The sequence below is a fragment of the Calidris pugnax genome, unplaced genomic scaffold (genome assembly GCF_001431845.1).
Source record: "Calidris pugnax isolate Ruff unplaced genomic scaffold, ASM143184v1 scaffold17, whole genome shotgun sequence".
Taxonomy (NCBI): domain Eukaryota; kingdom Metazoa; phylum Chordata; class Aves; order Charadriiformes; family Scolopacidae; genus Calidris; species Calidris pugnax.
Window position 1 is genome coordinate 2,115,852 of NW_015090794.1, and position 72,089 is coordinate 2,187,940.

Consider the following 72,089-nt stretch of genomic DNA (forward strand, 5'->3'; position numbering starts at 1 on the left):
AAGGAAAATGAAACACATCGTGTGTTCCTCCAGCTCCAGCCACTGCAGCTGTCATAATAAAATATTTTTTTAAAGGGATAGAGGCTTCAGACCCAAAACCGAGACAGCCACTGTGTGATACCAAACCAGGCAGGCAAAACTTTCCATCCTAAATAAATTGGAGATGATATGGACAATCTCAGTTGCTCTGAGGGGAACTGATTTGTCAGAAAACACGGGCAGAGCCCCGAGCAGTTTTACCCTGCAGGAGATCTCCACGCCTGAATGTTTCTCTGCTCCCCCTGCCAACCACGTCAGTTGGTCTGAGCAAAGATGTCCCTTCTCCCCGCGTGCTTTGCCTACTTTTGGCTGAATGAAAGGCGATATAAAAAGAAGGACATTCTCCAAGTGACTAAAGGTTGCACCTGTCATTGTCAGCGCTGGTTTGGGAGGCAATTTAGACATGTCAGGAACTAGACAGAGCAGCTCCAAATAGGAAAAGGAACAAAATGAGGACGAACAACACCCTGTGGACCAGACCTTTGATGGTGGCCAACAGCACAACTCCCATTCTGGGACTGCTACACTGCCAGCCAGTTTTGTCTTCCATAAATTATAAAGGTTGAAAAAATAAGCTCCAAACCTAAAATATCCTAATCTTTTCTGCTGGTGTGCAACAACCTCTGCTACCCTCTCTATCAACCCTCAGGAGTATAATAGGTATTACACAGCAACAGAAGACCTTCTGCTAGGGGAAAAGGGAGTGGTGATCCTCCCAGGAGAAGCTGGACTTGCTCTTGTGTTCTCTGCTGTAATGCTGCTGTTAATTGTTCAGGCAGGAGACAGCCCTGGTGAAGCCCTACTTGGAGGGCTGTAGGAGTTTGATGTCCATCATTCTGAACATCGATCCTGTTCTAATATGAGTGAGTGATTCTGGACAGATGAACTGATCCATGGCAAATGCTAATTGTATTCATGTAGAAGCTTCCTTGTCTCGAGGTCATCACAAAACCTGGGGAAAGAGGAAGATATTAATAATGGCAATGGAATCTATGAGCTTGTCAGGAAGCCTCTGCCTGAAAATATCTCTGTGGTGGGGTTTGTCAGTGTCTGATTTGGAAAATGACAGGATGTCCATTCCCAGCAAAAAGCCTCTCTGACTCTGTCATGCACTTGACCTTCTGTAGTCAGCCCCTGCAGTAAATGTCCACAGTGTAGTATTGCATATTTGATAATCATGCACAATTCAGAATGGATAAGAAATAGAAAGAAAAAATCAATAGATTTTACTTTTGAGTTCAGTAAGACTTTGGGAAAGTTCAGATCCTGTTCCTCAGCTGCATCTCTTTGCTCTGAAGCAAAACTTTCAATATCCACTTCAGTTATTTTCAGAAAAGGCTTTCTTAGGCTCTAACCTTAAATCAAAGAGGCATAAATCAGATTGTTGCACATCAGCTGAGATATTTGTGTGCACTTTCTTCAATTTGAAATCAGCTTACTTCAGTCCTCATTGGCGAAGGGACAAACTGAGTTATGTTATCCCACAAAATACTACAACTTTGAAAGTGTTTAACTGAGGAGATTTTCCACTGAAAAAAAAGCGCGCAGCATACAAGTCAGCAGTGCTAAGTTGTTATGAAAAAAGCAAACTCAATTTCAACACATGAGTATTATATAATGTCTACATATGAAACTATAAGAAGAAAATACAGCCTGTTAAACATAGGAAGGAAAGCCTTATCTGGAATAGTGGGTATGATTTGAGCATTTTGTTTCAAGCAAGATGTGAACTGATTGGTGAGAATCCAAGGGAGAGACAGATGGGAGGCCCACAAACAAGGCCAGCAAAGAGTGTCTAGAATTAGTATAAAAATAGATGACTGAGAGAAGGCATCAGAGGAGTCTCCTAATTATATACGAAGTGGCTGGTCAAAAGTGGTCTTTCAGAAGAGAGAGAAGAAAGAAAACAATCCCATTTGCAAAACCTCACAACATCTCCTAAATCCCCCTGGGCTCTCTTCTACATCAGGAGACACTGGGGAGCTCTCTCAGCAGAAACTGCTCATGTCCCTGTGCCCCCTAACAGCTCCCCAGCTGTCCATGCTTTCACTGCTCTCCACCCTCACTTCTCCAGATTTTCCCACTGCAGTTGTAGGACTGAACTTCACGCTCTCAAGGATGACAACAAGGATGATAAAGTCCTCCCTTGTCCCCTCAGCATGCACTTTTCCCAACCTCATTAAGGCATGGACTGATTTTAACAATATGGTCAAATGCAGATCTGGAAAATGTCTTAAAGAAATGTTATCCTACAATTCCACCCATAACACAAATTGAGTTACATTAGATAATGCATAGACCTCTGTCAGAAATTCATTCCTCTTTTTTCAGAACATTTCTCGGAATAAGTGCAAGATGGCCAACTAAGTACAGAAAGTCCTTCAGCAGTGCCATATAAACCAACTTGTTTTTCATTTTATTTTCTCCGTTCTACATGTTTTCAGACCGTCTGAGCTGTTTGTATAAAGACAATATTTTGTCCAGTGAGTCATATGAGAGTTACCAAAATTTTTATTTAAAAAACAACAACAACAACAACAAAAAAACTAGTGAAAGGACTGTACCTATCCCATCTGTTTCTTCTAATACACTTGCATCAGACTGTTCAGGATGTTTCTTGGGAAGAGCTAGTGATATCAAGAAATGTTGTGATTGAGTGATGTTGCTTGAGTGCATGGCAGCTGACTTAAGAACCATATGTCTCATTCTGCTGCCACAACTGAAGTAAGGATGAGACGTACTCCATCAAATCAGACATGACCACAGGTTTTTTTTTTTTTCCTCAGCTATGCAAAAAGTCCTTACAACTCAGCCAAAACTCATTCACACAAGGGGAAATTCTTGGATCTACCAGATGAGCATAGCAAACTCAGCAAGATTCCACAGGCTGAAATGTGCTTTTGCACTTGGTTAGGAAAAATGCTGCAATGCTTGTTCTATTTTTATATTTTTATGTTTTGATCTCACCAATAGTCAAAAAATGTAGGTCAAAGAACTCTTTCTGGGGTAAAAAAAGCATCAAAGAGGTATTTTTAGTATGTAGTTGTAGATTTGGTTAAAGAATTCCATCCTTACTTATTTTCCTCTTTCTCCTCTGAAAAAGACTTCAGTAATAGCTCAATGAATGCCTCCCAGAAATTCACTACTTACAAGAATGGGAGAAGTGGTCACAGTCTTATCAGTGTTTTCAAAATATTAACAGTATTATTCATTGTGCTCTTGGGACTCAGTCTCCCTAAAAAAGCAGATGACCTTTTTGCTTCTGTTTTTATTTCTTCCAGTAGATCTCTCTTTCCCAAGTACATTTGAGATGCAATCTTATTGTTCTGAGAAAAGTCACACAGGAGCTCACAGGGGGTAGTTAGAAAAAAGCCAGTGTATTCTGATAGTCCTATAATTCAAAATTCAAGTGCTTTGGGTTCTTATGCCCTTGGATATATACATACATCTTTTCCTGCTTGCATAAATGAGTGCCTGAGAGATATTGATAAGAGCCAGGGTATTGTTTTCCTTGCAAGACAGAAACATTTAACAGATACATTGCAAGTAGCTCTGCAAATTTAAGATATCCCCAACAAGCAGCATTTTCTACTGCTGAAGATAAAAGCCAGAGTACAGAAGTCATTTGCAGCCATGGTCTGCGGAAGGGAAATCATTCTGCAAGACCATTTCACTTGCAAAAGTTGATAGCCTTTCTTTAGTATTATACAAAGAGGAATTTCTCCCTGAATATGGCATGGGAATCGACAACCTGGTGTTACCAAGCAATCCTTTCCCCTGCAGCAGCTGCTGAAAGGTGAAGACATTCTTGACACTGACAGCCATGGGAATTAGGGGCAGCAGGTCACTGTGTGGTGACTGAAGACACCCAGTTTAAACCAGTTTGAAGGATTTTGCCATTGAAGGACCACAAGACTATTAAGAAGGGGTCATGGTTTGGTTTAGATGGTGGCCCTCTGATCTGGGCTGACCTTGCCTCCAGCCAGTCTTCAGTCTGTGACAGCCACCCCTTCTCTAGCAGGGTTGCACCTTGTATCCCAACTTGTTCTGACATTCCAGATCACTTGTGGAAATAGAACCAGTCTGTTCACTCATCCCCAGTGATGCGCAAATGTCAGAAAACCTCACTGCAAATCAGTTTTGATGTGAAGGCACACAGGGAGCTGTCATCTAAATGTGTCAGTAGGGAATCATGTCTCAAGTCTCTCTCCTGAGGCATCAAGAATAGTCAGTCTGACCTATTCCACTTCCTTTTGACCTTTTGGCCAAGGAGTTGAAACTATGGTCTGTCTATTGTCCATCACACATCTCATCTACACTCTCTTAAGTACCTGAATCAGGACCTGCCTTTCTTCCTTATGTTCTCACCTAGTTACAGCAAGGCGAATGATTGAGTTGTCAGAACTGGCTTCAAGATTGCTTTTGTTGCATTTCTTTTCACATCAGTTTCTAACGAGCAGGATTTGTTTGGTGTGTTTATGCTTTGAGCTAAAAATATTATTACATTGTTGAATATGAAAGCAAATGTTCATGGAAGGTCTGAGCTTTACCATCTTGTTCAACACCATAATTAAATGTCACTACCTTTATCTATGTAAGTGTTGTAGTTTGAAGGAGAAAATTAATAACATTTTGGGTCTTCTAACGGTATTATTTCAGATTTTAGAAACATGGTGGCCTAAGTATTTTATAGATATATGCTTAAGGGTCAAATAAACTTCAAAAGAAAAATGATTTTCGACTGAAAAGAAGCTAAGCTAAAGCCAAAATTTGAATAATAAAATAACAAGCTGTTCTTTGCCAAAGGCAAGCAAAAAAATCCCTACTGCTATACCTATTGAAGATCCAGTCCTTCATAGGCCTTGGTTTTTATCATTTATTGACACTTCCATTTCCAGTGTAATTTAGTAATACTTCATCCTGTCTGTTGGATAATAAACATTAAAAATTATGGTATTAACTTAATTTAGATATTAGAGACTGTAACTGACCCTATGAAGAAATCTAGCATAAAGCATATGAGTCATTTAAAACTCTAATACTGTCATTGTGAGCATTTGAATTTATTCCCTTCCCTGCGAGCTAGGACAGAATGAAACCCCGCGGGGTTGTTTCCCAGCACAGGCACGGTGAGACAGCTTTCGTAACGAGCACTCGTTGATCTTGCCAAACTCCAGGCTGTCCTAATAATCGGATTTTTAAAGCGATAATCTTATCTATTTCTTTGCCACTTGACGGATTAAATATTCATAATTTAATTCCTGGATTTTCCTCGACTGCCTCTAGAGGTGATTGAAGACCCAAGCAATTTACTGGGTGGCTGGAGAGGGTGGGGTTTGTGGTTTAGGTTGGAAATAGAAGCTCCTCCGCTCTCCAGGGTGCTGCAGCAGCGCTGCCTTTTGCCCAAAGATGCCTCTTTTGGCCTCATTTGTACATCAGCTCCGCCAACCAGCAGCGGTTTGTCTCCAGTCTCAAATCCATGTTTTCCCATCACCAGCCCTTTGCAGGACAAGATGGGCTTAAAGCACAGCAGTATCTCCTTCCTGCTCTCTTCGTGTGCCGTGACAGCTTTAAACCTCACCAAACTGCATATTAGCTTTAAATTTAAAATATGCCTCCAGTAAAAGTGAATTCCTAGATGGAGTTGTTCTTTAAAAAATGTGTATTGTGGTTGAGCTACCTAGCACTGCCATTGAACATTTTTTCACCCAAAATTTGAATATGGCTGTTTGTACCCAAAAATAGCTGATATTCAATGTCTCATGGATTGTACTTTCCAAAACAGCAAAACTGAGACTCATTTTAAAAAACATCCTTTTCAGAGGAACTTCTCTTCAGATCATCAGGAACATGGTGACACTTTTGGAAGTATATCTGTTACTGTGCCAGAGACTTAAAAAAAATCAATTGCAGTTGTACCCTTAAGATACAATGTGCAACTTCTTTCCTTCTGCATCAACCAGTGTGTTTTAGATCATGGCTATTTGCATTCAAACCCAAACATTTAATATCTGCGATGCCATACCCTCATGAGACTATCTACTATTGAACAGCTTCAAGTCTGGAATGAAGCTTTAATTAGATGATTAGTACTTTCCAATGAAATTCAAGATAATTCAATTGGGTTTTCCCAGCTAAAATATCTAAAAAGATTGCAGTGAATTTTCACAAGGACTTCTTTTCTGCTATACAGTAACAATTTTAAATGAGCAAATTTACTACTTCTGACTCATTTGGTGATGGATAAAACTTCTCCTTTAAAAGAAATAGATTAATTCCTTTCTGTGTGAAAGCTGGGATCTGGGCACTTCTTTCTGCATATGATCTTGTGGATAGACCCTGTTTTCACCCACTATTTCTACCACTTGAGCTGTAGAACAGGGCAATGCCTTTTTCTTCACCTTAATCTGTAGTTCTGCTTTAAACCTTTCTTACTAAAGACCTTAAATCAATATGTGAAGCTTTGAAATAAAGCTATAATTCAATTACATACTCAGTCATACAAATAACTATACTATGACTTCGGTGGGGTTGTGCACATGTACATGGTGACCATTTGCTCATCTGGACCTATTTATTGTATATTGTGGTAGGGTGTAATTGTGGCCGGATTATAAAAAACAATAAATAATTTCAGTGGATTTTCCTGAGTGAAAGTTGATAGACTTGATGCCCTGAGGGTTTCTTTAGGAACACTCTTATGGATTCAATCATCAGCTTCTTAAAATCACAAGAGTGGGAATGTTCTACTTTCTAAAACATGTTTAAGAGGTTCTGGGAAATCCTTGTGCTTCAGATTTCAAACATCACTCACCTCAGCATACTTGAATATGCCTACAAGCTGTACTAATATGGCATCTGTACCTGCTTAAAATCCAGGTGCGTGTCACACTGAGGTTTCCACAGGCTCTCAGAGCACTTGAACACCCAGGTCTGTGTCTCTGCCTCACTAAGGAAGAAATAAGCCCAGGCATTGGTAATTACTTTAAGCTCTCACTTGAGAAGTGTCCTAAATTCAAATCCCAGCTTCAAATGGAAAACCTAGTGCTATTTTGAGCTAGCATAGTCACTCAGATTATTGAAAACAAGTGTGTGGGCATCTTTGAGAGAGAATAACAGGAGTCTATGAAAACATTCTGTGATAAATGTTTTTCCTCACTGGAATTTTCAATTAATTTGCTGGCCTGAGGCAGTTTAGATTTTCTGGCTTGTGATAAGAACAGCAAATGATGGAGTAGTTTTTGTCTCAAGTTTGTTACCATTTGGTGCAGCGCCCAAGGGCCAGTTGTAAATTGACTACTCTGAGGAGCGACAAGATTGTAGTCACTTAGCAGATGTATTATTGTAGGACTTTCATCTGATTCTTATTTTCTTTTAGTCTCTGATGATGCCAGAGATGAATACAGGCAGTGCTGAGGCACTGATATTAACTTACAATCATAAAAATGTACATAAAATTAAGAACGATCCAAAATGAGCAATTGACTGACATAGGGGAAATGAACCTGTTCTGAAGCAAGATCATCTTTTTACCCGGGGAGCCACTTAGTGTCTTCCATCAAGCTGACTGTAATCAGGATGCCCCATCCACTCACATTTTGCAGTATGAAAGTCACACCCTGAACACAAGTTCCTGAGAGTATCTGTGCTTGTCTGGGGAGTTGACACAAAGCCACAGTCACACGTATCAGCCCGTGCACAGAGGGCATGAGCCATGCAAATCTGTGGAAATGCTTATTTTTGGTGGCATAGCCTCTCATTTAGAGGCTTCAATGTATACAAAACTCCCATTCTTTCTCCTGAGACTTTGTATCCTGGGAAACCTTGTCAAAAAGTGATATTCCTGGTATTCACTGGTGTATGCTCAGGTGGTAAAAGTAAAAATACTTTTGGTGCAAAACTTCTGAAAAAAAGAAAAGGCACAAAGGGACTAGATCCAGATATGCTTATAGTCAGACATATGATTCTATGTTAAAGTTACCAACACCTTGGGAGCCAGGATGGACCTCAGCCTCGGCTGTAAGGGAAGAGGTTATGCCACTCTATAGCTGAAAAATCAGATAGATAGTTATGTGCATGTTCCCTTTTCATGACAGCATAACACAGAGGCTTCTCTGAATATAAGCTGGTCTAAAATTTGCTGCTATTACTTATCATTATTTTCAAAGTAAAAAATTACTTTGAGAATTCATTCTCATCCATTTGTCTCCAAAAGACAAAATGCATCTCATCACTTGTATGCTAAACATGAAGACCGACTTAGCAACATCTTTACCATAATCAAGAAGAGTTTGACCTGAATAATAGGGTGAAAATTAGTTTCACGCAGAAGGACTATTCTACCAATATAGTCATTCAAGGCCATTATGCTGTCAAAATGGGACTGAGGGATTTAAATGGTCTGTAGATTGTCCTGTAGACCTTTGCACAAGAATAACTTTGATCCATAGAGATTTACTGTGTTTTACATCTTACCAATTGTCTACACAAGGTGAATTTCAAACAGAACAAAAGTGACTTGTGTGTACGTGCACAGACTTTGAGGAAATATGGTCCTGGTGTTTGTACTGAGCCTCTTGTTGGTTCATAACATTATTCAATTCTTTATTCCTCAGAATAGTGCTTCAGTGTAAGGTTTTGACTGAATTTTCTTCAACATTTATATGAAGGAAATAACATAACCAATACATTGAACTTTCTCCATCATTGTTGTTTTTAGGTAGTCTACAATTAAAATAGCAAAGCCGACAACATCTCAAATTTTAGTGAAATCTCTTTTAGGATCAAGTTAGTCCCTATGTTCTCTTGTTGTACACAGATAATCTGAAAGAGATCTTCACAAAATTGTTAATTTAATCCTCTTCTCCTGTTGTCATCCCTGATTCATTCTGGGCTGGTCTGATGCCCTCAGCTTCATGAAGTCATACCCCCATGTTTTTCTCATTTTATTAAAATTGGTGCAGGTAGATGTGAAGGGTTTGTAGTTAATACGAATATGAAAGTCAAAATAGAAGATGTGATGATGCAATTTTATTCAAAAAAATTTTAAAGATGTGTTTGGAAAAGTAAAAATGAGCAATAAGTAAATCTATTTTACATCTCTTTTCTTGACACCAGTCTTCGAAAATGTCATCTTCCCTTCTGGAATAAAATTCAGGCTAGTCTTACTGGAATAGCTCATTATCTAGTCTCACGTTTGATAGGAAAATTAGTGGCTGATTCAGAACATTCTTTTAAACTTGCAACAGGTTAAAAACTGAGAATCACTGCCAAAATTCATGAAGACTCATTAATTAAGGACCTAAAAAGAGCTTTAAAATTCACCCTGCCCTCCTTGGAGGGGATTCCAGCCTTGCAAAGTAAATGTCATTGAAAGAGTTTGAGCTCATGGAAAAATAAATTCTCTCTGACAGAAGAGAAAATTTGAGGGTCCCAAGAGTGCAAGAACATAAAGTCTAGCCAGAGCGAACCAGATCTGCAATATATTAAGCCTGAATCATAGTACTGAGTCATTCTTCACTCTGAAGGAAACCAGCTATTTAAAGTTAGATCATGAGGTCCCCATGCTCAGATTTTACTCGAGTAATACTCTCATTGAGGATTACATGTAATAGGTTTACACATTTGTTTAAACTTACCCACTTGCCGGCCATAACCCCCAGTCTGAGTAAGCAAGAGTAGGGATTAATACTATTAGATATCAAAGGCCTCTCAGACAGCATAAAGCCGAGGTGAATGGAGAGATCCACATCTTACCCCAGCCTGGGGTGTGTAAGTGTCTCAGACCCTCAATCAGAGCAGAGGGAAATAGGAAGATAAGTGAATCCAGGAGAACTCTGTATTTCTGTGCTTTATCTGCCCACAGAGATTGTGCTATTATGTCTTTATTTTCTAGATTTTTTTTTTCCCCCTCCTCCCTACTCTTAAGCTATGAATTGTGTTTTTACAAAAGAATCTTGGCAGGCTGAAATTCAGCTTGCCAGCATGGTTTCCTTTGACAGCAGCACAATGCTTGAATTAAATACCAGATGTAGTCTCAGTTCAGTCATTCTCCTAAGCAGATTGGAGACCCAAATTTGAAAGTGCTCGTGTTTTCGGAATTGGATTGTTATATGCTGCTTTCCCATATCTACTGTTTTTATAGCTATCTCTATTTATTGCGCTGAGTGGTTTTAACCTTACAGAACTCATATACATAAAAAGTATAGGGATATATGTTTACGTGTATATATGCATATCATTATATATGATTGTGTATGCATACATGTAAATGTATTTAGACAAGTTGGCCTGTGAGGAGCAGCAAAACTTACACTCATTTTCCAATGTCTTTCCACCTTTTTTTTTCCCTGATATTTAACAAAACTCAAACCTCCTAACCCTTCTTCTATTTTTGATTGCATCTGTTTTCACAAGTTTCTTGAAAATGATGTCTTTCCACCTTTTTTTCCCCTGATATTTAACAAAACTTAAACCTCCTAACCCTTCTTCTATTTTTTATTGCATCTGTTTTCACAAGTTTCTTGAAAATAAGGGACTGAATTGATGTGGGTCCTCTCTCTTTCTGCTAGGTGTGATGCAGATTAAACAATGGATCCAAAGGTTATTGGAATTAGAGCCAATTTTTATTCATAAGCTGAGCAGACACTGTCCCACCCCCATGCAGGACAGCACTGATATGTGCCACTCTGTACACCTATAGAGTTATTGCACAATTTTTTGGTCACCTTATTGCTAAAGAGACACTTCAGCAAGGGAAATGGTGGCTTAGGAAGCATTTTTCTAACATCCTTAAAAAATATCCTGGTTTGTTTCAATCGTCCAAGGAGCTGCTTTGTACATTGCTAATGCAGCATACGTTGCAATCATCTAATCACCATCATTAAAAGTTTGATCTCCACTTACGCTGGATTTGATTCACTCCTAGGCAGTAGAACCATGAAGGAGGCATGAGGCTACCTTAGAGCTCTGGCTCCAACTCTGATTTCAAGCAGGTTAAAGAGTTCTCAGCTGTCTCAGTGTGTCAGAATTTACCTCCTTTCTTGGTCAAGAAATAGAATTTTAAATTCTTTGTGGCTTTCCCCTTTGCTAATGTTGCAACATTCATAGCAGGCTAATTACTCTGCTCTTTAAAGCAGAGTAATTAAACTGCAATTAAACTGACACCCAGAATATGGTCCTGGTCAAATGCAAACAGCATTTCATTCAGGTCACCTTGTCTAAATCAGAATCTCAGCACACATCAGCCTTAGCAAAAAGGGATAAAAGCAGTCATGATGGCTGATTGGCACGAGGAAGCAGAGGAAACTCGCCAACATCCAGCGTGTAAATCCGAGCTCTGCGATATTGGCCACCTCACAGCAATGTGTGAATCCTTGGATTAACATTCTCTGCTTCAGCTGTCAAGCAACATTCAAGGAAGCACCACGCAGGTTTATTAAAAATCGTTTCCTGGAGTATAACAGGCATCACTGTCAGTGCCGCCGAGCACGGAGAGCCGCAGCGATTTGCAGTGTGTTGTAGGGATGCACTGAGCTGTCTCCTTCCCGGAGCTTCAGAGGTTCCCAATCCCATCCCTCGGGGAAGAGAGCCGGGACCTGCTTGTCACCTAATGGGTTGTTCTGGTGTTTGAGTCAAGTGCTGTAACGAGAAGTGTAATTGGACTGTTCCATGGCAGCCCCACTGCCTGGCAAACGACGATGCCATTATAATAATATTCATGGAGGGGAGGCATGAATAAAAAGCCATTAGTTCATTAAGGGGACAGGAAGGGGCAGTAAAATCTGCAATTCTTTCTCTTGTTAATGGAGATTAACTCACAAAACTAATATCTGATGTTACCTAGAGAGTTAAACAAGAAGTGGACCTGTCCACTCTCCAGCCTGCTGGAATGACTCCCTCATGTGCTGGGAATCAGGATTAAAGTCTTCTGGACAAATTAATTTGATTAAGTAGACAGAAACTCTGTTTGTACAAGACTTCTCATCGTACCTGCTTAAAATCCAGGTGCGTGTCACACTGAGGTTTCCACAGGCTCTCAGAGCACTTGAACACCCAGGTCTGTGTCTCTGCCTCACTAAGGAAGAAATAAGCCCAGGCATTGGTAATTACTTTAAGCTCTCACTTGAGAAGTGTCCTAAATTCAAATCCCAGCTTCAAATGGAAAACCTAGTGCTATTTTGAGCTAGCATAGTCACTCAGATTATTGAAAACAAGTGTGTGGGCATCTTTGAGAGAGAATAACAGGAGTCTATGAAAACATTCTGTGATAAATGTTTTTCCTCACTGGAATTTTCAATTAATTTGCTGGCCTGAGGCAGTTTAGATTTTCTGGCTTGTGATAAGAACAGCAAATGATGGAGTAGTTTTTGTCTCAAGTTTGTTACCATTTGGTGCAGCGCCCAAGGGCCAGTTGTAAATTGACTACTCTGAGGAGCGACAAGATTGTAGTCACTTAGCAGATGTATTATTGTAGGACTTTCATCTGATTCTTATTTTCTTTTAGTCTCTGATGATGCCAGAGATGAATACAGGCAGTGCTGAGGCACTGATATTAACTTACAATCATAAAAATGTACATAAAATTAAGAACGATCCAAAATGAGCAATTGACTGACATAGGGGAAATGAACCTGTTCTGAAGCAAGATCATCTTTTTACCCGGGGAGCCACTTAGTGTCTTCCATCAAGCTGACTGTAATCAGGATGCCCCATCCACTCACATTTTGCAGTATGAAAGTCACACCCTGAACACAAGTTCCTGAGAGTATCTGTGCTTGTCTGGGGAGTTGACACAAAGCCACAGTCACACGTATCAGCCCGTGCACAGAGGGCATGAGCCATGCAAATCTGTGGAAATGCTTATTTTTGGTGGCATAGCCTCTCATTTAGAGGCTTCAATGTATACAAAACTCCCATTCTTTCTCCTGAGACTTTGTATCCTGGGAAACCTTGTCAAAAAGTGATATTCCTGGTATTCACTGGTGTATGCTCAGGTGGTAAAAGTAAAAATACTTTTGGTGCAAAACTTCTGAAAAAAAGAAAAGGCACAAAGGGACTAGATCCAGATATGCTTATAGTCAGACATATGATTCTATGTTAAAGTTACCAACACCTTGGGAGCCAGGATGGACCTCAGCCTCGGCTGTAAGGGAAGAGGTTATGCCACTCTATAGCTGAAAAATCAGATAGATAGTTATGTGCATGTTCCCTTTTCATGACAGCATAACACAGAGGCTTCTCTGAATATAAGCTGGTCTAAAATTTGCTGCTATTACTTATCATTATTTTCAAAGTAAAAAATTACTTTGAGAATTCATTCTCATCCATTTGTCTCCAAAAGACAAAATGCATCTCATCACTTGTATGCTAAACATGAAGACCTACTTAGCAACATCTTTACCATAATCAAGAAGAGTTTGACCTGAATAATAGGGTGAAAATTAGTTTCATGCAGAAGGACTATTCTACCAATATAGTCATTCAAGGCCATTATGCTGTCAAAATGGGACTGAGGGATTTAAATGGTCTGTAGATTGTCCTGTAGACCTTTGCACAAGAATAACTTTGATCCATAGAGATTTACTGTGTTTTACATCTTACCAATTGTCTACACAAGGTGAATTTCAAACAGAACAAAAGTGACTTGTGTGTACGTGCACAGACTTTGAGGAAATATGGTCCTGGTGTTTGTACTGAGCCTCTTGTTGGTTCATAACATTATTCAATTCTTTATTCCTCAGAATAGTGCTTCAGTGTAAGGTTTTGACTGAATTTTCTTCAACATTTATATGAAGGAAATAACATAACCAATACATTGAACTTTCTCCATCATTGTTGTTTTTAGGTAGTCTACAATTAAAATAGCAAAGCCGACAACATCTCAAATTTTAGTGAAATCTCTTTTAGGATCAAGTTAGTCCCTATGTTCTCTTGTTGTACACAGATAATCTGAAAGAGATCTTCACAAAATTGTTAATTTAATCCTCTTCTCCTGTTGTCATCCCTGATTCATTCTGGGCTGGTCTGATGCCCTCAGCTTCATGAAGTCATACCCCCATGTTTTTCTCATTTTATTAAAATTGGTGCAGGTAGATGTGAAGGGTTTGTAGTTAATACGAATATGAAAGTCAAAATAGAAGATGTGATGATGCAATTTTATTCAAAAAAATTTTAAAGATGTGTTTGGAAAAGTAAAAATGAGCAATAAGTAAATCTATTTTACATCTCTTTTCTTGACACCAGTCTTCGAAAATGTCATCTTCCCTTCTGGAATAAAATTCAGGCTAGTCTTACTGGAATAGCTCATTATCTAGTCTCACGTTTGATAGGAAAATTAGTGGCTGATTCAGAACATTCTTTTAAACTTGCAACAGGTTAAAAACTGAGAATCACTGCCAAAATTCATGAAGACTCATTAATTAAGGACCTAAAAAGAGCTTTAAAATTCACCCTGCCCTCCTTGGAGGGGATTCCAGCCTTGCAAAGTAAATGTCATTGAAAGAGTTTGAGCTCATGGAAAAATAAATTCTCTCTGACAGAAGAGAAAATTTGAGGGTCCCAAGAGTGCAAGAACATAAAGTCTAGCCAGAGCGAACCAGATCTGCAATATATTAAGCCTGAATCATAGTACTGAGTCATTCTTCACTCTGAAGGAAACCAGCTATTTAAAGTTAGATCATGAGGTCCCCATGCTCAGATTTTACTCGAGTAATACTCTCATTGAGGATTACATGTAATAGGTTTACACATTTGTTTAAACTTACCCACTTGCCGGCCATAACCCCCAGTCTGAGTAAGCAAGAGTAGGGATTAATACTATTAGATATCAAAGGCCTCTCAGACAGCATAAAGCCGAGGTGAATGGAGAGATCCACATCTTACCCCAGCCTGGGGTGTGTAAGTGTCTCAGACCCTCAATCAGAGCAGAGGGAAATAGGAAGATAAGTGAATCCAGGAGAACTCTGTATTTCTGTGCTTTATCTGCCCACAGAGATTGTGCTATTATGTCTTTATTTTCTAGATTTTTTTTCCCCCCTCCTCCCTACTCTTAAGCTATGAATTGTGTTTTTACAAAAGAATCTTGGCAGGCTGAAATTCAGCTTGCCAGCATGGTTTCCTTTGACAGCAGCACAATGCTTGAATTAAATACCAGATGTAGTCTCAGTTCAGTCATTCTCCTAAGCAGATTGGAGACCCAAATTTGAAAGTGCTCGTGTTTTCGGAATTGGATTGTTATATGCTGCTTTCCCATATCTACTGTTTTTATAGCTATCTCTATTTATTGCGCTGAGTGGTTTTAACCTTGCAGAACTCATATACATAAAAAGTATAGGGATATATGTTTACGTGTATATATGCATATCATTATATATGATTGTGTATGCATACATGTAAATGTATTTAGACAAGTTGGCCTGTGAGGAGCAGCAAAACTTACACTCATTTTCTGATGTCTTTCCACCTTTTTTTCCCCTGATATTTAACAAAACTTAAACCTCCTAACCCTTCTTCTATTTTTTATTGCATCTGTTTTCACAAGTTTCTTGAAAATAAGGGACTGAATTGATGTGGGTCCTCTCTCTTTCTGCTAGGTGTGATGCAGATTAAGCAATGGGTCCAAGGGTTATTGGAATTAGAACCAATTTTTATTCATAAATTCAGCAGACACTGTCCCACCCCCATGTAGGACAGCACTGATATGTGCCGCTCTGTACACCTATAGAGCTATTGCACAATTTTTTGGTCACCTTATTGCTAAAGAGACACTTCAGCAAGGGAAATGGTGGCTTAGGAAGCATTTTTCTAACATCCTTTAAAAGTATCCTGGTTTGTTTCAATCGTCCAAGGAGCTGCTTTGTACATTGCTAATGCAGCATACGTTGCAATCATCTAATCACCATCATTAAAAGTTTGATCTCCACTTACGCTGGATTTGATTCACTCCTAGGCAGTAGAACCATGAAGGAGGCATGAGGCTACCTTAGAGCTCTGGCTCCAACTCTGATTTCAAGCAGGTGGCTCTGGCTCTGGCTCCAACTCTGATTTCAAGCAGGTTAAAGAGCTCTCAGTTGTCTCAGTGTGTCAGAATTTACCTCCTTTCTTGGTCAAGAAATAGAATTTTAAATTCTTTGTGGCTTTCCCCTTTGCTAATGTTGCAACATTCATAGCAGGCTAATTATTCTGCTCTTTAAAGCAGAGTAATTAAACTGCAATTAAACTGACACCCAGAATATGGTCCTGGTCAAATGCAAACAGCATTTCATTCAGGTCACCTTGTCTAAATCAGAATCTCAGCACACATCAGCCTTAGCAAAAAGGGATAAAAGCAGTCATGATGGCTGATTGGCACGAGGAAGCAGAGGAAACTCGCCAACATCCAGCGTGTAAATCCGAGCTCTGCGATATTGGCCACCTCACAGCAATGTGTGAATCCTTGGATTAACATTCTCTGCTTCAGCTGTCAAGCAACATTCAAGGAAGCACCACGCAGGTTTATTAAAAATCGTTTCCTGGAGTATAACAGGCATCACTGTCAGTGCCGCCGAGCATGGAGAGCCGCAGCGATTTGCAGTGTGTTGTAGGGATGCACTGAGCTGTCTCCTTCCCGGAGCTTCAGAGGTTCCCAATCCCATCCCTCGGGGAAGAGAGCCGGGACCTGCTTGTCACCTAATGGGTTGTTCTGGTGTTTGAGTCAAGTGCTGTAACGAGAAGTGTAATTGGACTGTTCCATGGCAGCCCCACTGCCTGGCAAACGACGATGCCATTATAATAATATTCATGGAGGGGAGGCATGAATAAAAAGCCATTAGTTCATTAAGGGGACAGGAAGGGGCAGTAAAATCTGCAATTCTTTCTCTTGTTAATGGAGATTAACTCACAAAACTAATATCTGATGTTACCTAGAGAGTTAAACAAGAAGTGGACCTGTCCACTCTCCAGCCTGCTGGAATGACTCCCTCATGTGCTGGGAATCAGGATTAAAGTCTTCTGGACAAATTAATTTGATTAAGTAGACAGAAACTCTGTTTGTACAAGACTTCTCATCGCTATTTAAGGGCCTGATTGAGTTGGCATTGGGATTGAATCAGTGAGAGATTTAAATGAATCAGTGATTAGGCAAATGTGGATAAGAGAGAGCCATGAGGAAGCCGTCCAGAGCTGAGCCATGGGAATAGTTTCAATAGGAAATTGGTTCAAAGGAAAGAAATGACCCAGGAAAAATCACTGTGATTTATGAACGAATCTCAAATCTATGAAGGAGAGCTATGCCAGTGAAGTCCAAGAAACAATTCCGTAAACAGTGTGTCAGTTCTAAGGACTAAGCAATAAAAAACAAAATAATTAGCCTCTGTGTCTCTGCAAAACTCGGTGTGTGCCAAAGAGAAAGCAATAAACATTTTCTGTCATTGGACTGCAAGAAATCTGCATAGCAGGGCTAAATTATCAAAAAGCAAAGGAACATGCCCAGAAGAGAGGTCACATACAGCTAACCACAGGTTGGGCTGAAAACAGCATGGAAACAAAAATAAATTTGGATGAGAGTTAGACTATGTTTCCTGAGTTTCAGCATGAATATAAGATCTGTTGACTTCAGGGCTTGATTACATCCAGAGACATTTTAAAATAATTTGTTGAGTCTCAGTCCTAGCACATATATCTTTAATAACACTGCTTCTTTGGAAATCCATCTATAGACATACAGTTAGTCTGGCAGCAAAACACAATCAAGATTCCCTTGTTAAGATGAGTGTATATTCCAGAGGAAGAGAGGACGAGAAAACATTCCCTGACTGACTGGTTAGGAAATCCTTTGCTCTGCCAGGTTTTGCTGTTTGTTTCCTTCTGTCTCAAGGCACCTGCATTTATTTTGTGCTTTAAATTCATCATTCCCTTCTGGGGAAAGTTGCGTCTTCAGCCTTTTATGCTCTGTGACCTTCCCAAAGGCAGGACCTGGAGCCAAGCTTGGCCGCAGGAAGCCCAGGTGGAGATGCTGAGGAGGCAGAGTGAGTGTGCAGAGCACATGGAGCACCCAGAAAGAGTGTGTAGAGCACATGGATCACACAGAAGGAGCACACAGGGCAGGCAGAGCACACAGACCATGCCTTCTGCTGAGCCAACAGCACCTGGGGTGCTCTCACCCAACAGAGGAGCCAGAGGCACTTCCAAAGCCAAGGGAAGCTCCATCACAACTCCATCAGTGGGTTTGGGAACCATCCTTCACTGCAGTCACTGGGCTCCTCCACCAGAGCCCGCTTGCTTCAGAAAATGTTTCAGATGTTTCAGAAAATCCATCTCCCAGATAAGAAAGCATGGTAAGCTGGCTACATTAGCTGGGATTTCCACAGGAATTAAGGGATCAAGCGATCAGAATCCCTTAGGCTCCAGTGCAAACAACAGTCCTTGTACCTTGCATTTAACAGCATTACGACTTTTTTTTTTCCCAGCAGCAAAATAAAACAGGTCTTATAAAAAAACAGATATAACAGGGAACAATGTGTTTACCACCTTTGCAGATTTTTGCCATTAAATTTTTATTCATACTGTGTTAGATAAATGTAGCCCACATCGTCCTAGGTTAGGTTTCATTTATTCGCAAAAACTGTGTTTATTTAATTCTCTCCTTTTTTCCACATGTGGAAGATCTCCTTCCCGCTACCTCTCAGCAGCAGATGTTCACTGAAACCTGATAATATGGTCGCAGCAAGGAGAGCTGCTACCTCACATGTCGCCATTCAAAGGAAAGGCTTGGGCTTCATTTGCTCAGGTTTCACCTTATTTAACGTTCCATTTTTGTATTAGACACGTAGCAAGAGCAATCCTGAAAGAAGCTGGGCTTTTTTTTTGTTCCGGTAAGAAGGAGGTAGAGGAAAGGCAACAACACTGTGTGTGGCTGAGTCTTGATACAGGAACCGACTTGGAAGAGATGAAACACTCTCACAGCCCAGCTCTACCACGGGTGTTTATACTTCTACCTGCTCCCGAGGAAGCCAGGCATCCTGAATGAATGACTTGGTATGACAGCTGTGCCCCCAGCATGGCTATTGCAGGACCCATAAGGATCACAGCTGCATCCTCTGGCCCATCTCCCTCCCCTTGGGAAGGTGCCCTTTGCTGCAGCAGGGAGCTGAGTGAAACCTGCACCACCTTCCCCAGGGATTTCACAGCCCTCCTTGAGCTCTGTGTGTGCCTGCGAGTCCAGAGCAAACCAGAGATCCAGCAAGAAGCTTTGTAGAGCCATGACCCGCATCTCCCTCCTCCCCTCCTCCTCTGCCTCACCTTCCCTCCCTCGCAGACCTCCCCATCCCACCGCTCCTGCTATTTAACTGTCCGTTACAGAACACAAGCCGCTGCTTTCCTTTATTGCTTTGATAAAATCAGTTAATTTCTGATTTTGGCTGCTGATTTTGCTTTGCTCCAAGATGCCACTTTGGATTAGGAGAGGGGAGACAGCTTGCTAGCAAGGAAGAACATGAAGCCAGGTTTGTCACGCTTGTACTGTTCCTGAGCACCACACGAGCTTCAGCTCTAGGGACAATTTTACCATGTTGTTCAAGCTCCATTCTTGCTTAGAAGAAAATTGATTCAAAAAGACACATTAAACCCAGCCTTTTTAATCATTAATGCCCACATTTGGACACTCTTCCTTATGGTTAAAGTAGCCAAACAGCCTCTTTGGTTTCCCACACCAGCTAAAGCAGGCAGGTTTTGCAGCAGCTGGCCCAAATTGTCACCCCCCTGGAGAACCCCCACATGTGGGGGTCATTTCAGCTGTGGCTCTGTGGTCACCCCTTGGCTTCAGAGCTGCATTTGAACCCCACCTTGAAGGTGCCACTTCTCGGCTGGAGGACAAGGTTTATTCAGCCAGGATTTCTGAGCATTCTTCAATTCATGTTGTTGTCACCAGGAAACCTGGTAGATCACAACCAGGAGTAGCAGGGTAGGAGTTTACTGGTCCATTTGGTAAAATCCTGAGATCTCTGATATCTCAGGGCGAGGAAGGTGCAATTTATGGTCCCTGCAGCCCATAAAACTATAGCGTTCTGCATGCACGGGAAAGGGCAACATGTTTCTCTGACGCCTGGTCCTGTAGCAGCTGATCCTTGCTCTGTGGAGGATGCTCGCCCCAGGACTGACAAGCTTCACGCGAGGCCTGACATTTAAACTTGTCTTGACATTTTACTCCTCTAAGCAAGAACAAGGCAGACGTACAGTAACACGGAGTCAACAGGAATCTGCCTGAACCTCCAGCTCTCTCAGGGAGGTGTTTGCCCTCAGTGCTTAAGGCTGAATTGTTTGCGATGCAGAGAGCATAGCATGTTCTCCCAGTACAACAGCCAGTAAAAAAAGGGAGAGACATGGATCCAGCTCCTGCTCTGAGATAGAGACATGGAAATGACACCCAGTTTGCTGGACCTGAGCACTGACTTTCCTGTTAGGCAGGGCTGTAGGTGACAGTAAGATATCTGTGTCAAGAAATGCTGAGAGGTTGCAATGAGCATCAGCTGAGGCAGCTGTGTGTAGAAAATGCAGGCTTTTTAGCAAGCTGGCACATGCCAGGGATTCGATCCTTTATACCCACGTGTGACTGGGATGCTGTGACTCCCGTGGAGCGATGCGCTGTGCCAGGTTGCCCTCTCCTTTGCCTCTGTTGAATAAACTCATTGCACCCACCTCTGGTTTAGTCCTACATGGAAGGATTCGGCGGGCAGACAGAAGAGGAAAACCACCTCCCTGGTGGCCTGTTAAAGTTTGGAAGATCCCTCAAATGAATGAATAAATGGCTTTTGTAGAGGTCAGCTCTCCAGTCAGCTAGGCACTAATACAGCTGCACAGGGGTTTGTGTCCAGGTGGGAGTCCCCTTGTCACACACTTGTCTTCTGGGTTATAAAAGAGGACGATGGTGGCTGTACACGGGTGTGCAGCCCTGTGTGACACACAACCTGTGGGTAAACTCTTATGCACTCCGGGAGAACTCCTCCTTCCCCCCATGCCTCATTTCATCTCTACACGGCAGCATTGCCTGACCTCACAGGGGCAACGTGGAGATAAACAAGATTAAAAAAATAATAAATATTATGTTATACTCATTCATCATAGAAATAGGAGATGACAAAAGAATTCATATTAATTTTTTTTTTTTTTATATGCATACAAAGTGTGGATGTGATGGACCTGTTAGGACTTTCTCATGGGAGCAAGGCTTCATCCAGCTATTTGCTGGTGCCTGCCAACCTGATTTTAGAGTGGTCCAAATGGCAACATTCCCGGGCTGCTCAATGCAATCAGTGTAATGGGACGGAGCTCTTCAAAAGCACACAGAGACTGGCAAACCTGGGCCATTAGTCTTTCCCCAAGAGATGGAAATGGGTGGGCTACACAGGTGTTTGCACCGCAGCTGTATTGTGCCTGTTACTGATGGTCCATCTGCAAATGCGTGTGTGCATCACAAGATTGATATTCTCTCTTTGGTGACGTTGGCTGTAGCCAGTTTTTGTAGTCTTTCCGTGGCTTCTTTTCCCCTTTGAGTATCAGTGAGAATCATTTTCTTCTATCCTGCCAAAAGGGGTCTTTACTGATGATGTGAAGTGTTTATAGCAAAAAGAATCATTTAAGTACCTAAGACAGACAACATATCGCATCAGAAAAATCATTTTGACACATACATTTTGTAGCCAGGTGTCCTACGTGCAAGTCTAGCCTGTGATATGCACTGTGAGTGCTATTAAAATGCTATCATTTACCTTTCCCCAGCTGTTCTTTTGCTTTAGAAGGAATTCCCTAGGCTCCACACTGAATAAAGAGGATTTCTGCAGCGCCACAGTAACACTCTCATCCCCAAGTGGTGAGCCTAAACATTTGGTTTGTGGCTAAAACCCCATTTTAAACACAGTGTTTGATTTCAGTGGAGTGGTGCTAAAATGCCACGCACTATAATTTATGTCTCATTTTCCCCAATTACTTATTACAACTAACTCAGCTTCAAAGATGAGCACCTGCTCCATCCATCTCTGTTACTCATGCTTAGTGTTTATGGCTGTGTCTTTAGCCCAAGATTCTTAAAATGCAGGTCCTCATTGTTAGTTTTCCCATTTTTATGTGTCAGGATAGCATAAGGTGAGGCTTACCCTCTTATTAGCACCCACTTGGCCTGAGCTACCAGAGCCCTGATACCTGCACTGACTGGCATTAGGATCACTCACAGCTTGCCCATACTAATCACTTTGGAGACTGGCTACAGGGAGGGCAGCAAAGTCCTGCCCAGAATAGATGGGCTCAACCTACAGCATAGGATTAGAGGGAAGAGAAGGGTCAGCTACAGTAAGAAGGAGGTTTGATAATCCTCAACATGATTTTTGTTATGTGCAGTGGCCAACAGTGCAGGAGGTTGTGATCTTTCTCTTCCTAACTCACAGGAGTACGTGGCTTCATTTTATTCATCTGAAAGCCCTCTTGGCTCCTCTGCTCTGATGCTAAAAGTTCAGCTGTGCATTTAAACATTGGGCTGCACCTGAGATGGAATAGGCTCTGCGGCCACCAGCTCTGGGTTTCCATCAATTCAATCAATGTAGTTGTTATTAACTTTTGTCGGTCCTTTGCTTCACCATCCGGGTTTGCCTGTATTTTTGCTCCCAGCATGAAATTAAAAAGCAATTAGGAATAAATTTACAAGAAAGCAACAGTTTCTTGTAAAGCCCGGGCATGGAGATCCTGGAATTCACTTTTCTGACTTTCTTGCCAGGTTGAGTTTTAAAAGCTGAATTTCCTGGAATTTTTCCTTTCCCACACTTCCTGCACCTAAAAGGTGGTGCAGCAGACAAGGCCTGTAAAGGGAGTGAGGATAAGTCTAAAGGACAGTATTGATGCTGCAGTGTATCACACACAGGCATAAGGGGTTGGACTGGAAAAAATGGCAAGAAGTTGCTTTACTCTTGCAGCTCTTAACCAAGGGAGAGTCCCATGTGCCTCTGTAGAGATGCTTTGACTTCCCTAAAGCCATCCTGCCATGGGTGACCTGCACTCTAATGAGCTTGGCAGGAGGGACTCTGTGGGTGCAGATCAGGTGGAGGAGACCTTGCTCAGCTTCTCTGATGTTTTCATCCTTATTTTCCAAGTGTCTGCATTATCTCTGGCATGTATCATGTATATTAATGAATTTATCCTTTATCCTGTGAGTTACAGGAAAAGAATTATCATTATTTTAGAGAGAGATGATATTATTTGCTTGACATCCAACAGGGAACTGATCTTTGATCTTCTGCCTTCCAGCTCCGTGCCCAAGCTGTAAAACCTGCCCGTGTCCTTTCTCATTATTTTCTGTGCTTTGTCGCAAGCAGAGTCCAAGCTGGTAAACACAAAGTCTAGGTATAACGAAGACGGGGTCTTCTCCCAAAGAGGTTATGGTCTGAGTTTGCAACAACAGCAAGCAGATGGCTACAGCAGACAGATGGGTAGCACAGGGTTTGCTGTTGTTGCTTGCAATGTTTTATTCAGCCCATGTCAGTTATCATCTGATCTGAGCCTTATCCTGAATCTTAGACATGGTCAATTGTGCTTCTGATTGATTTACACCAAACAGGAAAGCTTCTACTTTACACAAATCTGACTAAAAGGGCAAGGATGTGATGGGAAACTGGGTAAAGCCAAGGACAGAGAGAAAAAAAGTGATGTCCTTGGCTACTCCTGCCTTTCAGGGAAAGCACAGGCCTGGGTTTGGAAGAGTCTGAAGTGCCTCCAGTGAGCTCAGGGTTCTGTGCCTCTCTGGTGCTTGGAGTCAAACCACATCCCTGAACGTGAAAGGCAAAGTGCACTCACAGCCTCCCCATGCCCCACGTAGCACCCCACGGCAGCAGTGACACACAGCACGGTGGCTTTGTGCTCTCACTCTCCCTGGGTGGTACTTCCCATGTTCTTACCACCTCCATACAGGTATTAGAAAACACAAGATGCTTAAAATACGTAAAGCCCAGCTCTTCCTCTCTCCCCCACCCCAGCAAAATACCATGTAATGATGAAGGCTGCCTCTTTGGAAGAGCCTCGGATCAGAATTAATTCAGAAAACACAAGATGCTTAAAATATGTAAAGCCCAGCTCTTCTTCTCTCCCCCACCCCAGCAAAATACCATGCAATGATGAAGGCTGCCTCTATATTTATCTTTGGAAGAGCCTCGGATCAGAATTAATTCCTGCGAGCTGCATTTATTAAGAGAACACTATTTCAGATGGGGAAACAACGCTTGCAATTATTTAATTAGAAAGCCGGTGCCAGACAGCAGAACAGGATGTGCCCTGGGCTAATAACTGCAGGTTTCACAGCTCCCCGTTCGCGTCGTGTCCCCCCCTTTAATGTGCCTCCAGACAGACACACTGGAGGGCAGGACCAAATGACACACAGCTACAAACGCATCACGGTGTGTTTCATTCCCCAGTGAGCTACATTCACTTCCAGCCTCCTGTATCTTCAGTCATACCTTGTGATTGAATTCTGCATGACCTCACCATCTCGGAGGGAGAAATGAGGGTGTGAAATGGGATGGGCTATTGCTGCACAAACCTTGTTCACTTTAGATGACACACCAAAAGATGCTCGGGTCCTATATTTTATTTTTTTGATATTTTTAAATCCCTGAGAGGACTGGGGAAGACCCTGCAGACTCAGTCTGAGTTACTCCAGAGCTCATGAAGAAGCTTCTTCTGGGCAGGTTTCCCAGACCAACTGCAATGCTTCGGCCAAAAGTGACTTTGTGGAATAGCCAGAGCTCCTCTTTTGCGGGAACAGCTTGTGCGCTGGAAGGTCAGGGGAAGATCATTGTGCACCTGAGGAAAATGGAGGTGGGTCACGCATGGTGAAGCGCAGTCTGGGAACAGCTTTCCCCGCTACGAGTGAGTGGTGGAGAGTGGGCAGAGCTTCCATGCTTTCCTCCCTCGCTTCTGCTTGTCAGCCTCTGCGGTGAGCGAAGATGACCTTGCTCCTGCAGCCATCAGCTCTTCTTCCCCAAGCCCCAGACCTCCAAAAATGGGTCTGTTGTGCTTTCTTAGGGGAAATTCCTCCTCTAGCCTGGTCTGGAGCACAGCTTGGGGACAAAAGCCTGCTGTTCCTCCCACAGACCCACCAGTTAAGGTAGGGTCATCACCATTGTTCACAGGATGCTCCTGCAGAAGTTTGGTCTGGTTTTGCGACACGACATAGGCACTGGGTCACACATCATGGGGATTCATTGTCAGGGCAAAAAGTTCCAATTTTCAGCCAACAAAGCCAGATCTAAACATTTCTATAAATTGAGGAGCCTGAGGAAAGATTGCTATACAACTTCTCCTTCCACTTCTTTTTCCCCTTTGATTGAATGACTCTCACTAGAAAGAAGTGATGCTTTTTGTGAGATGCCTGTTCCTGATAAGGTCTTGCCAGTCTGTCAGGAAGCACCCAGCCTCACACAGCCCTTCTCTTCCATTTTTGAAAGGGAATATCTGTCATTTGCTGCTTTGCCCAAATCTCCAGAGCAGCTCTTGTCATTGTCTTCCTTGGCATCATTATTTATCATCATTTCAATTCTTACTGAACCTGAGAAAGAGAGCACTGTAGTGAATTGCTAGGCAATTTCACAAAGCAGAAGGGTGAAATTGGCAGAAAAAAAAAAAAGGGGAAATAAAGCAGGAATAATCAAAATAATCACCTGGAGTGATTAGCACAGCTTTTGAGAGAGTGGGCACCGATCGCCATCCCCAAAAAGCTTGTTTCTCAATGCTTTAAGACAATTTAATCGGGGATAGTTTGTCTTATCAGATGGAAATCAAAGCCTGAGGCTCCAGCTCAGACTTTTTAGAGTGTTTCTCCTGCTACCGAGGTTAAGGTGACAGAGGCAGAGGGACGGTGTGAAGATTTATTCTGGAATACACTGACTTTACAGTGTCCTCTGTAAAGTGCTGAGATGACAACTCTTCAGCTGGCCCCTGGAAACGGGAGCAAACCAGGCACATGACATTTGCTTCACTGCTTAGATATTAAAAATGGATGCTCACAGCTGGGAAAAGGGGTTACTTATAAAGTGCAGGAGTGCACAGCTTTCCTGGGCTGCTCTATCCAATCCATGGCAGATTAATCTGTTCCCTTTCCCAACTAGGCTCCTGGAAATAAAGTGCAATAAACTCTCTTTCAAAACAGGATGATAATTGCTAGCTAGGGCTTGAGTAGTGTTTTTCCCAAATGCTCTGATCTACTCTTATCCATATCAGGGCTTATTTCCCCTCTGCCACATGAATGTAGTTTTTATTGCACATTAATAGCAGAGAAGGGTCTCCAGTGAGACCAGGAAAAAAATGGGAATGACTATCTGTTTGCCTGGTGGAGGTGGGGAAGGGGAATAGGAGAAATGATGGATTGATAGGAGAAGACATAACTAGATTTTTTTTTTAAATAAAACTTTCATCCAAGGCTTAATTTTTTTTTTAAAATATATTCAGAATTAACTTTATCACCTGTTGTAATAGTAGCTGGCAAGCCTCTTTACAGCACCAAATAAATATCCCAAAAGATACCAACTTACAATTTCCCTAATTTTTAGTGTAAAGTTAGTTTAGCGGAAAGCTCAGGACTGGTAAGGAGCAGAAAAGCTGTTGGGCAAAGAGGTACGAGAGGGCTGTATTCCCAGAAGAGTTCTTCAAGTTCTTAAATTGTCTTCTAATTGTGTTTTGTTACTCACTAGTCAGGCTGGGCACCTGCATAACGTATCGTTCCCATTTCCCTGCAGCAGACGACACCACTAGAGGACACTGTTGTAATTTAGAAAAGCATTTCGGGGTGAAATAATGTTAATTCCATCAGTTATTAATTTTTTAGTGAAGTGTTCAGTAGATGCAGACCATGGAGCCAAGAAAAGGGATTTTATTTGTTTGTGTTTCTTCCCTTCAGCTCTCAAGACAGAGTTTGCATAATCAGTTGGAGGATTTGCAGGGAGGGTTAAACAAATGCTGTTGGTTTGGGTGTTCAGTAAAAATACGCATCTTGAAGAGCCAGCGTTGAGTTGCTCCTGGTTGTCACTGAGGATCAAGGGCTGAATGGTAGTGGCAAAAGGCACATCCCCAGCTGCACACGTGCCAGCGTTCACACTTTCCCAAGAAAAAGCCAGGCTGGTGACACCAGCACACGGTAACACTGGTACGTGGCAATAATGGCACACGCTGCAGCACAGACAAGGGCAAAGGCTGCCTGCAAGGGGAAGAGGTGCCATGGGATTTTCTCTGGTTCACTTTTGCTGCTGGAGTCAAAGCCAATGCTGGGATTTGGGGAGTTCTGGAGGCAGCTTAACCAGAATTGCCACAAAAGTTTTTAAAAAAAGATAAATATTCACATTTTATGCATCAGGATTTTCCCCCCAGTGTTATTCCCTCTCTCCCATCCTTTCTGGATTTCAACACCTCACTTTTCTTCTGGGGTTGCTTTAGAGGCCAAACCCAGCAGAATTGGCCCAGTCAGATGGTGCAGGAGGGTTCCCAGTCCTGGAGCCCCAAAGCAGAGAGAGGGGCTGCTGCATCGCCCGGGGTGGTTCTCTCTCCCTGGGCATGTGGAGGGGGCACTAAGGGATTATGTTGGCTCAGCTCCTTTCTCTTACAGGATAAAAAGTCACTTCAATCTCAGAATAGTTTCACTCCAGCAAATTTCTCCCCAGGATCCCCTCAAGGCCATTTTCTCATGCAGAGAAGGGGGGGGTGTCTCACCATTTTGTACCCAGTTACTCTCTCAGCGCTGCTTCAAGACAGGAGATGCTGATTCTGGTAAGCTGCCCCTGTTCCCCATTAATAACTTTTCTTTGCTGACTCAAAATGACTTCTGATTTCATGCTACAGTGAGTGACAGGCAAATCTTGTCCAAGACAGTGTGCAGTGATGCCTATGCTCATCCTGGATGAACTGGTGGCTGGAAATGCCACGGTGGTGCACAGGTATTTGACCTCAATATTTGAACTCAGAGCCTGCAGAAGCAAAGCAGAGCCCTGCCCACGCAGAAAAAAAAGTCTGACCCCCGAGGAAGAGATGTCTTTTGTAGATATGCCACTAGAGGGGAACAAAGATCTATAATATTTCCCTAGATTTGCAAGGAACGCTGAAAAGCCTCCTGCAATCTGAGGGCAACAGCGCCTGCCTGGAGATAGTTCTGTATGCCAGCACCATGCGACTGTTTTTCCCTCTCTTTGACAAGAAAAAACTCAATCAATGTTATTAATTGCATTTATCGCAAGTGAAGAAGAGCAAAAGCAATTTTTCCTCAGGATCTGTGAATTTTACTAAGCACTGACTCTTACTCCAGGTGAAAAATGAAGCAAATAATATTGCCTTTTGGCAATACTTTTTCTGATAACGCTATCTCTAAATTGAGTGTTTGTGATATACACGGGAGGTACATGTGTAAAAACTAAAGAAATCAGCTCCAAACCATTCATACTTTATGTTGAGAGCTTCATAAATGAAGTGCACGATCATTTCTTTGCAGTTTGTCTAGAAATAATAAAGGTTGATAATGTGATTATTAGGTTATTCATTATGGATGCATCATTCATTTGCAGTAATCTGGAGGCGTTAAAGCTGAAGATCTCTAATTATGATGCTTTTAGAGGAAACATACATAAAAGAAAAGTAGGGGGTAGCTTGTAATTCTCTCCATAAAATTAGTTCCTAGATGAAAAGGAAAGGTCAGAACATTAGTTAGTGACTTAATTAGTTTAGAGAAAAACTGTAAATTATCTGAAAAAATAATGTTGGAAAGCTCTAGTGCACTGAACGGGCTTGCAATATGCAGAATCACAGCAGAAATTTGAATTTAGCAGTGATTAGATTAGTGTGATGGAAACACTTTAGGCATGAAGAGGGGACCACTGTCATTGATTTCTCTCAGGGTCCATTGGAAGTTGAGAGGATGGCAAAGGAGTACGTTGCATCATCAGACAGAACAGACTCAGTCCTCAAAGGTCAGGAGACCTCTTCTGCCCCAGATGCATGTGGAGGAGAGCCCAGCAGAAGTATTCTCCCCAAATCCTGCAGCAGGACTTGGCTGGCATCCCTCCTCCAGGTGCTTTCCTGCCCTCCACCCCAGCTGATATCAGAGACTGATGGTGATGCCTCATTTTTTCAGCCAGCACAAAGGGAAGGTGTGAAGAAAACGTGTATACATGTAAAATAACCCAGTTCTATCTCTGTGCTGGGTTAAAACACTCGTCTCAGAGGGAATGTGGATTTGTCTCTTGCTTTAGCTTACTGCAACATCTAATGTCATGTTCAGGAGGGGGAGGCTGGGTGTCCTGGCTGGATCAGCACAAAAGGGAAATATATGCACCTGTCTGGACATAAAAGTTATGCAAAAACCCAAAGGGATACTCACTTATGGTCCAGCTGATTTCTTTAACAAAATGTATGTTTCTTTCCTGCTGTGTCCTGGGAAACCTCTGTTCCTGGTGGCACAACAGCAGGACTGGAAGCCAAGAGGAAGACCAAAAAACAAGGACAGGCACAGCCTACTGCTGGACTCAGTTTATGTCCACTACACAACAGGAAACGGAGTCGGAATTTATCTCTATTTGGTGTGTGACAAAGCAGCAGATCACCTCATTGAATCATGAGCTCCCCAAACAGCTTCAGTTTGGCAGCCCCTCGTGCCCAAGGTGGAGTTTGGACCCACAACCCGAATTCTTAATGGTTCGCAACACACAGAGCAGGGACATTCCTAGACTGGATAAGGTATGGTCCATCTCAGTCCAATGATGTCACCTCTCTAAATTTAAGAGTTGCACACTGAAAGTTTTCTCCATTTATTCATATACCTCTTCCTCAAAACCAGAGAGCTTTGTTCCTCCCAAAGCATTTAAGTGGCTTAAGCTAAACCTCCAGAGCTGGAAAATACCCACAGGTTAATATAGTGAGGTTTTCATCTGTGCTGCAAACACATCTTAAAATTCTCACAAAAATAAATCCCCGTGGCCGTGATTAGCTTTTTTGAGCCTGAATTCCCTCCTCAACCTTTGTATTACAATTGCCAAAAAAGCAGTGAGCAAAATGACCCGTCAGAAGTGACTTTTGTTCCTTGCACCTTGTTGAAAATGTTCCTTGCCCTCCTGCCAAAAAGGGGTGACGTCCTCCAGTACCACCCTGACGGGTGAGGACACAGCACGTCTCTTCCCTGACCACGCTAGACATTTTTATTTGGGACACTGAAAGTGAGTCACCACAGAATTATGTTTCCCCAGAGGACTGAAAAATAGCTGGACACTAAATCTCAACATAAATCAGACAAGAGTTAATGTTTATCTTTTATCAGAGTAATGGGAAAAGTTCGAGCAAGCTGGTTAGATTCAGGGTGAAGTCGAACTCCCAAACTTTCTCTTAAATTAGGCCCAGCGGGGGCGTAAAAGCATCCTTAGGGACCACAGAGCTCTGCAGGAAATTATGCCAGCTCCACCAACTCGTGTTCATTATCAGTGTCGCTCACTCATGTCACCTCCACAATTATTTTAGGACCTGTCACCGGTAACGTTCTCCCACCAGCAAATGTTTCCAGCTCGCTCGAATGGGGAGGCTGAAGTTCGAAGCAAAAGTTACCTCTGCACCTACTCCTTGGCACTGGCTGCCTTTTCGTGCCCCTGCTGAACACAAAGCAGCCCAAGGCTCCTGCAATCCACCCGCCTTTGGCAGATGATGGGAGGCACTTTAGAGTGAGGGGGCTGTGCAGCTTCCCCTGCTCGAATAAAGGAGCTGGGGGAGGTGGGATGGATGGACAGTGTCAGGCTCTGGGAAGCAGGCTCAGGGCTAAGCTGGGTTCTGTAATGCACAAACTTATACCACAAACTCCAGAATTGGAGGGAAATTAATGTCAGGCTCCTGTGGGGGAGTTAATGATGTAGGGAGAGGACAAAGAGGAGATAAGCAAAGTCTACCCTATTGTAGGGCTGTCATCCAGATCCTGATGGCTGATCAGCTTGGATACACATTTATTAACTTTCAGATTCTTGGAATATTGTGGAAGATGACAGAAAAGACCCAAGTCACACAAGCACACAATAATACAGGTTCAAAGGAACCCCACAGGTCTCTAACCCAGTCCCCTCTGCTCAAAACAGATACAACCTCAGGGTGAGATGACATTGTCTGGAGCTTCACTTGGATGAGTGTGCAACAGCTCCAAGGATGGAGTCTCCACAGCTTTACTCTGCCCCTTGGCCAGGACTTAACCACTCTCGCTGGGACCATTTTCCTACTCCGTATCTAGATGCAGGCTGTGCCTATTGCCTCCTGCCTGGGAAGAATCTGGCTCCATCTCTCCTAGAAGCTCCCCCTCACCCTCTCCTCTCCAGCTTTGGATCACCAGCAGTTCCTCCCTCTGCCGGTGCAGGCTCTGTCTCTGCACAGTGGCAATTTGTCCCACGCTTCTTCTTGGCTACTTCAGCTCTGAAATAGCAGAGGTTGTGAAAGGCACTGGCTGCAGCTCGAGTTCAAATGTGAATATGCCAGAAGAGCCACCATCAGAGGCTCCAGGGATGAGCCATGTGCTGGAAGGGAGCTGCTTTGATTAAGTGGATTATGTTGAAAATAAGCACCAGACAAAGCAGTGAAATGTTGACATGAGCTATAGCAATGAGAAACGGCAGTGATTAATAAGCTGCAGTACTGTAACTAATCAGTGTTTGCAAGCACTTTGGACCTGGGAAGCATCTGCTGAGAACTGTTCGCTGTGAACATTTCCTATATGATGTTGACAAATCATATTGATATCTTCACAACAGGGAAAGGGGCCAACGACTCCTTTGGTAGAAGGGATGTTTTAATGATGTTTTCTTCAAGTAGGTACACCATGTCCTCATCACAGGCTGCAGGAGGTCACTCATTCCCTGGGCAGTGGTTTTGTGCCTCCATGTGCATTAGGGTTCAGGCCATGCCTTCAGCCCTCAACGTGCCTCCAGCACACCCAGACCTGCATGGGATCACAGGCAGGCAGGGTGGCTGTGAGGTACATTGGCCCACAGGATCCTCCATGTACATCAGCTGGAGCCAGGATTTCTGTTGCATCCCTTCCAGCTCCATCATCTCCCTCCCATCCCATTCTCCAGCCAGCAGACAATTTTCCTGGGTCAGCATGAGCAGTGCACACAGATCAGGGCCTGTTATCAAATTTTCCTCCATGCCAAGTTGAGCTGGAACTAGATTTTCTAGAGAAGAGCATACAACTTCATTACTGTATAAAGCAGCAAACAAAAAGCAGCTTCCTCGAGAAAAATCTCCATCCTTCTTGGAAATATTTCCGGGGAAAATAGTCCTTGGAGTCGACCTGATGGCCCCGTCTTGTCACTGCCGGCACAGACATCCCACCTCCTTCCCCAGACACCCTGTCCTGAGACAACAGGTGAAAAGCAAGTTCACTGAGATTTTTTTCTTCCTCCAGTTTCCCTTTTTCCCCCCGTCTCACCCGCCTGCTTTTTATAGTGTAACACATGTCAGGGTTCATGTAACAAAAAGAATTTCCAATGTCAGGCAAATAATTTTTCCATCTGTGGGTTTTGGTTGTTTTTTTTTTTTTTCCCCTTTTTTTTTTTTTTTCCCCTTTTTTTTTTTTTTTCCCCTTTTTTTTTTTTTTTCCCCTTTTTTTTTTTTTTTCCCCTTTTTTTTTTTTTTTCCCCTTTTTTTTTTTTTTTCCCCTTTTTTTTTTTTTTTCCCCTTTTTTTTTTTTTTTCCCCTTTTTTTTTTTTTTTCCCCTTTTTTTTTTTTTTTCCCCTTTTTTTTTTTTTTTCCCCTTTTTTTTTTTTTTTCTCCCCGTTTTATATTTTTTTTAACGGAAGTGGCATCTGCGAGGTGCTGGCTGTAACCGATACGTCCAGGAGTTGCGCAGTTCATTACCAGCAGCCCGCTGTCGGCGTGCCATTTTTGGCTGCTCCAGCTGTTGTTATGGAGAGGGCATGCATCAGTTCAGCTGACAGCTGCAGGCGCACACAGAAAATGAAAGTTGTTTTCTCCTGTCCAAGCAGTTGTCTTATCCTTCCCAGCACACCCTGATGGGGTTTTCTAGTAATTGGCTAAGGTTAGAAATCATGAAAAATATGCACAAGTGTCATCTTGATATGGGGTCAGGTTTTGGGTTTCCTCTTGCCTGTTTCCAGAGCGGTGCATCCTCAAAGATGGTTGGGTGTGAGCCTGATTTACCTGGTTGGGAAACAGTAGGGACCCTGAGAAGGTATGAGCTGCTCTGGGCTGTAATAGTTCACATCAGATACTGAAGGAGCATGATGAGAAGTGAGCACCGGGGAAAGAAGGTCCTCCAGGTCCAGTGTCTGAAATGTTTTTGCCAAAATCAGCTCTGAGCAGCCAAAATTAAGGAACATGTGTTGTTTCCCTGGAAAAACATTAGAGATGGGCTTTACTGGACAGCCCCTACCTTTCTTCCTGCCAATGCCGAACCATCCAACTGGTGTGTAGAAGAGGTGGTGGTAACCCTGACAGTCCCATGGCCATGCCATTGGTCACCCACACACTCTTTGTTCCCCTATCCCTAATCCTGGGAAGTGCCCTCTGGGTGTGTAGGACCAGGCAGGGCTTTTACCCATCAACAAATCAAGAAATACAAAGGATGACTGGCACAGGTATGGGCTCATCACCTGCCTACATGAGCTAGTGCTCACTGAAGGGAAGGGAAGGAAAGGCTTTGTTGGACCTTGAGCAACATGTGTGTGCTATTAAAGGCATGTTAATGAAGATAAATCTTTAGGTACGTACTGAAACCCTACCTGCACAATATAACAGCAACAGCAGCCGTGGTCTGACAACCCTTCTGCTTGCACTGCCGTAATGTAACCAGATCTTATAATCTGGCCGGCTGGGATGCTGTTACCCCTCATGGCTCAGCACCAGAGACGTCAGGATCCCAACCCAGAGCCCCGTGTGGGAGCCGGGGGGGGCGACAGCATCCTGCATCCCCCCAGCCCGCCCGCATTGCCATCGCGTCTCTCCCCTCGCTGCAGGCACCCGTGGGTGCCACCCCGGTTACACAACTCCAAGCCTTGACAGCGGGTCCTTCGCCTTCGAAGGAGGGCCTGATTTCTCGTTAAATGCCTTGTGGAGGTGGAAATGCTCTTTCCATTGCTTTCCTGCCCACGCTCCTCCTGTGAGATCCCACACATGTGGCAATCAAAGCTGGGAAGCCAGCCTGACTTCTCCGAGCATTTCTCAGCACTTTCTCGCCCGTGGGGGAACGTGGCAGGGGGAGAGAGCACCAGGGGATTTACAGCTCTCCGTGCCCTCCTCTGCATTTCTCAGAGGTGTCCAGGGGCTTGCACCTACGAAGGGAATGGCAAATTGAGTGGTATCGCTTACTGCATCCAGTTTTTGTACCTGCAACATGGATGCAGGAGGAATATTCCTCCCTAGCAGAGTATCATAAGGCAAAAATCAAGAATATTTGTTTATCTTTCCAATAAAAGCATCATGGGAAGGATAATTTCCTACATGCTAAAATACAGGCTGTATCACACCAAGAAAATTGAAGGAAATATTGCTCATCTATTCCTCTTTAACTGCCAAGGCATTTTCAAGCATCCTTCTTTTATTAAATGCCACATGAGACCTTTTTTAATACTACATGAAAGAAAGGTACTTTATTAGGTAAATATAATGAAATAACCATGTGTTGTTTCTCACTTCATGGCAAATGTTTCTACTTCCTGACGGTATTGATTCCAGATCGAAAAATGCTGCTTTATCCCAGTACCACTTACCTTTCACACAATCTGTTAAACTCAGCCTAAGAGCTGTGTAAAATTTCCTTCCTTGACTTTTTTAGTACAATACTTGCAGAGTAAAAAGATCTGGTTCAAACTCAAATATTATGTCCAGGGCAACATATTTTCTCTTTCTTTTTTTTTTCCTTTTCTGTGTCCTACCATTTGTGCACCCATGAAGAGAGAATTTCCAGCTTAAATTGTGAAAAACAAATGACAAAGTACATTTGGTGGCAACTTTGTTCAAAATCTGCAAGATGCTGGTGCTAACCATGCATCACCCAGTGAAGGACTGAATGCACTAAGGAAAAGGTGGAAACCATAAAAATCTTGAGCGTGGAGTGCTTGCAAAATGCTCCTCTTGCAGGCTGAAATACTAAGAAGCTGTAGCTCGATGGATACCCTGGACAAGCAGAAGAGATGAGATTTCCTCATTCTTTTTAAATTCATTACTTGAAATTACCACATCCACATCACTTCTAATGAACAGCATTATTTCAGGAGTACGTTCTATCAAAATCGCATGAACAATTTCCCATAGAAACCAAGTTGATCATGTTGCTGATGGAAACGAAGCTGAATGTTAAAGCCTTTGTCATATCTACTGAAAAAGTGTATTTCAAATGGCGTGGGATTTTATTTTCCTTCAGAAACTGAAAATAAAAAGTGCTTGCAGAAAAGAAAAATAAAAAGGAAAATTTCCTCCAGAAAGCCAAATGTTCGTACAGATTTGCACAAAGCTGATTAGGACATCAGGAAGGAAATCTTGTGATGGTGAAATCAGGTGCCTTCCCCAAGGGAATCTCAGTGCTTCATGATGATTTCTGATGAAGAAAAACTGCCAAGACTCTTTTTTTTTTTTTTTTTGAGGAACTCTGAACAAGGAAACAATAACTTTGGATTGCTCTGCACACTCACTCCCTCTAAAGTCATTGGGGAAATCAGGGTGTGCCCAATATCTCCAAACCACAGTAGTACCCAGAAGGGCTTGGACTCAGGATGTTTCTTTGTTGCTGCAGCACCTGCATACAGCAGAGAAGAGACGGACTAAGGGAAGGACTCTTCTTTTCTGTTTGGCTTCTGATGCACAGTGATGCTTTGCAGAACCAGGTGCAGGCACCTTCCCAGCTACAGTCAGAGCTAAACCTCTCATATACCTCTTGTATTGTGCGAGGAGACACAGGGTCAGCTCCAGGTGAAGTCAATGATGACTTAGGATCCAAAAAAGTGTGGAAAACCAGCTGCTACTTCTCTCTGTCACAGCCCCAGGCTGCATGGCTGGCTCCTGCTGCGGAAGGCAGGGTTAAGGTGTGGAAGGAGGTGGATGCTTTGGATGACAGGGGAACAAAACAGCCCTGCAGCATCTGTCACCTCCCTCACCTCTCCCAGTTCCCATCTGGCCAGGAGCAGCAAGCTCATCCGTGTAGATTGCTTCTTCCAGTTGGCCACTTCTGGATCTCCTTTCTGACCTTCAGGATTTAGTTGGCAAACTCCAGGCATGGATGCAAGATTGAGAAGAGCTGAGTCATCTCGGGAAGGGTCAGAGGACCCTGGGATTACTGCATGGAATATGTCTCATACCTTGCATACCCTTGGGGTTTACCTCCAGCTCTTGCTTTTGCTGCCAGGCACAAGGAGACCAGTCACCTCTGCCTCTGCACAGAGTGGGTCTTTGTCACAGCAGGTCCGGGTGATCCCATTCATGTTGGATACCCCTCAGCCTTTCTTGGCAACTACTGCTCACGTGTGCAACCAAACATGCTCTGATCCATACCCTGTGCTGCATGACATAATCCCATATCAGTTACTGCTTATTTCCTTCTTTTTGTCCCTTCTAGCCCCATTCAGACACATACAAATCCTTCGCCTCCTACATCAAATGCGTTGCGACCCACTTCCTCCAGACACTGACTGGGAAAAACTTGGCACCAAGAGCCAATATAAGCCAAGAGCATATAAGATGATTTTTTGTTGTTGTTTTAAGCTGTTGATTTATTTAAGGCTTCACATCTTCCCAGCATCACCAAACATCTGATGATTTTATTTCAATTGCCTGGTTATTCATGGCCAGCCTGCTTTTCCACTCACCCAAGCCTCTTTCAGTTATGAAAAAAATGAAATGGTGGATGTTTATTTTATCTCTTTTCCCCAGAGAAGGAGTTTAATAATTTAGCAGCAGATATGAAACTGCTCCATGAGGAGTAATTTGTTTTAGGGGGGAAAAAATGAGATGATTTTTTTTTTCTCTCTCTCCCAGATCCCCATATATAAAGGTATGGTTTGCTTTGGATCATATTCACTCTCTGAAGACTTGGTTTTGCTATTAAAATCTTTATTTCACTACAGATTATTCTACCATTCCTTTGTCTCTCTGCTATTAGTCTGCTTTTGGTATGCAGCTGTCACCCTGGCTTTTAGTACCCTGCTTTCTATTGGTTCCCAGAAATGGTTTATATCCCCTTAGAACAAGCCAATAAAGGATTTCAGGTGCTTTTTAACCTGCCAAATGCAGCTCATCAAGAGATGCATGGAAAGAAAGGGCAAGAAGAAACAGATTTTTTGTCACAACTTACTTACTAAGCCTGTACTTTGAGTTTATTTCTTGCTTGGTCTTTTCAAGATCTTTTTTTCCCTTATGAAACAGCACCTTTATGCTTGTAGTGACCAACCCAGGGATGGACAAGTCCAGTGTCACCAGTGAAGGATACCTGTGCCTGCTGCCCATGTGCATCCAGAAAACGAGCCCTGTGGTCCCTTCCACAGCAACTGCAAGAGCAGAGCTCAATAAACTGCATTTCCAAACTGGGGACTGTCAAAGGCCCTTATACATATTTCTCAGATATTTTAGGCGTTTAATGGCCTCTGAAATCACCAGGATCTTCCAAAGATCTATTCTCAGAAGACCTGTAAGAGCTCGGTATCTTGCCAGCCTTGGCGTCTCTGTCAAAGGGGGCTGAAGTTGACTGAATTATTGCAGGAGAGGCAGACAGACGGGCGCATTCACGGCAGCCGCACAGGGCTCCTTTCACCAACCTGCTTAAAAAAAATAAATCCAAACCCTGCAAGTCCATGCTCTGATTTGCCACAGGACCCTGAGCCCAGCCCTGATATGTGGGTCCCCCTTGTTCCCAAATGTGGGACCCCCTTCCCCGAGAACACCCCACCACCATGGGTCCCCACAAGCTACTCTCATCCTCCTGATGGGAAAAGTGGGATTAAATAAATAGCAGGTTCTGTAACTGCTAACTCCTAAGTAGTATCACTTTTGGCAAAGCTGTTCCACGTTCTGACCAAATGGAAATTCTTCTTTATAGCAGAGGGTTGGATTTATTTATTTTTTTTAATTTGCTGCTTTTTTTTTTTAATAGTTCTTGCGGGTTCCCCCCCTCAGTCATTTTTAATGTGCGGCACATAATAGTATGAAGCTAAGGACACTGTTCTGATAATTCCTTGAGCAGCCCTAGCGAAACACTATCCAGATGTGTTGCTGTTTTTCTGCAGGGGGAATGCATTGTGCATGTCAAAAAAAAAAAAAAAGGCAATTTTCCCCTCGCTTGGCCTTCAGTTTTAAATGAAGTGAGGTAGGCCACCATTTTGGGGCCAGAAGATGAAAACCAGCACACCCAACCCTTCCAATAACCTAATGAGGAAGGATCCAGAAGAGTTCATTTGAGGAAGAAAAAGCGGGAGAGAGAAAGAGAAGGGGGGGAAAAAAAGTATCCAGGCTTAGGAATCAGGAGCAGAAATACGAGCCTTGTTCCTTGTAAGCTTGGATAATCTAAGTCAAAAACCACATGAATCAATTCAAGCTGAGTCCAGACTGCTGTTCTGTACACACATGTACACACACACACTGCATTTGCTCCCTTTTATAACATTTTAGTGGCTGCTGCTTTGTTGGGAACTGTTGGGAAACACATTTGCTCTGTTCCCACTCACGAGGAGGGCTGAAAATGTTTTGATTTTATAATAATTGGACTTTCACACCCCGAGTGTTTTCAAAGCACTGCACGAGCATTATCTAATAATCCTCAAGGCAGCTCAGTGAGGTAGGTAAAAGTCAGCATCATTATCCTCATTTTACAAACCGGGGTGAAACCAAGACAGGGGTGATATATGCCTTGCCCAAGGCCACACAACACGTCGATGGCAGAGATGGGATTAGTGCTAAGGAGCTGCTGGCTCACGGCCCGGGATGGGGGCTCCGTCCACTGGCCCGGGCTTCCCCTGGGATGGAAATACATTTGTGCCTGAGCAGAAAGAGGGGAGACAGGGAGGGGAGGGCAAGATGTGCAGGAAATACACACCATAATGAATAGCACAGGGGCATTTTTTTGCACCAAAAGGATGGGCTCAGAGAGCTCGATGGTGTTTCAGACATCCTGTCTTGCAGGCAGAGCCGATGCTCATGCTCGGCTGGAGGGAATGAGTCTTTCCAAGGCAGAGGTTGGTTGGTTGGTTGGTTCCTTTCTGACCAGCCTCCTTTAGACAAAAAGGAGTTGAACTCAGAAAGGGAGTGAGCAGCAGGTCTCTGCTAACGGGGCTCCTCCGGACAGAGATGGATGAGGGAGCGCTGACCCCGGCGGCTCTGCTGGCAGGGGAGCAGTGACAAGCAGCTGGTAGTTACAACTACCTCCCCTGAAACAGCTGGATCTGAGGAAGGACATCTGGATGCAGTCTGGGTGGTTTGCGAGAAACAACGTCCACTGAGTCACCAAAGAGAGTGAACCTGGGTCTTCAGGATGCAGAACACGAGACATCCTGCCTTCGTTACGGAGATGGGCCTGCGGGGCGATTGTGGAGATGGACTGGGCCTCCCACGGCGCAGAGGTGGGAGGAATAACTGCGTTAAGGGGTTATGCACTCCGAACCCTGCCCCGGTGTCCAGGGACTGTGGCAGATCAGAGTTGCATGTGAATCACCAAAAAATAAATAGATCTGAAGGCTTGCACAGAGACTCCGCATCCCGCGAACACACGAGGGCCAAAGAGCCAAACAGCCACGTAACAGGTGGATTGAAGAGATATTAAATCTCTCCAACCCTTCCGCAGTGCCTGCCAGGCCCAGCTTGGCTAAGCTGCTGGAGGCTTCTGGAGCTCAAAGAGGCCTTTTTTTTCCCATGCAGAGGTGGGTCTGCAGAACCCACATCCCACCACCAGCCATGGCTGTGCCCAGAGCACGGTGGGTGACAGGACACTCCAGCAAAGTACCCGAGGAGCCCAATCTCAGGGGTTTTCCAGACCCCTCTCTGGCTTTCAGCAGCAGATGAAGGTGAAGGTCCACACAAGGCATCATGACCACCTCCCCGGTTTCCTGGTGACTGTTTTCTATTGAACATTTATGCCAAGCCATGCTGCATTTACCCAATTCACGGTCACTTCTGTCAAGCTTCCCCTGCTCCAAAGCTACTGCCTGACTTCCCAGAGCAATGTCACAGTGCAGCATACCCGAAAAATCTCCTGTAGCATCAGACATCAGAATATCCAATTAGTGACCGCCTCTGCGGGTGCTTCATCAGGGAGTAAAATTAAGTCAAAGCTTGCACCTTCTTAGACATCAAAGCCTCAGAAGAGCATGAAATCAGCACAGGAAACCAAGTTTTACTAGTTCTGGTGCTCAGAGTTGTTTTTTACCAAGATCATAGAAAATACCCTTGGGGTGTCCTTCTCCACCAGCAGGAGCACTGGTTACAGGATTAAGTCCAGCTCTGTTTCCTCCAAAATTTTACCATCTGCAAAGAGGTTACATGGTTTGCATTGAATTGCTGTGTTTGCTCTAACTGTTCCCTGTTTCAAGAAGCCTCTTCCTTCAATCCCAGGTGACAGAATGCAGATGACTAACATTTTGCCAGCCAGTTTCCAGACCCGTGAGACACATCTGTATTTCTGAAGTCAGTTACGGGACCATAATGCCAGATCCACCGCCCTCTTCAAAACTGGCATCAGAGCCCACACCAAGGGCAGGTATTTATTCACTACAAGTGCACAAAAAGCCTGTGTTTGCTGGGTACCCACCATGCCCAGTTTCCAGACCCGTGAGACACATCTGTATTTCTGAAGTCAGTTACGGGACCATAATGCCAGATCCACCGCCCTCTTCAAAACTGGCATCAGAGCCCACACCAAGGGCAGGTATTTATTCACTACAAGTGCACAAAAAGCCTGTGTTTGCTGGGTACCCACCATGCGAGGTGTCCAGACCCGTGGCCACTGCACCATGCAGCTCCTGAGAGTCGGAATCCCTTCTCCCAACTTTGGCTGGAAGTTCATCTCAGTTCATAACAGTTGTGTTTTACCTTTGTTCTGCTTCCCTACGCATAAGCCTGTGGCCTAGAGGGAGAAACACTGCTTGAATGTGCAGGAAACCTGGGCTAGATTCCCGTTCTCTTGCTCCTTCAACTACTTTAAAAGGAAAAGGAGTGGGGTTTTCCAGCCACATGCGTGTCACATTCATGCATCTCGTTAATGCAGCATCGCGGGGAACTTGCTCTCCAAGCCTCATTACCTTTTGTTTCCAGTTCCAGGAACAGAGCAGACGGTTGCCAGACCGTGGTATGCAACGCTTACCCCTTGAAAATCTTTAAAGAATTTAAACTTTGCACAGACGTTTTAAGCAAACCCAGCTGCCAATTCCACATGAGACAATCCTAAGATAAATGGATGTTTGTAATCATCCAGGCGCTGGCGAAGGAAAGAACCACCATTCAGGTAAGCAGCTTATTGAATTTACCGGCATGCCCTGGGTGATTGAGCTACAGGGTTCACCCGTGTCTGTCCACACTTTCTTACAGTGCCATTTCTACTGTGCTCAACGCTGCAATTAGCTTGATTTATATTAAACATTGTTACCGCTCCCTTTTCTTAGGTTCCCATCTTTGGGAAGCCTGGAGAGTTTTGACAGGAGTAAACCATAACTAATGGGAGCGGAAAACGGTCCAGCAACTGGGGATCTGGGCTCTGCTCCTTGTGATGCCACAGACCTCTTCAAGGGGGAGCAGATAGGCTAAAAAAAAATGAAAAACTGGTTTGGCTTGAGAAAACCCACAGCAGATGCCTGTGGGTGCTCCTGGCTCCTGCAACAGGGAGGGAGTGACCCTCTTCAGTTGCCCCTCTGGCAGCAGAGCACTTGGAGCAAGACTTCAAGCAGGTAGAAATCACCTGGCGTGGGGATTTCACGGCAAACCCATCTCTTGGGCGAAAAGTTTGCTATGTGGGGTGAATCTTTCTGAAGTGGGATTTGCTGCCGGGCAGAGGGCCAGCCCCAAACTGCCAGAGCCCTCGGGGCTCACTTAACCCCTGCCTGGCACCCCGAGTGCCGAGCCCACGCTGCCGCTCGCCTTTGATATGGCCTTGTGCCCCTCAAACAGCACACGGGGGCATCAAACGAAAGCCCCCGAGCCTGCAGCACTCAGCCCTGCCCGCCCCTGCCCACGCTGCCGGCTCCGGAGCCCACATAGAATCCTCCTCCATCCTCAATGGGCAAGCCATCTATCTACCAAGGGCCATGGGCAGATTTTGGGGATGGAGCCTCACCCTGCCCTGGGAGAGCACCCTGCAAGGTCCACTCACTGCTGCTGACACCAGCAGGCTGATTTGGTGGGATATTTGCAGGAACCAAGTGCACCGAGGGCAGCCAAAGCAAGTGAATCCAGTTAGAAGAGTTTAAGGAAAGGCTGGTGGAAAAAGGGGCTGCCACTGTCACCCAGCTGCAGCCATGACCTCACTTAACCGCGCTTGGCCTCCTCTGAGCTGACACCTCGTGGCACTTCTCCCGTACGCGCTTGAGCTCAACTAGACTGACTAAGCGATAATGCAAATTTACTGCAGCCAGACAAGCCAGAGATGAGGAAAAGATCTTGTGTGTTCCCCGTAGGGCAGGACTGAGGAGGATGCAGAAGTCACTCCTCTTGTGTTGGGACCTTGCACTAACCACGGACGAGCTTCGGAGGGTGGCACTGACCCTGTGGACAGGACAGCTAGCCTGTGAGGCTTGGGTTGCTCTCCTTGCCCTAATCCACACTGGATCAGCTGATTTCATTTCTAATTTCCTCACACATGTGCTCAAGCACAGCTGTGGAACATGAGCCGAGTCTGCAGAGGAAATCCTGAGATTTACACAGGCCCCAGTGGATTATAAAAACCTGGAAACCGGACAGATAACACTCATGTAACAGACTCGAAACATGCTGAGGAGAAAAAAAAAATCACAATAGATTAAAACCTGCTGTTCTCTGCAAAATGTAAAAGTGTCTTTTCCAACACTTTGAACTACTGTGTTAAAACTTTGTAGGTAGCTATCGTTTCAAAGGTGTAATCTTCAGGAGGATTTTTTTTTTTTTAATGGATTTGGTAAAGTCGCAATAAAAGAGTTCTTAAAAGGGCTTGACCTGAAGGGCTGCAAGCTTTTTGCCTAGTGAGGTTCATTTCTAAACTGTGTGCAGCTTCCAGAGCTTCTGAGAACTTCCAAAATCTGGACTGGCTGATGATGTTAAATGCACAGGGTAGTGGGAGTAAGAAGTAAACATTTCTTGTTGGGAGATGTTACGTTTTACATCCCAGTGGAACCAGTTGGACACTGTGTGGGTTTCTGACAGGGGACAGATAAATCTACTTTCCCGTATTCTCCCTGCCTACAGAAAGCACAGACTTAGTATCTGGGAGTTTGACTTTACTGCAGCCTGGGAGATGACCCAGCTAGAAAAGATTTCATTCGTAGGTTGGATGCTCAACTGATTTCACAGTGTGATTTCACTACAGTGGCTGTATCAGTCTACACTGTTACCTGTATCTCGTGCGTTTGTAGCCTGTTGCATAGATGAATGCTTTTCTTCCCAACTGCAAAGCAATAATAGCCATACCCACCATTTTCTTTATGAAATGCCTTTGTCCTGGTTCATGGTTTCATCTGTTCTGTACACATTGCCTGTTTCTCTGTCTTTGCTCTTAGACCTTTTTAATAACTAAAGATAATGATTGATCTGGAAGGGGTGGCCACTGTCCCGGAGAAACATTTTCATATTCCCCGTATCAGTAGTGTATGAAGGCCTTTTCCCGTGTATTTTCCAGTTGGCTACTGTCTCAGACCTGCCATTTTTGTGCTCATTGAGGTCTCCAGCTGCATCAGTGGGATCAAAAACAGGCACAAGGTCAGACTGTTTTTTCTTAAGCTGTCAAATGTGATTTATTGCTTTTCTCAGGATCAATGACTTAAGAATTTGGGTTGCCAAGCTGTGCTGGGTCACGTCCATCCAGGGCAGTTCACAGGGCCAGAACCTCTTATTTCGAGGCCCCTTCTTCCCCCAGGACTTTTTGTGAATCTCAGTTCCATTTTATCTTGGGCATCAAAAGAATTTTGAGGAGGGGTCAGATAAAAGTTTGGGGAGTTTCCTCCGTCATTTCTATGAAGAGCAAACCAAGATGGTTTGGGGTTTGCGAAAGCAAAACCAGGTTGACTTGGATCTCAGATCTATTTTATCTCAGTCACCAATCTTTCATTTGAATTTGGGGTTTCCAAACCAAAACCCAGCTAAGACTTTGTAAAAAAACAAACCTGAAATCCAGCCTCCTCCACACATTCCAGGCGGTTGCTGAGAAGAATTCTCCTCCAAGTTCATTTTAATCAAACTGTGACAAGAAGAAACCTCAGCTGACATCCACCTCCCCCCAGAAGGAGCAAATCCCGTCCTCAGAGGGGCAGAAAGAAGAACAGAGAAAGGCATACAAGACCTGACTTGGTGTCTGCACTACCAACATGCTCCAAGCTGGAGCTATTTAAATGCAAAGCAAGAACTCCAGGCATCTCACGACCTTTAGCATGGCTTGAGACACTGTGAAATGATGTTGCAAGTATCATATGACAAGATAGAAGAAACACTGCTGAGATCTGCCTGGACTGCAGAAGCTATTGGAGTAGTCAAGAGAATAGAGTAGTTTGAGCCTTGGTGCTTTACCAGATGGCAGGGAAAGCGTGAAGGTGCAGAGTGCGTTTCCTTGAAAGACAACTGTCTGAAGGACGTGGTAATGTTGGCCTCAAAAAGGGAGCCACTTCCATCACAGATGGGGTTAATATTTTAGGATGCATAAACCTGGGGCATGTAGGAGATGGGGCAGTGCAGCAGCTCAGTTTTCAAAGGTGGGGTTGCAGGATTTGTATTTTGAGCCCTTCTCTTAATATCCAGAAAAAATCAGGTCTTGGCAGATGGTTGGTGACAGAAAGAAGGAAATCAGTCTCTGCAGGTCATTTTTTCCACCAGTAATGTGATCCCAGAGAAAAAAAAAAAAGTAGTTTCCGTCCTCCCCCCCAGGAATCTGTGTCTCTCCTATTGGATCCAACTCTTTAAAAAAATTGCTTCCCATTTAATAAATGGATTTCCTCAACTCAAAGTTTGTATGAAATCCCTTCTACCATGATTTCCAAGGTATCTGTTCTACTCTGAGCGTCAGCCATCATTCCCAAGGGTTTTGTGACACAAACTGTGACTTTTGACCGAGAATCAAAGCTTTCTGGGGTGAGTGCTGTCTGTTTTCTTTTGCATTTTGCAGTTCTTCCACTTCGGTAACTAATAAGTAGCCAAATGAAAAACTGCCCATTCCGTGTAGCTAAAACATGTTCATGCAAATGATCTTTTATCTTTTTTCTTTTTTTGGGGGGGTACCTTCTATAGCATTTATTTGGTGCATGTCATAAGCCAAATTGAATGGGAAAGTGGAATGAATCAGAATCTGTGGTGCTGGCTTTATTATTTAGTTCAGCCTTTTAAAGTTACACTGTGAATAATCCTGAGAGAAGAGAGTCTAGAGGGCAAATAGTCTAGAGAGAAAAGCCAGTGCAAAGTCAGGCACCTGAATGAGTCCTCAGAGAGGGCTGTGCACACCATCCCTTTGATTGCTTCTTCAAGACAGGGGCTGGCACGCCCAGCTCTTGATCTTGCACTAGCACACGTGTGCCCTCACATGCACACCCACCCGTTCATGCCCAAGGTGCAGACAGGTCCACAGGGGACACCCCTTTTGCAGACAGAGACCCATGAACCCCCAAATGTGATCCATTCTCGTGCCCAGCCAAGGGGACTGTCCCCAGACGAGCACAGCCCCTGCCCTCTGTGGGCACTCACTCACCGACACACGCGTTCGAGGCCCTGCACTTTCTCATCCATCCGAGGGGGATCGTAACACACCGTAACAACCCACCAGCAAGCCAAAGGCCCAGACTTGGGGATTTTATTGGACCGTTAACTTGGACAACGAAATTCTTCAGGGAGGATATTTCTCGAGACAGACAGTTTCGTCAAGCAGTTTTTTCCAGCTGACCCTGGGCCCCGAAAGTAACGACAGCCTGAACACAGAAACGCTGTTTGCTGATTGGTACCACGATCCCGTGAAAGTCAACCATGAGCCTGGTGAATTTTCCTCTTTAATTAGGTGTGAAAAGTCAACGGAGCCGCGTGGCTCTCGCAGGGGAACCATAGGGAGGCTGTTCCATGGACAACCCCTTTCCACCCCGCAGCGCGGCAGGCCTCAGCCCCCTACAATCGCCCTTTGAAAGCTGTGCCACGGTTATAGCCCTGGCTTTTCTTCGCCTGATGGCAAACTGTGGAGAGCCTGGAAATCCTGTAACCCCTGGAGAGCCAAACAGTGCCTGGCTACATCCATTCCTCAATAGTTTTCTCTGCTGAGGGGACTCAGCCACCAAAATCACTTCTGGGCTGGTTTTACTTTGCATTTCAATGCCTCTTTGCTGTCTGAGAATCGGAAAGCACTCTGTGTGCAGGGTGGATTTTGTCCTGTAGTGCTCGTGATGCAGCTGGGAGGATCACGGCCGTGTACCGGAACAACACAGGAGAGCCAGGCATTGGGCTATTCATTATTTCAGGGTTTCCAAAGAGCTGAAATGCTGTTTAAATGCATTGGGATGCTGGGATGCTGTGGGGTGTGCTCACCACGTGAAGCGGCACAGCACTGAGCAGTGCCAGCTCCAGAGATAAAGTGTGCCATCCCCTCCAGAGCTGAAGTGAGGTAACAGGAGAAAATATTTTCACTGGTGCTTATTGTAGAGAATTACACCTTAAAGCAACCTGCACGTTGCCTTTCTTGGGGTTTTCCCGTGTAGCCCAGTGTTTGTATTACGAGTCTGAGACATGTGAGTCCCAGCAGGAACGCTGCAGTAGATAGCTCTTAAGCTCAAACAAAAGGACAAACTCTGGGGATTTAAGGCAGATCAAAGTGATTTCACCCAAATTGCTTTTGGCAAGTCAGTGGCACAGCCAGGAAGGGATCTGGCTCCTTGACTCGCCAACCAGATCCCCAGCACCAGCTCAGATTTTTAGGCATTTGCTATTTTCTGATAAATTGCATGCCTGCAACAATTTCAGGTTGTACAGAACAGCTGGCAAGACTGAGGTGAAGCAAAAACTCGTGAGCAGGAGAAAGGAAGAGGAGGAATGGGAGAAGGAACACTTTTATTCACCAGCAAGAGGAAGGATCACAGAATTACAGAATGATATGGGGTTGGAAGGAGCCTCTGGACATGATCTAGTCCAACCCCCCCTGCCAGGGGTGGGGGAGGCAGAAGGGGGTAACTGGCCGCCCCCACCTGATGCTCTGCAAAGGGAGAGGCTCTTACTCCGTCCTGGATGGGTGAAAGGAGCAAATAAAATAATAAAAAAGGGGTTTATTACTCAAAAACCCCATTTTGCACTGTGGGTTTCTGCAGCACCCAGCACAACAGCTTTCTAGCCAGAACGCTAATGAGCTGTGACCATATAAGAAGAGAGAGTGGGAAAAGGAGGAGAGAAATTAGGTCACCGTCCATGCAGGGCTTAAACACCAGTAAGAGATCTGCTAACTGGCTTTGGCAGCTCTCTTCAGATAAAAACCTTAAATCTTACAAGATTTCAGGTCTTAAGCTGCTCAAGTCTTCATGAAGGGTCATCCTTGCTCTACCAAGTGGCCTGTTGGGCAGGCAGTTACGTTGGCAATATTAAAATGCAGTCAAAGTATCACAATTTTTTCTTTAAAACAGGCAATTTATTGTTAAGATCAGACACCCTCACCTCCAGACACAGCAATATGTGATTGCTGGAGTTAACCTTCCACGTGTATCTGATGTTTCGATTCAAGTTGTAAGTGGCTTCCGCTGCACCGGTGGGGAGAAAGAGCAAGCCAGCAACAAAACGCTAGCAACCTCATAAATTTATAGAAAACTGAAACTTGGAAGGGTTTTACGTGGCTGAATCCAAAACGATGTGGTGTGTGCAGTGATTGAAACACTGCATTACAATTAGACAAGGAGGATATTTGGTAGTTCTTTCAAAGTTCAGTCGGAGAGCTTGTCTGCATGGCACGGTTTTGGGCAGCAAGCAGCAAGGCTCTAACCCAGTTGTGCTCAGTTTTGCTATAACCCAGCTAACCTGAGGACAGAAATAAAGACAGCTACACCACTCAGGCATCTGCCTGACCCGCTTACCTTGCTGTTGCAGCTGAACAGCTGCTGCTGCTGGAGCAAACACCGTTATTACCACTATCATTAACAGCAGCAGTGCACTAATTCCTATACAAACATCCCTCATGCAACATAAGCCAATACTGCCCCAAGGATACGCAGCATTAAGACCTAAGGGATAAAGCAGGGAGAAGCAGGTTTCTGCAGAAGAAACAATGCTAGACAAGTATGGCGAAATCTCAGAGCAGGTTGCTCCGATCATGGGATAGGACATGTCTTGTGATGGCAACCAGCTTCCACTGTCCACAGTGTGTGTTCAGGTCAGGCAGCTGGAGAAGGTTGCAGAAAATGAACAAAAAGCTATTGCCACATATCCACCACAGATAAAGGCTCCAGCATTGCTGCCAGAGCTTGCAATTTTCCAAGGAACTGCCACAGCAATGTCTGGTCACCAAACCAAGTGTTTGCAAAGTCTTCCAGAAATCTTCCATGGACCACACCGTAGGCTTCCTGCCAGGAGATGCAGTGCCTCTTGCTATCTTCCAACTGTTTAGGTGTCTAGTTTAATGTAATTCGGTGCATGAGAGGACCCATCCAACCAAAGAGGAGAGAGTTGAGACTGAAGCCACAGTCACATTCCTGATACAATTTGACTTGGATGGTGCAAGCACTCACTGCAGCTACCAACATCTGCCCTGGCAGCCGAGTGAAGAGCCACCAGAGAAATATCTGATGAACTAATGATAAATAATGAATCAGAAAGTGCTCGTGATGCATGCCCGAAGAAAGCGGATACATGGCTCAGCAGCATCCAAAACATGGTCCTCTGCCATGCGGGAGAGGACAGCGATGGGGAGGTGCGAGCACATCTGTAGCCTCAGCCCCAGCTAGGACCACCCCAGGGGATGTGGGAGCAGTTGCTCTTGGCTCTCATTTTTCCGTGCAGGAAATCGCAGGCAGAAATATGATGCATCCACCATACGGCGAGTCCGGTGCGTCCTGGACAAATGAGCTGCTCTCCGTGGCCGGGTGTGCGGGGTGGAGCTCGGCCCCGGTAGCCCCTTTCCCCACTCCCACCTCCAGTGAAGCCGCCCCACCATCAAACCGCGGCACTTCACCAACACAATGAACTCAAACATTCCTCTTCCGGAGAGGATGTGGTCAGTCACCACACACATCTTCTGGGGCCCGACCACAGATCCAAACAGTCTGGTCACACATCACATGTAATCTTAACAGCAAACTTTCTGACATGCAGTTCAGACCTACCCCTGTCCTTGTGGGATATTCCCCTTATATCTCCATGATAATAAAGAGTGAGACTTGTTCAAAATATTAGTATCTGGGGAGAGAGAAAAAACGCTTCAGCAGACTATGACTCACACAAGAATTCCCTGAACCTGAGATGTGGGTAAGTCGTTAGGAAGAATGAACTCATCCCAGCTCAGAGGTGAGGAGTCAGGATCTCTTCCCAAGCTGAAGCTCCCAAAGCGTTCCCCAATGAGGCCCTCACTAGGGGATTCATTTTGGATTCACACAGAAGATCCCACCCCATGCAAGGCTTTGCTGGCTGGGAGATGCTCTGAGATGCCATGATGGAGGCAAGGACCATCCATAAGATGTAGCCTACTGAACACATCTCATAGCAAGGGTTATTCTTGCTCCAAATGGCTCTAAGGCCACCATTTCATGCTCTGTGGCAGGACATCAGTTTGAACATGATACGATAACTCCTGGAGGTGGTGGTTCCTCTCCCCTGTCTCCCACCTTGGGGACTCTGAGCTTCAAATTCCTCCTTTGTACGCTGGCCCAAATGCTCCTGCAAATTCTGCAGCACCAGCAGCACGTGCCAGTATCGTCTCAGCTTAAAATGGGCAATGCTTTGTACAGCAATATTCTCCTGAAAGGATTGCGGTTCAATTTCCAACATGTCTAAGTACATGAGAGTGTATAAAAAGAGCAGAATGACATTCTTCCAGTCAGATTTTTTTGGGAATAAAAGAATGACTATGACTAAACCAAACTTTTCTAATTTTCCACTTTGATTAAGAACTCCGGATGTATTTTATAAAAATAAAAACAAAAACAAGGTCCCTTGATTATTTTTTTTTTGACTGAAAACTTTTATGTGGGGCAAAAAGTAATTTATTTTAAGCCTGAACATGAAAATTCCTTTTTTCCTGATATATATTTTTCAGGAAATATATCAGGATTTGGGGTTTTTTTGGTGAAGCTTTCTGCAGTTGGGTGAAGCATGTTTTCCCACCAGCTGTGGAGCGTGTATCAACACCTTCGTTTAATCAATCTGAAGCCTCCCTGTTTAATATCTCCTGGTGTGTATTAAAATCCAATTGGTACAATACATAGTCTCCATCTTCCAGCAGTTAGCACAGAATATCAGTAATTTATCAGCATTTCCACCTATGCTTGGAGTTGCAGATATCTGCAGTAACTATTTAGTAATGATTTTCTTATGGCTTCTGTGGCAGATATAAAAGCTTACAATGTTGAAATGATTGTTTTTTATCAGTCAAAGTATTTTCCAATCTGTCCCATTTCCTCCACCCACATATTTTGTTTTGTGTGAGGAAAATTAAATAAACAGGATCCATTTTTCCAGTGAAAACAAAATTAGTTTGCAAGCCAAAAGGAACTCGGCTTGAATGCAATTGGGCTGTGAGCAATTTAAAACTATTTCTGTGCTTGTGTTAATGAAGAAATTAAGAGTTTAGAGGGAACAAAATCACCGTGAATGACGCATTGGAAATAGTGTAACTCAGCTCTGCAGGATAATGCCTATCATTTGGACATGGCCCCAGTTGTTGATAACATCGCAGAAGCATAAAGGGCATGTGGCAACCAAAGTTTTGGAAACCAAGGGAGAAACCAGCCACTTCCATTGCTCCATGTCCAGCTGCTCAGGAGCCAACAAGCAGCACTTGCTTCTCTTTGGCCTCACAAGCAGCAGAGTCGAAGCAGCAGCTCCTGAGCCCCAGAGATGGTTTGTTGCAGCTCATGGACATGGCTGGGAGCCAGGAAGGGCAGAGTGCCGGAGGACAACGCAAGGACAGTGAATCCCAGGATGCTGTCTTCTGGACCCATGGCTCCTTCTGCAGCTCCTGGAGATGGAGAGAAGATATGAACTTCCCAGTCTGTGAGCCACGCACTCTCCTAACTCTCTGGTCCCTCCTTAATTTCTCCTGGGCTCTCATTAGTGCTCACCCCAGAGGAACTACCCTGGCTACTAGCCCCCATCCTGCTCCCAGCAGCCCTGTCCACAGCTCCTCCTCTTCACATGCAGCAGATGATCATCCAGTTGTGTTCACATCCCTGCTTGAAATTTAGAAGTGGCTCATGCCCAAGAAAAGGTCACTTCCCCCAAAACTAGAGGAGCCAAGTGCTTCTGCCTCCCTGACACTCCCACGTCGCCGGCCAAATGCAAGTGGTGATGGATGACTTTTTAAATAAACACGGCCAACAGCCCAGCGAGCTGCAACCAGCCCTGCACTGAGCCCGAAACACATGGCATTGGCCAGCAGGTCCCCAGGGAGGATGCTCAGCAGTCCAAGGGTTTCTTCGAGAGCTCCTCGCCATTCCGGGCTGTCCCAGGGTATTTCCCAGCCAGTCCTTCAGCAGCCAAGGAGAGCTTGCATGGAAGCAGAGGGCATTCCCATGAAGAAGGGAAATATCTAGAAGCATCTCTGAGGGCACAGGAGAGTTGAGAGGGTTCAGAAGCACGATGGGGGCTGCGGGAGGGAGGGCAGCAGCAACAGGTTGCCTCTGGGTTGCTGCTGGCACATGCTCCCAACCGCCTGTTGCTGTCTCCGAACAGATGTGGGCAGTTTCTCAGATGATGAAGTATTGAATATGTTTCTCCTTCAGGGATTATTACTACTAAATAAATCTGCAGGTTTATATGTTTAGCAGCTGACGGAGATTCTTTTCCCCTCCCCTTCTCCGTTATATTATTCCTTGCAGCAAGAGCCAAAACAAGGCTTTTAAGCCAGAGAGCGGAGAGAGAGCAATCAGGATGTGATTTGGGAAATTTTAGAGACAATGCTACAGCAAATGGGGGCAAAATATCCTACCCAAGACATAGTTCATGTATACATTTAAGCTTGTTTCATGGTGTATCTTGGACTCCATGAGCATTGGTTTAACCACCAGTTCATAAATTCATCTGGTATCTTTAGAATTTGTGGCCTGGGAAAAGATCTTTCCTTCTTTCCTGGTGGTATTGGATTTATTTTTTTTTCCTTTCTTTCTTTTGGAGTTGACTTTGAGCAACATAGGGCTTGGATTTACAGTGTTTTAAGTTCCATTGAAAATATTCCCTGATCAGCCCCAAAATGAAAGACAGAGAGTGTGTGATGAAGGACCCTGACCTGTTTGCAAGTGTGTTCCAGCTCCTCTTTCATAATGGCAGGTTGATCCAAGGGCATGAGCTGAGTCATGCAGTCTTGACATTTTGATGTCTACTCTTTTGCTAGAGGGTCTAAACTTACTTGAAGGCACCTCTAAAACCAGCCAGGAGAGAGGCTTATTGCTGTTTCTGTGGCCTCTGTGGCTCCTGGGTGTCTGGCACCAGAGACACCCTCCCAGCATCGTTGCAGGACTTTGCTTCCTAACTCCTCACTCCATTTGCAAACTTTGTTTTGTTTCATAAACATTCCATTCTGACTGCCCAAAAGCCCCAGCTCTGGAGAAATAATGGACATGCAAGAAACGCTTGCCCACACGCTGAAGCTGATGGCAGCTGATGCTGCACCTGAAAAGATCCAGGAGTGTTTTACCCATGATGGGATATCGCTCAAGGGGATGCCTGTGAGACAGCACGTTGCTCAGCTGCTCTGGTTTAGGAGCCCAACCCCATACTCAGTCCCTGCACGTGGGAGTGAGGAACCCCACCGCGTGCCTAAGGGTGCCTGTGTCCTGACACTTGGCCATAATAATCATCATCACCATAATCCCAAAAGCACTATGAAGAGAGGAAAGCGGTTATTAATTCAGCTCATCCAGGGCCTCAGGAAGCCAAGGAAGCAGATCCCACTTGGGTGGAGCAGGAAGGTGTATCATGCTGCTTGAAACTCCCTGCTAGTTTGACCGCAAATTTAATAGCTGAGATCTCTGCAGGAGAAAGCGGGGAGGAGGGAGCGAAGCATGGGGCAGGGCTGCTCATTTGGAGAAGGATGAATGCCATGAGCCGAGCTGGCAGCACCACCTCTGTGACAGGGGACACAGCTGGCTTCAGGCACTGCTTTTCTCAGCTGTTGCTTTTGGGATGGGGATGTGGCCGTGTCCATCCCACCCCTGGGAACACAAGGTCCGGGCAGCCTTTGCTCCCCTCCCAGCCCCAAGCCCAGGGGAGCTGCAGGTGCTGCACAAGCCCAGGACCTGGGGAGTTTTTAGGAAAAAAAGAGGATGCTTGGAGTAAGGCTGGTACAAATCCCTGCTCAGCTGGCGGGTTTTCAGAAAACACTCGCTGCTGCCTTTTCTGCCTCTCAGGCATGAGCTAATTAAAACCTGCAACGAGCACGGCGTCAGATAAAAGTAACGGCATCCAACGCGGAGACGGGGAAGCGGTTGGACTGATGACTGTGTTTCTGATTCCTGGCTCCTAGCTGTGGTCAGCCCGGGGAACGTGCCTCTGAAGGTGTCTCCTTGGTGCTGGCCATGCTGGGAGCATATGCTGGGAGCTGGGCAGGTCCAACCCTCCTCTCTGCTGTGAGACTTCGCTGAATCACCCAGCAATTAGGTAAGAATAAAGCTGAAGTGGGCTCTCATGTTACCAGAGAAAAGCCAATGCAAGTAGTACAGAGCAACTTACATCACAAGTCTGAGGTTAATGTGTTTCACAACAGCACATGAAAATCATTTAACAGATTGTTCCTTATTTAATGGTTAAAATGGAGGGAGGGGGGGAAGGTGCTGTGTAATCCCACGGTCGTGGGGAGAAACCTGCTCTCGGACTCATCCCCCCACATCCCATTGCAAAGCTGAGGAGGAAAGAAATGTTATTTGTAGTGTGTTTTCAAAAATATATTTGGTTTTTTTTAATTTTTACGTCCCAGTTTGCGTGAATGAACATGATATTACACTGGTTTAAGAGAACTTTGGCAGCTTTTTATTGCTGTTTTACAGCACAGTTGTTCTTAGAAACAAAAGGTTTGAATTAATGGTGTTTTAATGTACAGGATATGACAGAAATGAAATGCAGAAACAGTTGGCTTGCACACTGGGATCCGAGTCAAAATAAAATTTGGCCGCAAGCCTGCAGCGCTCCTCTGGGACACCCAAAAGGGGTGTGAACATTAACTCATACAGCAATAACCCTGGCGATCATGAGCCTGCTTCAGACTCCCACTAATGCAATAATTGAATAAAAACCATCTTCAATTGTTGTATTAAAAAGCAACCTTGAACGCTGGATAAAGACACAAAAGCAGAACAAACCGCGTGTCCTGAGCTATTCAAGGTTCTGGTTAGCTACAGTTTTCCTGTTAAAGGTAAGTCTCCAACAGAGTCCGAAGCTTTGGTTTGTATCTATTAAGATTTACCAAACTACATTTAAAAAAAAAAAAAAAAAAAAGGCACTGCAGATTTTGCTTTTTTGTTTTTCCAAGGCAGTATAAATTCTCCAAGTACCCAAACCAGAAGGCAGGGGTGATTATCATCAAAATATCTCTGACATTTCCTTCAGGGTTTTTGAAATACTCAAGACCTCTTTCTATCTTTGTCAGTGTCTTCCTCCGCTGCCTGCAACCACGTGCCTTAACTCCTCCATCTCTCCAGCCTCCAACTTGTCTCTGATGTTTCATGCAAGAAGGATGCATTGTGTAGTTGACGGCTGCTTCGTTGTGGTGCCAGCTTGTTCCACAGACTCAACTATTTCTTTCTTTTTCCTTTTTTTTTTTTTTCATTTTGGTAATTGGGAACAGGCAGAAGTTTGGGTATTTAAAAAAAAAAAAAGAAAAAAAGAGCGTTCCACGTAATTTAAAGAAGTTAACAAAGCGTGAAACTAAATAAAAAACACCATCCGGTGCTGATCTCAACATTTATATATGCATGAGTGCGTATAGCCGTATAGAATATATTTGAACTAGATCCCTGCTTTCAGAACCAGCTTGTTGCTGTTGTTCTGACACTGCATAGTATTTTGAAGACTTTTTGACATCATTTTTTTTTAATCATGCTATCTGCTTGAATGCTTCAGGTTTCCTGTTTGGGGTACTTTGCCATATTACTGGCATGTCTCTAAACTATCACAGCAGTGTCTCAGAAACGCAGTCCCCTGGGCATTTTCTGGAGGTTTGATTAGCCAAAGTGGCCAAGTTGGATGGGGTCTCCTTGCCTTCTGCTCTTTTTCAAGATTGGAAAGTCCTACAAGGAGGAAGATTTAATAGGACAAAGGAGTCAATGAGTTAAACTGCCTCCATTGACTGATGTTGCTCTTGCATGAGAGGATGCAGAAGCACAACAGCGGTGCTGTCAGCCTGAGGAGCTAGAAGCTGGGAGGTCCAGAGCCAGAAGCCATAATTTGACATTGTTACTGAACGAGATGCCACCAAGGGGAGAGGAACCAGTAGGTTTCTCCAACAGATTTCCCAGTGGCCACATCCATAAGTATGATCATGTCCAGAACATCCTTTGCCTACACGGACCATGTCACTAATGTCCCTGCCATTGACTTCTCATCTCTGGAAGGATGGAGCTCCTTGGAGCTGCGGGTGTCTTGCCAGTGGATCTTGGCCCCAAAGTGCAGAGCAGTTCATTCAGGTTATGCCTTAAGCATTGATACTGGCAGCTGGCCTGTGTCTGTCAGTGTGAGGCTCAGCATAACATGGTAAAAATTGATTCCTTCTATGTTTCTTCTGTTCCTACCCCAAGCCCCAGATTAGACACATGCCTAGCCCTTCACTAGCAAAGTTGATTTCCTGGTTGTGATTAGGAATGGTTTACATATATTTCCTAAAGTTGTTTTCCTTTTATTACTATCATTTAAACAGAATTCTGTGTATCATTGCTTTCCCGAGACATCTGCACTTCAAAAGACCCTTGCCAACTTTGGTCCTGAAATGGGGTGTTGAAACCCACGCAGCCAGGAGGACGTGCACTGGCTGAGGCTCTGACCCAAACTTCCTCATGTGAAGTCTCAACCTCCCTGTCATCCCACCACTTCAGACTCGGAGCTACAAGAGGCACTGCAGGAATTAGAGCACATTTAAGAGAGCACTTAGCGGAAAATGCAATATCTTAAATGACTACGTGAGAAACAGCCACCACGATGAGTAATAACGAGGTGTCTGTCAGACTGTCACTCCTCCTCTCCCTCCAGATGAAGGGTAGGATGGAGCTGGGCCAAGGTGGGCACAGAGGGAAGGAGCTGTGGGGCTGGGTGTACAGGTCCTTCTTTGCTCACCCTCCCTCCAAGGAGAAAGCTGACAGCTGCTGGGCAAGGTTTGCTGCAGGTTTTTTGCCTCTCCTCCCCAGCACAACTGGCCAATGCTTTCAGCATGAGTCTAACCCTCCCCTGCCCATTCTCATGTCCACGAGGAGTGAGAGGGAAGGTGACAGGGAAACTGGCAGTCCTCATGAGCTCAATTTTCTCACCTGATATTAAGTCATTACTGCTGAGTTAAGAGGTAAATTCACTTCTTCCGGTAGTCCCCGGCCATGCTACAAGGAGTGAAGCTCTTCCCTCCAGCAGTGAGCAGCTCTGTGTTTGGGATTTGGCTGTCCTGCATTTCAGGTACATCTTCAACTTCTTCAGAGGGGCTGAGGGAGTTTATTCCTTGCTGAAGGCAGAGCAGGACTTTCGGATGCATTAGGAGGCTGCACGTTAATGTACACCTCAGTCATTTCTAATACAAGGATGATGGAGTGGCCTTCAAGGGTAAAGCACCCCATCTTCTGTGAGAGGAGAGTGGATTCAGGATCAGTATTTCTTCTACCCAGGCTGAACTGGGAATATTATGGGTATCACTGCACCCACACGTCATGGGACTATATAGTTTTGCTCAGACCCTGACTCAGCTGGGAATCACAGAGCAGTTGGATTCTGGGATTTACCTCCTTTACCAAAGAAAAAAAAAATAGTCAAAATATTTCAACATTGTGTCACATTGTGAAAGTCCCACTCATGCAGCCAAAACAAAATGTTCTGACCTTATTCACACAAAATTGCGTCATAAGCTTTGATTCCTCCTCCACTCTTCTTGAGACTGTAAAGCTGAGTCCTTTTCCTTTGGCAGCATCCTTCTGGCTTTATGAGGTCTGGGGGGCTTATTAATGTAATTCCTGACTCCCTGACAATTCAAGTGGTTTTCCCAAGAGAAAACCAGCCCTCAGATCCCAGCCAGCCCCACAGAAACAAGTGTCATTCAGACAAAAATAGTGCACACCTGAGCACTATCCTGTGCTGCTTCGGAGGGATGCTGCAGCTTCCAGGGGCTTTGCTCTGAGCCATTACTCAGCAGCAGGGAAATGTCTAAGCATATCTCCTTGTTTCAAGTTCTCCTCCTCTCCTCCTTTACTCTACCATCCCTGTTTGATGGATAACTGCCTGTATGTTATCAAAAAACCTGGTTATTCTACCACGAATTTGAGCAGCTGCCGAGAAGTCTAAGGCTTAAAGACTCTGACTTCCTCTGTGGTTAAAGGAGGTTAAAGATGTAGGTGTGACAATTAAACTATCACGTGCAGAGAGGAGGGTGATTGCAGCTCCTGTCTCCCATAGCTACTTAGGGAGTCAGAGCCACACAGCCCTATAGACACAGTGGTTTAAATAACTTTGACATATATATACACCTGTGCCTGCCCTGGATTCACAGATAACATCGTAATAGCCCGTGCACCTTCCCACAACCAGATCTTAATTCTGTGAGACAGAGCAAGGTGATGCCAAGGAAAGAGCAAGATGGAATTCCAGTAGTACAGATGCAGTGGTATTGGGCAATTAAGGGGACACGTACCAACAATTTACAAATAGGCATTTGTGCAGAGATACTGGCATCACAAATCCTCTTTATTGTAGCCCAGTGAGGTCTTATTATACATAGGTACATCCATCCCTCTCTTGAATTTTACCATCATTGACCATCAGTGTTGTGGTCCAAACCATGACACAGGTGACTAGACTGAAATTGGATTAGTTACTTGTTCCTTCCTAATGACTTCTTTCCAACCTCTTTCCAACTTCCATACCAAAATGGCAAAGGGGGAAGGAAGACCTCACCAAATCAGACTCAGAACAGAAAGAACACCCACATTCTTGTCCTCAGCATCCCTTGCTGGTGTGTCATGGCAGAATTCATCTCTTTTCAGTGACCCATCCATAGGAAAAGGGATGGCAGCATAAATTTATAGATGCCACAAACAGTTAGGTTCTCTCTTTGCATTTTGAACACATATGCGTAAAGGGGATCTCCCCACACATGTTCATCAAATGAATGTGAGATCCTCTGGAAAGCAAGATAGAACTGAGAAGGTACTAAGGCACAACCTGCATTGATCTGGAGCCAGAGAAAGCCTCCCACTGATTTTGCAAAGGCTGATGCAAAGATAACCCAGCACTGCCTTGGGCTCTTCCACCACTCAGGGTGGGAGATGCAAGCCCCAGGACTGCCTTGCCATGGCAATGTGCTAGCAATGTCCTATTGCCTCTGCACATTGCCATGGCAATGATGTGCTAGCAATGTCCTATTGCCTCTGCACACTACATCCAGAAACAACAGTCACATTTTTTAAGATGTAAAGTTCCACAGGCCGTGTCCATAAAGGATCGATACTGCCCCGATGAGGAGAGCACTCAGTGGAGAACATAGTGTTATGTTTGCTGTAGCAAAGCAACAGTAGCTACTGTGAAAGACCATCCCAAGGCTGTTTTTTATTACTTGAGGTCCTTTGAATTAGAGTTTTAACAAGCATTACTGAATCAACCGGTAAACATGGTAACTGTTGCTAACAGCATGCAACAATTAAACAAATTAATCTCAACACAGCCGCATGCAGTCGTGCTTACAGGCCTGGTAGTCTGACTTCCCCTATGAAGTCAGAAGGGCTTTTTGACCCTTCTTTGATTTAAGTGATGCTGGTTTTTCCAGTGCTAAAATTTTGAGCGTGGTTGGCTGAGATGCCTTCACAGCCTGAAGTGCCATAGGGAAAAACCTGCCCTTCCACGCAGGGAGCTCATAAATGACAAAATGACAATGGTGCAGAGGCAAAATCTTGTCCTTCTCAGAGGTCCTGTCAGCAGACCAGGGGCAGCAGAAGAAGCCATTGTGGTGTTGGTGTTCATTACCTTCCAGGCTGTTGTTACACCTACCAGGAATCATCTCTCATTCACCTTTGAGTGCTGGAAATGCTGCGAAAGTGCTGGTCAGGCTTCTGGCATAGAAAACTGTGTGGACATTGGGGCTGCGACTGGAGCGAGGACAGGGACCGATGCTATCAGAAAGTTTGGTGTTCAAGAAAACACCATAATGGATCTAACTCCTTTACAGCAGTTTTCCTCGATCTCTGCAACTGAGGCTTTTCATGGCTCCGCATATAGGCTGCAGTAAATCAAAGTGCCCAAAAGCCAGAGTCATTTTTGGCAATGGAAAACACAGGATCAAGTGGCTGCCCGGTGCCAGGGCTGTAGCTCAGCGGTCGCTGACATGCAGGAAGAACATGGACCTGCCAGCTGTGAACATTCACCACAACCCCATCACCCTTCCTGCCACCAACAGCCAGAATGAAAATGTAATTTTATTTAAACCATAAATGAGGCCAAATGAAGCAGATAAATGTAGAGCTGACATAGCCCAGCTCAAGTCCAATAAATCGCCCTGAAAAATACCTGTTACTAACTACTGGGTTTCAACCAAAGAGAAGCCACTGACAAAACCACAAGTGACAGAGTGCACAAGTGGGCATGAGAAGACCCTTGGAGGTGATGCATAGAATCATCGAATGGTTTAGGTTGGAAGGAATCTTAAAGATCATCAAGTTCCAACCCCCCTGCCATGGGCAGGGACACCTCCCACTAGACCAGGTTGCTCAAAGCTCCATATAACCTGGCCTTGAACACCTCCATTGATAGGGCATAAGTGTCATTTGCACCCAGCTCTACCATCCCTGCCATTTTGCTAAGCTCTAGTCAAAGAAATGCCCCGCCACTGCACAAATATCCCAGTATGGCCCAGTATGCAGCTCCTTCCCCTGGACACTGTATTTCTGATGTCCACTGAGACCATGAGGTGAATGAGATTTTACTGCATCAATACCCAATATCTTTCTCTTCCCAACAGAGAAGACCAAGGTGGCTTGTGGAATGAAATTACAGAGAGCTTGGTCAGCCTTCCCAAGAAACCAGAAGGCAGTGAAATCCAACCCAGCTTAGCAGACTCAATAAAGACTTCAAATGATGCTTCATTTTCATTACTTATAGAAAAACAGAAAACCCAGACATGAAGAGCCAAGACATTTACTAGGAAATTCTTGGCATTTCTTCTTGGAACGTTTCATGATCATTCTGGGACATGGGTTTTCAGGAAAACACAGAGAGGAAGGATACATTATACAGGGAATGTTGCAATGCCACACAGCTTTGTGACCAGTAGTATTTACAAAATACAACTTCAAGAAGAAATAAAAGAAGGAAAATAAAAAAGCACTGCAGTCTGAAGGTGGGGAAACTGAGGCACGGGCTCATGTAGGCGAGCAGGAGAGATGCAGATACTTTGCTGTGGTCTGAGAAGCTGAGCTTGTCCAAAGAGCTGACTGTGCATCTCTGTCCTCCTCGTGTGGGTCCTGCACAATGCCTGGATGTGACAGAAGTGACCAAATGGTGAGAGCTGGAGGCTGCAGGCAAATCTGGAGACAGCCCATCGCTGGGAAGTCAGAGCATCCCCTGGCAAAGAAGGGGCGGGGGTGAGAGTCTGACAGAGCAAGGGGCTTTGGAGAAAGTGCTTAGAGATGAGTCAGGCCACCAATCCAATGGGACTTTGGTCTGCAAAACGGCTGAGAAAAGGCTTTGCTATTTGGCCCATGACAATAGAAAACCATCCAGATGAAAATCTGCGGTCAGAAGCTCTCTAGCTTGGAGGTCTGCACTGGAGCAAGTGAGCTTTTCAGCAATGCAACATGAACCTCGAGCAGATCAGCAAGGAAATCACTCTGTGACAGTAGCTAAAAATACGCCGGAGCAGAAAACATTTCAAGGCAGGCCAGGGCCGGCTGGAGCACCCTCTCCCCGGCAGACCTTTCCAATCACTCTAGTGTGCTTCCTTTTACCGTTTTTCTTCTTCTTTTTTTTTTTTTTTTAAACTGAATTGGACGGGACATGACTTCCTATTGCGATCAAAATTGCTTCCGTAGGATTGTGGGGGAGAAACCAGAAAATAAATATGTTAATTTTTCCTCTGAGGCCAGAGAAGAATATGAAAAGAGAGGCTGGATATGCAGATGGATAAATGATTAACCAGACACTGTCCTTTATCTGTCTGGAAGTCCTCCGAAAAATAAAGGTTAAGAAAAGAGTACAGAAGCAACTGGCCATAGACCTCATTAATCTGTCTCTTTTTGTTGGCACCAGCCAGGTAGCTGGACCCCCAGGGGCTATCAGCATCCACTCTCAACATATTTCTTTGATAACCAAAGCAGTTTTTCATGTCCAGCAATGACTAAGTGGTGGGTTTTGCACTGTTACCTTACCCCCAGTGTTTTCAGATCACAGGACAACACAATAATCAGCTTGGCAAAGGAGCTTGGCCAGGCAATGTTTTTAATATGATTTCCAGAAAGAAAAAGCCCTCAAGTTTGTATGAGAGCCTGGGTTTCTCTAGAGTTAAATAGCAAGGGAGAGCTGAAAAGAGAGGAAGGCATCTGAAAACACAACTCTCCTTAATGAGGGAGTCTTGACCAGCATAGTTGGGTTTTTTCCAAGTATTTTCATTGTTTTGCTCCATTAGAAAAAAAGCAGCCTATGATCCCAATATGCCGTACATACAAAGTTGAGAAAAACCATCACAGGGAGGTTCTTGAGGCAGCTAACATCATCCTCTCCTGCTCACCAGTGTTGTGCAACTGTACTTTGCAGCTGTACTTTGCACTTCTCCAGCAGCCCTCATGCCAAGCTCCCCAAATGCCTTCGGAGGATTAATACCCCAAGGCCATGCCCACACCACAGCAGGTTCCAAAGGGGGCAGCCTGGGAAGAGCAAACATACCCAGGTGTCAGGGTCACAGAATCACAGAATAATATGGGGTTGGAAGGGACTTCTGTCATTTAGTCCAACCCCCCTGCCAGAGCAGGGCCACCCAGAGCAGGTTGCACAGGAACGTGTCCAGGTGGGTTTTGAATGTCTCCAGAGAAGGAGACTCTACCACCTCCCTGGGCAGCCTGTTCCAGGGCTCTGCCACCCTCAAAGTAAAGAAATTCCTCTCCATGTTTAGATGGAACTTCTTGTACTCAAGTTTGTGTCCATTTCCTCTTGTCCTGTCTCTGGACACCACTGAAAAAAGACCAACCCCACCCTCTTGACACCCTGCAGCTAAAGGCTGCACCATCCCCCCTAGTTGGGGGGTCCAGAACTGAGGAAACTGGGGCACAGACTGGGGATGAGCACAGAAGGGGTGTGTTATCCCGTTTCATAAATCACTGAGCCAGCACACTCATTGATTCAAAAGTTTGACAGGGGACAATAAGTAATGGGCAACGGGGGAAAGAAAAGCAAAGCAAAGTAAATCCACTTTTCCTTTCATTAGGGAATGTGGCAGGCAGCACACAGGGAGAGAAGAGAACGGGTTAAAGTGATCTATCCAGCCGGAGATCACAGGAGACCCCCCTTTGTCAATCTGGAGTGCTTGCCAGATATTGGGTTGAATAATTAAACAGCTACTTAACCCTCGGACAGCGTGTCTCCCTCTCCCTCCCCTGCTCCTGACAGCCTGCACTTAAGTAGCTATGGCAACGACTTGGGCGCCAGCCTGTTGACTGAAGAATATGGAAATCACAAGGATTTAATTTTGCTGTGGCACAAAAACTTGTTTGATCTGAGGGTTGTGGCTTTTCTGCAGCTTTCAGCAAAGAATAATTTCTATATTCATATCTCCCATTCAGATGTCAGTTAACAGCTCAAAAAAAAAAAAAACAAAAAACCAAAACAAGAAAAAAAAAAGGCCAAAAGATTCTCACAAAAAAAAAAAAAAAAAAAAAAAAAGAAATAAAATCATCCCCTTTTTCTGGGCTGAATTAACACTTGAGATGCCAGCCGGTGGGAACTACCTCTGCTTCATCCTGACGTCAGAAGGGCTGGAGCTGCATCTACCCCGAGTGCAACCAAAGGAGCAGGGCAGTGGGAAGTGTGTTGGGAACCACCACAAGGGAAGAGCCAAGGAAGGCTCAGAGGACACAAGAAAGAGCCAAGGAGAAGAGCTGTCTGAAAAAGTCCAGGGCTAGAAGGGACTCAAGGAGCACCCAGGAAGGCTGTAGCAGAGGAGGCTGGTAGGGTCAGAGAGTCAAGGGGATAACCAAAGACCACAGACCATCTGGTTCTGCAAAGGATGGAGGTAAATCCCCAAAGCGGGGGCATCCCTGCAGCTGCATCCACTCCAACGCTGCAGGGAAACTGAACTGGAGGCAAATGGAAGAGCTGAGCCACAGCCAGGACACGGAAAGTCAGCACAGAGCTGCCAGCTGGGGAGACAGGATTCATCCATCACCAGAAGTGGCCATCACAGAGCAGGCTGCAGGTGGACGGATCAGGTGCAGATAGCCCATCCGCTTGGAAAATGCTGTTTCCAGGCCAGTTATCTGGGAGCTGGTCGGGTTATAGCCCATGAGGAAGATACAGAAGGAAGAGAAGATATTAAGGACAAACAGAATTCTGTTTTCATCTCATCTCTTTTACCTCAACAAAAACTGCCTGGCAGGAAGCTCCTGTGGGGGAATCTATTTATGCTCAAAGACCAGAGGCATTTCACTCTGGCCTTGGGGAGAGAACCTGGGAGTTTCACATCACTGCTTTTATCCTGGTTTTCCCTCTGTACCAACTCGGATCTCTCTTCCAGGATACTTTCCTAAAGGAAGGTGATTGATAACCTGAGTTAATGAAGGAATGACAGAAATATACAGGCATCAACTGTTTGCTCAGGTGTTGGTACCGCAGAGCCAAAGGGACTGGCTTAAACTCTTCTTGCTATATTTGTTTTATTTTTATTGAATGACAGTGGGGTGGAGGTTGAAGCAGGGAGAAGAGGTTTGAATGCAAAAGCTGAAATTCAAAACACATGGTGTCAAAAAAAGTCCCATGCATCAAAGTGTGCACGATTGTAGCCTACTGAAGCCAACAACCCTTGGCCATCAACAGTGATGGGAACTGGACTGGTCCCAGTGCTTGTATTACAAGCTACTGCTGATTCATGTAAAAAGGGTCTTCCCACAGTTCTTACCTTAGGTCAGCTGAGGCTCGGAGTCCTGCAACCAGGACTATTCACCCATCTTCTAGATGTTCTATTTCTTCTCCATTTTCAAAAACTCTAGGGTATGAAGAAGAAATAATGCTGCAATTTACACACTGTCTAGGGCCAAAAGAACCAGCACCCTGCCTGGCAAGAAGGGAGGTGCCCAGCAGGACCCAGGTTTCCCTGTAGAAGACCTGCAGGGAAGGTCTATCACAACGTAGCTCCTTAGCAAGCAGAGCCAGAAGGCATGCAAGGAGCCAAAGTACCTGTCACATCTGGTCCTCAGAGGTCAGGATGGGATCAACAGGGTGCAGGTAGCACCTTCATGAGCTAAACTCTGCCCGTGGGGAGCCTGCTTCACTGCCAGGACTGTGTGATGCTGAGACTGGTGAGAAGAACTCAGCCCTGCAGAAAGCTACTGCTCTTAGTGCGATCGCTCATGTAGACAGCCCCTTCAGAGGCACAATCCAGGGTGGTGGGGCTCATAAGCACTACAGAATTACAGAAAAATCATAGTCCTGGCACTGTGGCTTCTCACCAGTGGAGCTGGTGGGCAGCAGCTGACTGTGCAAGCTGCCAAGGGAGCAAGAGGATATAGTTAATGGGAGAGCTAAAGCTCATTTTTCTCATCCCTGGTAAATCCACTCCTCAGTTAAAAGCTGTAACAGCTTGAACCAAAGAGCACAGGCTCTGCAGCTGCTGGCTGTGACAACTCGTGACCTCTGTGGATTGGCAAAGATGGAAGGCTCTTGTAACACGCACTCCAGGAGGTTGCTCTGGCTCCTACGTGGGTTGGGCTCTTCACATCTAGCCTTATGTTGGAGCTGAATTTTAAATGCTTAGTGTAAAGGTTCCCTGGGGCTTGGGGGGTTCCTCTGAGGTACTGCTGCAATGCAAGAAAATCACATGTCTTTCTTTAAAAATAGACTACAGAAGTGACAACTTTCACCAGGTTGGCTCACTGTTTGGACGGAGGTTGATCTGCAGAAGCATGCAAGTGTCTGTCCACATCTCTGCCTCTCCTTTCAGCCGTCCAGATTCTAAAGAAGTCAGCTGGGTATCTCACAAGAGTAGGTTCTCTTAGGAAAATTCAGACCTGGTTTGCCTTTCAGAAGCAAGCAAGAGAAACCCCAGAACAGCTCTCCTAGGAATAACACAGCAAATTTTTTTAACTGGTCCAAAACCAGACAAGCAGAATTGTGCAGAAGGCTTTGGTGGATGTATCAGGAGTGGGGTGGAAGGTAGGACCTGAGTGGTGTTACACTTACCCAAGATTTTCAGAGGCAGTGTGAAAAAGCAGCAGAGGTTTCTAGACAAATAGTCAGTTCTAATGTCTGCATCAGCTATTTCATTCTTAGGATGATGGAAAACCCTTAAGGCTCCCAGAGTTGGTTCTGGTCCATTGAACACATAAATTATCCTATGTTTCAAAGTTGTCTGAATAAAGTATGCACAAATAGCCAGCTGGCCAGAGGACACTAATCCCATGCTGTAAAAGGTTTTCCCTTCTCAGCCATCTGCCTTTTTTTGCTGTCCATAACTATCTGTCAGCTAAGTGCAGAATGGGTCAGGTTTGGTCATCAGCCATCCTTGAGCAGAGAACTGCAGGAGAGTACCTCACTGGCATCCATCCAAAAAACTCTTTTTCCTTTTTATGAAGGCAGCAAGTCTGGGCCATGGTAAACGTCCTTCTCAATTCCCTGTCTAACAGCTGGTGAGGGCACCTCCCCGGCGCATGGTGGTGGCCTGAAATGTGTCAGCTGCAAAGAAAGCAGTTCAGCAATTAAATAGAACTCGAGCAATTAGCTGACCTTGAAATATCTGCAGTGGTAGCGATCAGAAACCTTGGAACAAAGTCATGCAATCATGAAAACATTGACCAAGGCATTTGCTGATGGCCTCTAATTTGCTTGAACAACCCCTAAACAATCCTACCCACAGACCCCCTACCTGCCACTGCTGTGAACACTCTTCCACCCATTACTGGAATAACTGGGCTGAGTGGATCACACTGCATGGGAATTAGCTCTTTGGGATCAAATTCCAGAACAGACTCCTCACAAACCTAAAGAGACAAGCCTATGAGCAGAGCCAAAGTCAGAACAACTAAATAAATGGTATAGAAACTTGTTTCTAAACACAACTATTTACATTACAAGAAAACCTATTGATATTTAAAATTTAAAAATCCTAAATAAAAAGTTTTATTTATTACCAAGAAATATGGGAAGTTGGAAAAAATCCCTGTTTTTACTTGAAAATTGCTATTTCAGTGAATTCCCAAATTTTATGAGAACGCCGTTTGAATCAGTATAGTTCCAGTGCCATAAAGAAGAAGCAACCCAAAGCAACTTTTGTTGACCCTTTGATACCCAGAACAATTTAACTTCCCTGTCACAAGCAGCTCAGGCTTTTCCTGAAAACAAAATCCCTTAAAACAATATTCAAGAACATTTACTCAAAAAAATACCAGTAAGTAATACGATTTCAGCAGAGTTTTTTCAGTGGGCTGACATATTTGTAAATGCTACTCTGTCCATGGTGGGATGAATTTTGCCTTTCCAGACTGCAAGTTTATTGTCCATTAATAATTATCAATATCCATTTCATTCTGTAGGAATGAAGGGATTTAAGCGCTAATGTGTTACTGTGAGCAGCACTTTGCTGTTTTCTTGAACTGGAGAAAATTATTCTGTCTCTCCTTGTCATCCTAGCAAGGCTGGGGTGGATAGATTACACCACGCCATGAAAATCGCTCACAGTTCAGGAGTTTAAGCATGTGCTGGGCTGTGGGGGAAACCACCCGCCAGGCTGCATTCTGTTTTCTGGCACTGCAGCTCCTTGCTTGTGTGCAGCTCCCCATCGAACATAGGAAGTCTGCAAGACCATGGAAGAAATCTTTTCTTTCCATGCCTTGTTCACACACTTCTAAACACCTTTTATTTTTCTCCTCTCCAAACTGATCAATTTCATTTGAAATCTTTTAACATCTTCAGTCTCTTTTGTTGCCCATTGCTGGACACTTCCAAAATCATAGAACAGTTTGTGTTGGAAGGGACCTTTAAAGTTCATCTAGTCGAGTCCTCCTGCCGTGAGCAGGGACATCTTCAACTAGATCAAGTTGCTCACAGCCAACCCCCTTCCAACCTGACCTTGAATGTTTCCAGGGATGGGGCATCTACCACCTCTCTGGGCAACCAGTTCCAGTATTTTACCACCTTCGTTGTAAAAAATTTATTCCTTATATCTATTCTGAATCTACCTTCTTTTAATTAAAACCTTTACCTTGTCCTGTCATTAAAAACCCTACTAAAAAGTCTGCCCCCATCTTCCTTATAAGCCCCCTTTAAGTAATGAAAGGCCTTCTGTCCTCCTAGAGACATGGAAACTGAAAGGTAATGCAGGATTTAAGCACAGTTCATTCTGTGGCATGACATTGAAATACCTTGCTGGGCTATTAGGTGCCAATACTGGTCTCAGCAGAAGGAAAGGGCCAGTCCTGCTGCCTGTGCAGGGTCCAGTGCAGCTGAGCAGAGATTATCAGGCAGGACCGTGGTGAGAAGTGGGTGGGTTGCAAAGGCTGTGATTAGCCTTAGTTCCCAGGGTGGAAAAACTGCTTGGGAAACAGGCTGTGATTTTGAGTTGAGATTCCTGGAAGGCAGGATTGTCCCTGTTCCAAGACTGGTATCAATAAGATAAATTAAAAAAAAAACAAACCCAACCAAAAAACAAAACCAAACAAAATAAAAACCAAAAACCAAACCAGCCCCCACACTCTGTATTAGAGAAACAATCTGCAAAGTCCCGCATTTCTGTTGCAGCTCAACGGGGTGGAGTGACAGGACAAGATGAGATACCAGAGGAAAAGACCACATGAATTAAAGTTTGCATCTTATTAGTCATTTAGCAGAGACAACTGTGAAATTTGCCTTCACTTTAATAAGTTTTAATGGCTTTTGAACGCTAAAAAGCTTTGGCAGATTTGTAATCCTCTGCCTCACTACCTGTTACATCCCAGGGCTTCACATGAGCATTTCTCTTAGCTCTGGGAGCACAAGGAGCACCCATGAGCGTTGGACTCTCCTTCGTGGCAGCCAGGCATTTTCCCTGGGTGACCCAAGCCACCGTGACCATGATCACATGGAGAACTCTCTCCAGAAATTCATTGCCTTGCGCTGCGAGGGGTTTCGTTTCACAGGTCATTGGATGGTGGCTCCTTCCAGCTGTGAAGCCATTCCCTTCCCAGCCGTACCATGGCACAAGAGGCCACAATCAGCCAGTGCTGTTTTTCTTGCAAAAAGACGAAGAGCAGAAGGAGCTGCTGTGCTCCGCTCTGTGGCAATAGCTCCCCAAGGCAAACTTTGCTGGCTAATCCTTGGAGCCTGTCAAAACCTCGCCGGAGCCAAGCCGTGCCGTGGTACGAGCCTCAGCCAGTTCCCAAAGGGTCTGTTGCTGCACAGGGAACAAGAGATCCTGTGACACAGATTAAATCAGGAGATCTGTGGGTTTTAATTCAACTCTAGCCTGAATTGTCCTTTTTACTACTTTTTCTTAAGAGCCAGGGGGGAAAACGCTGCAAGTTCTTTGAAAGGCTCCAAGCCCAGCTGTAATTAGCTGATAAGTTTCTTTATCACAAGTCAAATGGCAAAGGCTTTGGCTGCAGCCAGGTTAATATTTGGTCTGCCCAGTTATCTCTACACCAATGCCAGGTACAGAACTCTTATTTTTTACTTAAATCGCCCCATGGACTTGAACAGCTCAAATTCAGGTTTTACCTGTGGTCTGCTGTGTGACATCACTGGGGGCTGCTGGGGGAAATGGAGCTCGGTGCAGAACAATCACCTGGGCAGAACACTGGTGGGGCAGGAGGCACTCTCAGGTCCAGGATTTAGGGAAAACCAGGAATGGGACATTCAGGAAACCCTTCTTTATCGTGCTAGGGAAAAGACAACAGGGTCACTTTGGAAGAGAGGCTTTGGGAGCCCAGGACTCCAATGGACCACTCAATGCCCACACCAGTTCCTTGACTTTTCAGGAAAACAAGAAGCATTTAGTCCAGGAAGGTTCACAGGGCCCCCATTCCCCACATCCCCCATTCATTGCTATCACAGAAACCTCCAAGCACCTTATAACACACAAAACCACCATTGTAATGTGCAAGAGCATCAGCAATGTCAAGTTTTCTGCAATAGGAGGGAATTTGCTGGGAGAAATCCACGGTGATCCTCTGCATGCTCCGAAGTCCTCACCCTTCTGACCTGAGAAGTCATTTCTGCACCCTAAATCAGACAGTTTGTTTAACCCAAAGCATGGAAAAATGATCTATCTACCAGGCATCCAAGAGATTTTAATACCACTAGGAGCATAAGTGCTTTGCTCAACATCCTGTTTCTAGCTCTGGCCAATTTCCACTGCTTCAGAGGAAACAAACAAAAAAAAAAATTAAAAAAAAATATCTCAAAACCAGAAGCTAAATCATGCTAAAAGGGTCAGAAAGAAGTACTTCCTGGCCCCTGTGGATGAGCTGTAGACCCCCTGAAGAATGGGATTGATATTATATAAAAACAGAGCAAACAAATTTGAACTACTATCTAGCAATTCTCCTTTAACATCTCCTCTCCACTTCAGGATACATCAGACAATAGGATTTTATTAAATCAGAAGATAATCACATTTTTAGATTTTTTTTCAGACTATCTTTATACAAAATAACCTGATTTGCATAACATTTAGGGTAAAGAGAACAACACGTAACTGGCCACTTTCCTTCATGCATAAGCTGGGCCCATGTGTCTCATCCTCATTGCCTCCACCAAGCCAACCAGGTATCTTCTGACCCCACCCCAGCCATACATGCATGTTTCAATTTGCCTTTTGAGGTTAGATATACAGTGAACATCACCTAAACACGGTCCTCTTCCTCCATAACAGACCAACTCGTCATTTCTCTCGCACCTTCTACAATATGTATTTTATGGAACTAAAGAAATGCTCTTTGGATACAAACCAGAGGCAATTACCTTCAAATCTTGAAAATCCCAATTCTTTGTAACCTGGCATGCATCCCACACCACCTCATATACAAACTAGGGGAAGCTCGGGCACCAGTTCCTGCTGCTCCTACTCAGGAAACGAGGATCATTCATCCCTTCTCTCTGCCCAGGCACCCATGAGACAACAATCGTGACTTTATCTGTTACCCGGGGGCCTGCAAATGTGGAGCTCAGATGCTAAAACAAATAGATAAGAAATAGGCAGATAAATATAGTTCCGTTTCCCAGACCACCCAGGGCATATTTTCAGAGTCCTTGTAGTTGGTGTTTGAGGGGACCTGCTTGAAGGTGTGATAAGTCCAATAATATTATGTCTACTGCTGTACCTATATACAGATACATCCATGTGTGTGTGTATATATATATACACACATATATGCATACATATATATATGCATGTAAGTGTGTATATCCACGCATACACATCTATAGGAAGTAACCAGCAATTACAAGAGAAAAGCCACAAGTTAATGTATGTAATCATGTCAAATCCCCAAAGCAATAAAGGGGAAACCGCCTCTGCTCGAGGTTTTTGCTCGGTGAAGTCGAGCAGTCAGCTGTGCAGCCGAAAGCCTCCCCGAGACACCGCCGTTCCCATGGCAAAGCTCTCTCCCACCCTCCAGCCACCCACTCCTCCCTGGTGCCACTGGGCACATCTCAGCCCAGTTGGGCCCCAACCCTTTGCAACCACTCTCTTGGCTCCCGTCTCCTTCCCAAACTGCTCCGGGACCCTGTGGCCAAAACCTTTCCCTCCAACTCTCTGCATAACCTCCTTCCCTAACCCTCCCCCCTCCCTCCTTCTCCCCGGCAGAACAGGGTAATAAAAAAAATAAATTAAATTAATGGGACGTGAGCTACTTTCGGAAGCTGCAAGCCTGGAGCCTGAGGTTAGTGAGAGAGAAGAAAAAAACACACCTAATTATAAGTGTGCAAAAAAGAGTTCGCCTGTAGGAAATGGGAAGATTACATGCTGAAGGAATTGCCAAATAGCTGCAAGACAGGCAGTCTGAAATGAATTATGTCTCAGCACGACAACTCCCCACTTGTAACTATTTTCATTTAAAATCCTTATTGTCTTCCTTCCTGATGATTGTTCAGGGGACTCCAAATCACCCCTTGCCTAAGGAGCAGCATGGAAATTACTGTCCACGGAGCAGGACAAGGGGGAAGAGGGGATGGACAAGACATTTGGTCCTTCCTCTGGGCCCTCCTGGTTAGGCAGAGGTGAAAAAGACTATCAGGATGGAGCTAGAAGGGAAGGTTACAATACCCATCTACCTGTGGTACTGCTCTGTCTTTCCTCACCCAGAGCACAGGACTGTGCCTGCATCCCAGCCAGGACCTCGGGGCTGCATCTGCAGCAT